Below are 72,089 nucleotides of genomic sequence, written 5' to 3'. Positions count from 1 at the left end.
CAGAGCACTTATACCAAGCAAAGATATTTCTTTTAATTGAGCATGGAAAATGTACCTCCCCTTCTTGTATGAATGATTTTTTAATCTATGATAAGCTTTAGAATAATGTAAAATGTTCTAATATTCATCTAGGATGAAAAAAACAGGGGGGTTCAATTTACCATGGGGGTTCAATTTTTCCCCCCATACAGGGGGGGTTCAATTTACCATGGGGGGGTTCAATTTACCATAGCGGTATTTTGACCCCGGGGTCAATTTACCATGGGGTTCAAAATACCATATGACACCGGTCATTCAGGAGATTGTCAGTTTAAATTATGTGTTCCCATGCAGACTATTTAAAATTCAGCCGCCTATAATATTAATTATTATGAATAATATTTTTCTTTCAAATCAGTTGCAACTAGCGGACGCTAAAATGTGACTGCAGGGTCATCTTGTCCATTATTTATAATGGCTGGATTATCTCCAAGAACGGGCTGTTTCATAAATTATTTTTACTTTTTACATTAATAGTTACTATTTTATTTCTCGTGCTTCGTTTTTCCCGATTTTTATTTCCGTGCAACGTTTTTGCCATTTTATTTTACGTGTTTCCGTGTTGAGGGCCCCCCTTTACCACCCTCATTTAAAAATCAAATATTTCAGTAAGTCCCCCTGACTGTCAAAACTCCTGTTCTGCCTATTTTTTTCAAATTTCATCCTAGCCCCCCATAAAAATCAAATGGTAGCTCCCTAATTTAAATCAAACTTGGGGTGACTGGCGACAAAGATTTAAGGAAATAGATGACAGTTTACCTACAATGATCTAGCTTCATGGCAAAGGCATACATTACAGACTACATCATGTACATGGTCATTCTTAATTGTGTTTAAACTTTGGGAGTTCTTTTTTTTAATGTTTAAAGCTAACAATTTTAACTACATACATTTATCAAGATTTGATTCTACATTTATATATAATTGTGTATGTCACATGTATGTACATGATGTATTTTAATGTAAAGCATCTGAAAACTCATTAGCCGTTTTCATAGCCTATGCCTGAAAACAGAGATTTCTTATTAAGGAGAAAGCCCCGCCCCCCCTTTTTGGTGTGAAATATTTTGTTGATTATATAGGGAATCACTGAAGCATGACTGGAGCAAGCATCCCCCTCTGCCCCCCCCCCCCCAAAAAAAAAAAAAAATTAAAAAAATGGAAATTTCTGGATCTGCCCATGTCAAACTTTCACTCAGGTCATTGGTGAAGAGTTGTCACACAAAATAAATGATATCAAATGTTCATATGTATATGTTTTAGCTCGTGTAGGTGTAAGGAGTCAACCATTTGATTTGTCAAATGTTTGTAGGGCGAAAAGGGTGAATAATCTTGCCTTGTAAAACTTGTGCTATAAATAAAAATTAATACATTTCCATTTAAAAATCCGTCAGCCCAATCTCATCCAGTGAAATAGATTATTATCTGTTTTCGAAATTATATGGAAGTACTTAGTAGTTCAGACGCATTGCAAGGCATTTTTTCTAAGGAGACGTGTAGACTCATTTAATTGGGGGAATGGAACCAATAAATTGATAGGATCCGATATGATCTTCCCAGTAAGGAGCACCTATTTTTTTAGGTAATTATTATTAGTGTCGGTGATCTCACAAGTAAATCAGAGAAAATATTGCATGCAAGTTAATAAGCAGAGAAGAGACAATTATCAACTTGTGTATTATTCATTTTCTCGCAGTTATTTACGGTAAATTAACTATATGTATATATATCCCAAAACAGGTGTTCGGTTCTAGTACTATACAATTTAGTAAAACTGCTATATTTTGGGGCCGAAAAGGGGTCTTACTGAACCTACTCCTTTATAAATCTTAAGTAGGAATGCGTGGGTTCCATTTCATGAGACCTACACGGATTTGTTTATAAAATAAATTTAAAAATTATAAATACAGTTTTCAATTCTTTCCCGGCATAGATAAAAAAAAAATATGAAAATAAATAATCTTTTGAAAATAATACGATATGGTTTAATTATTTCACTTCATTATAATGATAAATCCTTCAGATCTGAAATGTTTGATTAAAACGAATTTATCATTTTGATCTACCGATAAACTTTAAATTGAAGTGACATGGTCAGTTAAGTAACCTGATTAGTTGCATGGCTGATTACCATCTTACAGGTGACCCAGTAATTTTCCATATGACACTAGCGTGTACCCTCGGGGTGTGTATAACTTATTTTTTGGGGAACATCCTGTCCACGTGTAATACTTGGCATATATTGCAACATTTGACATTAAACAAATTTTCTTTGTAGCATCGGAGGCAATTTCATGTTCAACCACACAGAAAATTTCACACAAAAAATATGATAAAATCATAAGAAAAAGAATAAGAAATACTAACAAATAAATTTGGCATTAATAAAACGGGGATTCGTGTATTCAAGAGCTTATTTTCAGTGGACAACAACAAATGGAAGTTTTTAACGACCTTGACTGGCTATAATATATATATAGCACTTGCACGGTCGTTCCAGTGGACATATTTCATACCAGATTACTTATTCTTTTTATATATATGACAATTATTGTTTAATCTGATACACGTACCTATAATGTACAGTATTTTGAACAGCTTCAAATATATGGGGTCCGTAGTAATACCGCAAAGGACCTCCTTAGTGCATTAAGAACAAAAATGTGCACTAAGAACCTGATGGAATGATACAACTGTTACAAAGGACATGGCATATAAAAATAGACTTTGTAAAAATTCATTATTTTAAATTTTACAATTATACCTTTTTTAATTAGAAAGTTATCTAATGTGTATTCGACACGTGCCTCAAAAAATTGATTGTCACCTTTTTAGTGTAATAGGTAGAAATTCACGTTCGCTCAACCTTGACCCGTTCATAATCTGCTAGTAAACTGTTTAAACATGTATATATGGTATTTCAAATTGTTCTTTATTTTTTTCCCATTTGTTTGTTTCTGCCGTATTTATTCTGTCTGTTATAATTTTTACTTCTAAAGTAATAAAGTATTTTCAACTCTTTTCAGTTTGGGAATTTTTAATCCTTTTAATTTTAAAAAGACAAATAATTGTGAACACTTCACGGGAAAGTGAGGATTTATATTTGGTTGCTTAACGTCGAGATGCCAATACTTCATTCATTTTTCTGATGTCAGGGACCATGCCTCACAGCAAGGTTTTATAAGGATAGAACATAGGCAAATGCAAATAGATTCTATTGACTATATCTTTGCTGCTTTGGTCTCTGCATGTATAATGATTCATTATGTTTTATGGGATACTTAACTTCTGTTCTACAAATTTTATATTAAAATATATTCTGATTTTTCATTTTTCATGAGATTTTAGTTTCTGTTGATTAGAGGCAGTACAAAAAACATGTTTAAATCATAATTAAGGTGAACCCCCCCCCCCCCCCCCCCCCTGTCAACATGACACCCAACCACACCGCTTGAAAATCTTAAAATATTTTTTAATGTTATCTTTACTATATATATATATATATATTGAATAGGGTGACACGTTGTCGCTACATAATAACCAGATAAAATGGATCTTGTTTATACAAAAAATCTTTCAAGATTGTGGTTTCTCAAACATATTGTAAATATTTATTGTTGTATTTGTTATCTCTGTACCGATGTAATGCATTTGCTTTATGAGAATAAAGATATATAAGTAACTTCTTTAAATATACACAAGTCATAATTACATTGGCCAGAGGGTAACTTGATAATTAGAGGATCAAAGGATTTAATTAAGACAATCCAAGACTGCTACCTCTATATTTTATTATACATATCTTTATTAGCCTCATTTAGGGTGATACAGCAATTGCAAAACGGGTAGATACGATCTGTAATCAAATAATTAAACTAATCAAAAGTTTATTTAGAGTAACCATATGCCGGATGAACAAAAAGTTTGCCATTTATTGAAAAACATATGGTTTTATATAACAAGAAAACTTCTCTAGTATTCTAAACATTTATCACGTACCCCCTCCCCCAAACCTCCGCTCCAAGCTCTAGATTCTCGCCTGCACATTGTGAATTATATTTCTTACATCACGATGCTTATTACATTATAAAATAAAATGGTATTCATCTTCAATTGTTGAAATAAAGATGAATTGTTAAAAAAAAAAGCATTGACATCAGTTTTAAAGTTATTGTTCATAGGAGACAGTTATGATTTATAGTCTCTTTTTAAAACGTAATATAATTTTACCTCTTGGAGTTTTTCTACATTACTTCTGTAATCGGATTTTGAAGAACCCCACGGACACCACATACTCTCATGCATATGTCACTCATTCAAGGTATAATGATAATATATGTAAACTCTTGTGTTGTTAACAAGGAAACGAAATCTCAAAAGCATTTTTGTCTCAATTTGTATCTCAAAATAGGGTTCTTTAATTTAAAAAAAAAGCTTGCATAGCAATTTCCTTAAAAACAAAATATAACAAAGGCAAAGTTTTAAAACACAAAATTCATTTTTTTTTAATTTTTCTTTCATAAACTTGAAAATTTACCACGCTAAACCGTTAAGTTTATTCAACAACAACCATTAATTAATCAATAAGTAACGATAAAAAGACAATTGTGTATTGGATTAGGTTGATTGAACATGATGATTATTGAATTTGCAATAAGCCGTTGGTCACGTGCCGAGTGGCACGCGTTGATTAAAAAGTCATTTAACTTCAAAATTACAATATCTATTGATACCTAACTTTACAGATATGAGGTATTTAATCATATCCTCCTATATATCCATATTCTCTGTGATCTTAAAACATCGTTTTAGTGTCCTTAATGCAAAAACTTTCTTCTAAGTCAGCGCCTTTAAGAATTCCTTTGCGGTATTTCTACACACCGAAATATATGGCCTTATTGGTAAAATACCCACGTGAAAATACCACAGTGTTAGTGTCACTAATAGTCAAAATATTGTGCCGTGAAAACTGGAAATGAAGTTTAGCGGGACATAGGAAATTACAAAAATATTAGAATTGTTTACTTACATAGTGTAAGCGGGATGCGGGAATCTAAAAAAAAAATAAATAGTAACTATAAAGCGAGATCCGTGAACAGAACCCCCAAATGAGACCCCATTAGTTGTGGCTTATTTTTGGTCTTTTTAGCTAGTTTCCTTCCCCTACATTACTTGTAAGTTGATCGTTTTTGTAAAGCAGCACTCGAGGTTTGACAGTATATTACCAAGAAATGCACAAAATATTGAAAAAGAAGGTTTAGAAAATTTAAATAATGGTATGCACACACACTCCCCTGTCAGCACAGACAATTATATTTTTGTAAACGCGCCAAACTCATTTCTTCCACAGTGAGACAAGCTTTACAATGTTGATGGTGGTGAAAATCTAGTCCAAATAATTATTACGTCTTGCAAGGCTATTTTATTTCTGGAACGCTTTCCTCTGACGAAGCCGAAATGTGAAACCAAATCAACAAGAAGTTTAACATTATAATAGAACTGAATATAAAATCGAAATGTAAATGGGGAATGTATCAAAAGACCAAAGAGCAGATAGCAGCCAAAGGGCACCAATGGGTCTTCAATGCAACGAGAAAATCCCACAACCCGAGAAGGGGTTCCTAACCAAAGACAAATGGGGGGGGGGGGGTCCAACTACATGTCCCATTCAATACAATACAATACAATATGCTTTATTTGAAAAACACTCCGTCACATTGACATGTGAAACAAGAGGTAAATTACAAAATACAATCACATACAATTAAAAAAAAAATAAAACAACTTAGAAATAAAATATATGGAAAATTACTTTATATTATAATATTTTAACATTATAATATTTTAGTTAACTTTGAAATGAATATAGACACATTTTTAAATAATAAGTTAATATTTGTCAATGACAGTTAGTCCTTTCATTTTTGCTTAATTCTGATATTTCACATAGTACTCTGGAATATGCTGATTTCTGATATTTTTTAACTAATAAAGAATTGCATTCAAATAAATAATGGAATTCATTGCCAATTGCAGTTAAACACAGATTGCATGTCCTTTCTTCTTTTGGAATGACTTATATACCATCTTCCCAGCTCTACTGGGATTTTACATTGCAGCATCTTAATTTTGAAATATATTTACGTTCGAATGGTGTTAATTTTAAAATTCAAATGCATTGATCGTCCAATAAAGAACAATGTAGAAAGGGGGGTTCCAACATGTCCAACCCTCAGACCCTCCTGGATCCCTGCCTGTGAGGCATGCTTTAGCTTGCCATTAATGTATACTAGTTGAGTGATAATGGACGTCATATTAAACTCTTTGATATTAAAAAAGAAACTAAAATAAAAATCATACAAAGGTCACAAAGGCCATAATCTGGCTCCTGACGTGGGAAAAGTGCAAAATGCAGTGGGGATGAAAGCCTTTACTGTAAATTCCTGAAATTACAATTATATAAATCATCTCACATCTTTGCGCATTTCTTGAAATTGGTCATATTAATAAATGCATGCAATATTTTCAGAAAATTTCAATATATAGGCTTTTTAAAAAAAGTCAATCTTGTGCATGATTGATCAATGATTATACTTGCACAATTAACGCATGTTGTTCTCAAAACTAAGAGGTGTCTATGCTATTTATGACAATTTTCATGGTTCAGTGGTTATAGTTAAGTTTTTGTGTTTTGGTCTGTTTTTCTCATACTTTATGCAATAGGTCTACTATATTTGTTGTATGAAATGATTGTAAGGTGAACATGTCTAGTGGGATGATGTCATCTGACCTTGACCTCATTTTCATGGTTCAGTGGTCAAAATTAAGTTTTTGAGTTTTGGTCTTTATCTATTAAATACTATAAGCCATAGGTCAACTGTATTTGGTGTATAAAAATATTTTATGATCTATATGTCAGTGGCACAGGTTTTATTTGACCTTGATCTCATTTTCACGGTTCATTGATCAGTGTTTTTGTGATTTGGTCTATTTTTCTTAAACTATAAGTAATAGGTCAACTATAATTGTTGCATTGAAGCCTTGTTAGCTGTATATGTCTGCCTGGCATGGTTCATCTGACATTGAGGCTTAAATTAAAATATTATTTGTTTGCCCTTTACCGACCGACTCTATAAATTCGTTCCGACTGAAAATCTTTTATTTGTATTTACCAGCAATATTTTGTTTTAATTATTTTTTGTTCCTCCCGAAAATCATATATTTGTATTTCCTGCTCAAAACTTTTTTACCGGAATCCACAGGTTTTATCTTCCCCGTATAAGGTTAAGTCCATTTGGTATCACGTCAGCGTTTGGCATGAACACTTGCATTTAGAGATTCAAAGCTTTTGATTGAAGTCGATGTTGAAAGTATAACCAACGTTGCCCTTTATTCTTGAAGAGCAGGGTTCATTCAAAAAAGTTTGTCCAATACAAAATTATCAACGTGTGTACAAAATATTTTGTTAACGGATGTTGTATCCTATATAACATGTATAAGGATGACGTTTAGTGATTCGTATATCCGGATGATTATGTTATTGCTGCCTATTACCAGCTTTGACATTTTATTTATATCTGAAATGAACCGAAGTCCTGTAAATTGGAGAATAATTGGCAGTAAAATCGCCAAGTTTTCCTTGCAGACCATTTATAAATGCGATGTAAAATATGTGACATTTGAGTTTCAAGTCTTTTAGCTTTTTTTTTATAACACCCGGACACACTCAGTCTCTAGGGTTGTAAATAATGTAAGATAAATGCTTAGTTTTAGCTCTTTTAACTGGTTGCATGATGATGATGGTGGGAAATGCACTGCTGGGCAGTGGCTTTATATTCTAGTCAAATATTTTTTTTTTATTTCACAGATATCATCTCTGATAATTTCAGTTCAAATTTTGATAAAATTGGTAGAATGTCGGAATGACACATACTATAGATAGGGGTTGGAGGGTCCGGATCCTGAAATCCCGGGCTTTAAAACATGAAATCCTGAGCTCCCGAATTTAAATAAATTTAAATTCTGCATCCCAAAAATTTAAAAAAAAAACAATTCCTGGAAATCCTGAAATCCTGAGCTTAAAAACACCCAATCCCGAAGTCCCGATAAAGGTCCTACCCCCTAATAGATTGCACATAGTAAAGCTGTTTCACAAACCATGCTAGGGAGATATATATGATATTAATAAATCTTTCGGTCAAGTTAAGCGTACAAGGTACATGTACCTAGTACAGAATATCAGTGCAAGTTAAAACTCTTTAAAAGTTCCAGGCATATAATTGTTGAAAATATGCTCGAGCCCTATATTTTGATATTTAAAAACAAATAGAAGTGCATATAAATTAACTTCACATTATACATGATAATTTTTTTTCATAACTTCCTGGGACTATTCAGAAACTTTAATAAAAGTAAAGATTAGTAAAATCGATCATTCTTAAAACAAGAGCAAATACAGACAAAAATGATATCATTCAGATATTGTATCTATAAAATAAAATATTATACCTACCTGCCTACCCATGACAAAAAATGTACCGAGCCAAGTTATTTTATGGGAAAGAAAAATAAAATATTTTACCTACCTACCTACCTTGTTTCAAAAAATAGGGTCGGAAAAGGGCAAACAAACAATATTTTAATTTAGGCCTGACCTCATTCTCATGGTTCATTAGTCTTTATTTATTTATCTTGGTTAATGTTAAGTTTATGTGACAGTTGTGATAAAGCTTTATACTTAGGACTATCAACATATTATCAATGATTAGTAAAAGAAGGCGAGACATTTCAGCATGTGCACTCTTCTTATTAAACACACATTAATATACATCATGTACATTAAACAGCAAAAAAAAATATTGATGCAAGATGCCATTCAATAATAACTTTTACTCTTTTATGTATAGGACAAGAACTATAGAAGATACAGAGAAATTATAAACAGCAGAAATGATAGGCAATTTAAAATTTGCAGAAGCAAACTAAACCTAAATGGTAAGGCCACTTTTATTTATTTTTTTAAAGTTGTTGAACTTGAAAGATGATAATCATGATTACTATAAAAATTAAAAGATGTGGTATATTAAATATGAAAACTATCATGGCTTTAAGAAAGCAATTGTAGGCCTGTGACGACCTTCAATAATGAGAAAATCCATACCCTATAGTCAAAGTAGGCAGCTATAAAAGACCCAAAGATGAAAAATTGAAACAATCTAACATGTCCAAACTGTAAAACTAATTGCCTAGTTTATTACAAAATAAATTACAAAAAATAAATATAACCGGTATGAAACAACAACAACAACAACCACTAAATTTTAGTGTCAGACTAAACTTACAAAAACTACAGGCTCTGAACTTTGGACAGGCACAATAGGAATATGGCAACCTATGATGTAAATTTCCTGCAAACACAGACTGGACTAATGTAAATCAACTAATTTTTCGCGACTACTTTATTTTGCGTTTTATACTTTCTAGTCTACATCACAGCTAATTATTTTTCGCAAGGTTCAAGTTTACTTAATGAATTTTAATAAAGAAAGCTACATATGAAAAACATTTATTGCTGTTTCTCTCTCCATTTATAACATTTTATTTGTTTATTTTGTGTATTTATAGGTGATCAGACATCTTGGTTTTCACGATCAATAGGTCATTACTGAAGAGGAAACTTAAAGTTGAAATTTATTTACAAAGTGCATAATTGGATTAATTTGAACTGGAATGTGTGCTTTCCTGCAAAAAAGAAACAGGAAATTTCATCATTATCACATGATAATGCCAATAAACAAAATGGAGTTCTATCATAGATACACAAAAACACTATTGCATAAAAGCAACAACATATTATATATATTATTCGAAAGAAAGGAGAATGCAGAACAAATACTATTTTGTTGTTGAAAAAAGGAACACCAGTTTTATCCACTCATTTACATCGCTCCCTCATATCAAATATACGGAAGAAGATCATTGAAGAACAATTTGCAAAAATGTTTTCTCTTAGAATTGAAGGAAAATGTTAAGTGAATGGAATAATGTATTCACTGAATTCTTACGTAGTGGATTGAAAACTGTACACAAGCTGAAACAGAAGAAAATTTTAATTTAAAATAACACGAAAAGTGTATATTTTATTATTTAATCTGCAAATATATAAACAAATTCTTTAGAACACCACAAATGGTACGACATTCAAATTGGTTGCTTATTAATGTATTGCATTGAAACAATTACATGAATTACAAAGAAAACAGAATCATTTTCTACAAATTTTTGTTATAAATCATAGTTAAATTTTATAAAAAGTATGAACAATACCTAGATCTAAACAGTCAGACTTTATCAATTTTCAATGTCATTAAAATGTTGAGTCAAACATTTATGAAAGTTTTGAATATCATTTGCATCAACTATACAGTCTTGTAATAATTATATTCATACTGTTTGTATACATGGTATAGCGAAGAAATGTTTAACAAGAACAAATAAGGGAAATTTGATGTTCAGAAATTTCTTTAGAGGAAATTTGAAGAACAATGATTTCATTAGAGGAAATTTGTTGTCTTGAAGGAAATCTTTTTCCCTTGAAAAAACAATTTCCCTTGAGGAAAAAACAATTTCCCTTTGAGGAAAAATCTTTTTCCTTTAGGGAAATTTGATTTCCCTTGAGGAAAACAACTATTCCTCTAAGGAAATTGTTGAAAAAAGGGGCATAACTTTTTCAACAGTGGTGCTAGAGCCAAACAATTTTAGGACAAATATCAGGGAACCAATACCAACCAAGTTATCAACTTCATTTTGACTTAACTCCAAAAATTAAGGTGAACAACTTTTGCACTCAGCGGAATTGCAAACTTGTCCCGGAGACAAATCTGCTTTTCTGAGATGTTTTACAAGGTTCCAAAAATGTGTTATCCCCTACAGCTTTCCATCCAGCTAAGGCAGAAGTATATTCTCTTTTATTCTCATATATCCAGTATTTGCAACAAATTGTAATTTTTCTAAAGAAAAAAATTCAAATGGAAAATAATGTTTGTATTGTACATGTTGTAATATAGTATGTTCCCATGGGAAGAAAAATTGTTCCTATGTGAAAAAAAATTGTTCCCATGGGAAGAAAAATTGTTCCCATGGGAAGAAGATTTGTTCCCATGGGAAGAAATATTGTTCCCATGGGAAGAAAAATTGTTCCCATGGGAAGAAAATTTGTTCCCATGGGAAGAATTAATTCCCATGGGAACTTTTTGTATTCATCTTTTCCCATGGGAACTTTAAAGTTCCTATGGGAACTCTAAACTTCCCATGGGAAAAGTAATTTTTCCCATGGGAACTTCCAATGTTCCCATGGGAAATTCTAATATTCCCATGGGAATTATCAAATTTCCCATGGGAAATGTACTTTTAATCAGCTGCAGTGACAAGAGTGACAACAGTGACAAGTTGGGACATATGGCATTTTTTTAATTTTTCAATAATCTATCACTGGGCAAATTTTTTTTTGGATATCTTGTAAACCGACAAAGTCAGATTTGCCGATACCGGAATGGCAAATTTGTCCCGCACAGTGTTTCTACATTTTAAAAGTCCTCTGGGGCCAACACGAATTGATTTTTTGGAATGATTTTTGTACCATATGATAAAATAACAGCTACTTAAGGTAATCAATAAAATTTGTAATGAAAAATTAATGTTTAATTTTTTTCTGAAAATCTTATACCCGCGAGCCTCCTTAAACCAATAGAAAACCACATTTAGCTGATTGGTTAACAGATCTTAATTTTCACAGCAATTGTTAAAATACACTAATTTGATGGACAAAATATCAGGAAAAATAATACACTGTAACACAAATATATACAGAAGTCAAGGTAAGGAATTTTTTTTCTTAAAAATTAATGAAAATATAGAAACAGCATACATGTGAAAGTTAATTCTTTCAGGAAAACAAATTCAGGAAAACTAAAAAAAAACAAAAAAGAAAAAAAAAAACTAACAACGTTTGGAGAACATATTTAATTCAAACTGAAATTGATCTATGATCTAACAAATTAACAAAATCTGAGAAAGTACAGGTATTTATGACTTCGTGATCCTGATTACGCACAGACAACAAATTTTACACCGGTTCACGTATTTATGCCTTCCTTCTTTTAAATAGGTAAAATTGAGAATGAAAATGGGAAATATGTCAAAAAGACAACAACCTGACCAAAGAGCAGACAACAGCCGAAGGCTACCAATGGGTCCTTAACGCAGCGAGAAAATCCCGCACCCGGAGGTGGTCCTCAGCTGGCCCCTAAATAAAATTGTGTATTAGTTCATTGAAAATGGACGTCACACTAAACTCCAAAACATATAATGAACTAAAATTAAAAAAACATACAAGACTAACAAAGACTAGCGGCTCCTGACTTGGAACAGGCGCAAAAATGCGGCGGGGTTAAACATGTTTTGTGAGATCTCAACCCTCCCCTATACCCCTAGGTGCATGTATTTATGTCTGCATTCTCCTAGGTACATGTATGTATTACTTCTCTTGACTAGATGTACGTATTTATAAATTCATTCTCTTGACTATGCACAAGCATGTATGCTTTCATTCTCCTTATTAAGTGCACGTATTTATGTCTATATTCTCCTGTTCATATACAGGTATGTGATCGTTCTCCTAACTATGGACAGTTATGTGTACCTTCATTCTCTTGACAAGGTACAGATTATTCCTGCATTCTCCTGATAACAGGTGTTATTATTCCATTCTCCTGACTGGGTACACGTACATGTATGTATACATTCGTGCTCTTGACCCGCAGCACGTATATATGACAGTGCACACGTATGTACGCCTTCATTCACTTGAATAGGAGCATGGTGTTATGTTTACATTATCCTGTCTATAAAGAAATAAGAAGAGACTAAATGGCGCAGAAATAAACAACTATAGATCACCGGACGGCCTTCAACAATGAGCTAATCCCATACCGCATAGTCAGCTATAAATGCTCAAAATGACAAATGTAAAACAATTCAAACGAGAAAACTAACGGCCTAATTTATGTAAAAATGATTAACGAAAAACAAATTAGTTACACAGCGACAAGCCACATCCACTGAAGTACAGGCTCTTGGCTTGGGACAGGCACATACAGAATATGGCGGGGTTAAACTAGTTTGTTGGCGCTAACCCTTCACCTAACCTGGGACAGTGGTGTAACTATGTTTACATATGTGTTCATTTTCCTGACTTCAATTCAGATTAGAAAGAGATAATCGATAGGACAAAGCAGTTTGAATTATTCTAACATTTTGTCTATTAGGTCCGAGACCACAATTGTCGTCCCTTGATTTTCGTTGTTCATAGTCCCTAGTGTTGACAGTGGGTTACTTGCCATTAATTTGTATACCCCTTCCAAATTTATTTCTCCATGTTTAATGCCTCAAATTGCAAGTAGGGGGTGAAATTACACTGTAAAAAAATCCAGAATTTTAAAGGAAAGTAGTGATTTGGTCCAGCTGAAAAAGGTTGAAAATTAGCACTTCGGAAGCTGTCAAAAGATTTCAAGACGCCCTAAACATAAAATTGTCCATATTTTGAGTTAGAGCCGATGAAGTTTTCTATAATTTTGATATAATTTGTCCCAAAAGTAGTAAAACACACTGTAAAAGTTTCTTTGAGAAAGCGCAGGTGGGATTTTTTTTATTTTCATTTATGTTCTAAAAGAAATGCACTACGAAATAATTGTGGTCTCGGACCATTTTTCATTCCTTCCACACATCGCTAGACATTTCTGAATTTTCATGTTGACATCAAAGTGTTTTGAAATTTAATTTTAATTAAGCAACCAATACCAAATGTTTTAAATATTTTAGGGACTAGTATAAGCAGCCTTTACTTCAAATGATGTTTAGAGTACATAGCACGATAATTAGTCTGATTTTGATATCGGTGAAAGGGAAATTAACGACCCGTTCTACTCCACAATCAAACAAAGTGCGCACGTTGTATCCTGCAATGTATATAACAACAAAGGACACTCCATCTAGAAGCACAGTCAGTGAAGCAATAACAATATTTGGAATGAATATCACAGCAGAGGAGACACCAGCTAGAAGTACAGTCAGAGAAGCAATTACAATATTTGGAACGAATATCACAGCAGAGGGGACACCAGCTAGAAGTACAGTCAGAGAAGCAATTACAATATTTGGAATGAATATCACAGCAGAGGAGACACTAGCTAGAAGTACAGTCAGAGAAGCAATAACAACATTTGGAATTAATATCACAGCTGAAGAGACACCAGCTAGAAGTACAGTCAGAGAAGAAATAACAACATTTGGAATGAATTTCACAGCAGAAGAAAAACCAGCTAGAAGTACAGTCAGAGAAGCAATAACAATAGTTGGAATGAACACCACAGCAGAGAAGACACAAGCTGGATTTATAGTCAGAGAAGCAATAACAATATTTGGAATAGATTTAACAACGTCAAGTAGTGTGATACCAACTGGAGCTTGTCTGAATGAGAACAATACAAAAACTAGGTCACCAAACCTCGATAATTACTCTAACTCTTTACTAGCAATATTAAAAGACATTGAATTTTACCAGAACGCGTATATAATTCCACCAATTTGTTTAATAGGACTTGTGGGAAATATCATTGTAACGTTAGTTTTATTTGATAGATATAATACTGGATCTTCATTCGTATACATGTTCTCATTTGTAATGGCTGATATTTTAAGTCTTCTATCAGATATGTTAGTATCATTATCCAATGTACTAGAACTATATGTCTCTGGGGCTTGGGAGAGGATACTTATCCAAATGAGACATTGGAATCAAGTGTTTGTAACGTACACGTTTCGGTGTACAGCTATCAATATTTTATGTGTACTTTCCGTGGAAAGATTCCTGGCAATTAAATATCCCATTCACCTGAAGTCGTCTCTAACAGCTCGGTTTCCATTCATTTTTATTTCACTCTCATTTCTTTTTGGTTGCTCTGCTAACATATCAAAAGTCATTAATACTAAGTTTGCAGACATTCTATTAGATGGAACAAACTTAACCGTGTATTCACCTGTACGCTCATATTTTTATTTACAGAATATTGCGAGGTCAAACACAGTAATTCTCACATCAAAGATTTTTTCTGGGCCACTTCAAATCCTTATAGTCTGTATAATGAATGGGCTTATATTGTATGGTATGTATACAAATAGGAAAACAATGAGAGCATTAAATCTTATTGCTGTTAGTCAACAACGGAAACGAATTCAAATTAAATTGTGCAAAATTTTTCTTGTCCTGTGTCTAACAAATATTCTAGCTTTTCTTCCAAATTCACTGACCATTATTATTGGACGTTTATATCCAGAATTAGGAATTAATAAAATCACCTCGCACACATCCCGATTTATCAACCAAGCCGGAACAAGTCTCCGTATCATAAATAGTGCCAGCGACTTCTTAGTATTGGTAGCTATGTCTTCTGGTATTAAAAATGCATTTAAGAACAAATGTATCTGTCGTGGAACATTTACGCCTGATCGTAAAGAAGTATCATCTGATATCTAAAATTTCGGACAACTTCATTTAAAGAAATAAGAAATTAATTCACCACAGAATAGGACCATGTTGTACATATATATCGTTCAGTCACATTTGTTATTGGGAGATGTATCTGGAATGTTGTCATATTGAATGATTTTGTTTTAATTTTCTTGTGTGATGTTTGTACCTCTCAACGTATTCAGTTTATCATGTATGCTGTCCTCCAAATTTCTGTTGGTTATTTATTTTGATAGGCGCTGCTTTCTCATTGGCGTATACATCACATCTCCTTTTTATTCTTATTGTTTGTTTTTTCTTATTTTTTGGGGAGTATACATCCCACCCATTTGTGTAATGTGGGAATATCTGTAAGTAATAGTGGTTTTCATTAGACTGGGGTTTACAGAATATAAAGTAATGGCCAAAGTAAATAAAGAATAGAGAATAAAGGAGTGCAAAGGTATGAAAAATAATTGTGGCAAATCAAAAAATTAGGTTCTATATTATTACAGAAATAAGGAAATCACCAAATTACATTAAAAATTAATTATAATCATGTTCATGAGAATTGTACAGCATAAGCGTTTGTTTTAGAGATAAAGAAAGATGCCCCAAAAGTTTAAAGAATACAAAAATTAAGGATCCCCAATTGGGACCCTCAGATACTGTGTATCCAAAAATGTTACTGATTTATATTTTTTTGTCCTTACTTTGTCATTTCATTCCAACTAACCTCCTCCTGTGTATGAAAACACACATATATAAATATATATATATATATATATATATATATATATATATATTATTGGTGTTTTGTATATGTTAACCTTAAATTTAAATATAGAATGTGAATTTGTTATTTGCCTACTCAAAAAGATCAATCATTGTTTTATGTGTAACAGAGAAAAACACACAAGTGGCATCAATCATTCTATAAATCACTATTACAAACATTAAAACAAAAAACTGAAAGTCAGTTAAGAGAAAACTTTAAAAAAAAATGAAATTTCACTGAAGATAATAGTAGCATCTTCTTATATAGCAAAATTGCAACTGATTACAACAGAAATAATTTTAAAAAAAAGAAAGAAATAGAAACAACTTTTGAATTTAAAGAAATCTCTAATCCGTATAAAAATCCGAATCATTTGTTTTGAAATTTGAAAGGGAACGATATATGCATTTTTGGATTGTAAATATACAGTACGAGAGATTAGTAAATCAGCAAGCAGAGCACCTTCAGCTTCGTATGCTGAATTTATTTCGTGTGGTGGAATGTCTTATGACGTGTTTACGAACTTTATAGGTCTGTAGTTGAGCCCGTTCTATACAATGGTTCTTGAATTGCAACATATTTTATCTGGTCCCGGAATCTGGGGACATGCAAATTGAAGAGATGTGCAAGTTATACATAACAAAGCATGTCGGGTATTTTTAGGAAGAGCTTCAAATGCGTTAAATATAGCCATTTAAGGTGATATGGGACTTAAACGTACGAAATCAGCAGAAATTTTTTACACTTTTCATCTTTTTCTCAGAGTGAGCAACACTTACGATACGAGACTTACATATAAGGTTCGTACGTGGAGTTAGGACTCTTCTAGAAACCAAATCCAAACTTTGTGAAATAGATAAAACTGAAGGAGTCGAAAATTTGTTCAATGACATAAATGAATGTAACGGTAATAAGATACGCATTTATAGGGAGTATAAAAATGTTATAGAATTTAATTCTTATGTAAAACTAGTTAATCTAGTTCGTAATATGCAGCATAGACGTGTTTTGCCAAATTTTTGTAGTGACTGTTTACCACTGGCAGTTGAAACGGGTAGGTACACATTTTGACACATTGTGACTTGGATGGAGAGTTGTCTTTTTGGCACTCATACCACATCTTCCTATTACTAGCTACACAAGGCCAAATAAATTGTTTTGTCTTTTGTGATTTTTCGAGAGCTTTTGACAAGGTTTGGCATAGAGGACTCTTGCATAAAATGAAAGCTTACGGAATACATGGTAATCTACTTAACTGGTTTGAGAGTTATCTTTGTGATAGGCAACAAAAAGTCGTGATTAATACATCATCATCCTCATTTTGCAGTCTTTCAGCTGGAGTACCTCAAGGCTCAGTACTTGGTCCCTTATTATTCATAATATATATAAATGACATTGCAGAGAAACTCACATCTCTAACTAGACTCTATGCGGATGACACTTCGTTTAATTACTCGGGGAACGACCAAGAGCAAATAAAAACTGTTATTGATCGTGACCTCGAAGAGCTAAACGAATGGTCACGGAGGTGGCTAATGTCTTTTAATCCAGAAAAAACAGAAATAATGATTTTTTCAAATAAAGATGCACCCGTTTTAAAATTCTGCTTAAATGATAAAGAAGTCCCTATAACAAAATGTCACAAACACCTTGGGGTAACGTTTTGCTCTGATGCTCGGTGGAACAGTCATATAGATAATCTGATTATCAGTGTTACGAAACATTTAAATATCCTGAGAAAACTCAAGTATCAGCTTTGTAGGAAAAATTTAGAAAAACTCTATTTAGTTTTTATAAGACCAATTTTTGAATATGCAACTGAAGTTTGGGATAATTGCGGGATAGGATATGTTAATAAACTTGAAAGTTTGCAGCTAGAAGCTGCTAGAATAGTTACTGGTTTGCCTATATTTACAAAATCTGAAATTCTGTATGAGGAAATTGGGTGGGAAACTTTAGCTGACAGGAGGAAAAGACGAAAATTACAAATGTTTTATAACATTCAACATAACCAAGCTCCGGATTATCTATGCAAACTTGTTCCACCTAGTGTACAGAGCACAACTACATATCCCTTGAGAAATGGCAATGACATCATTGTTCCTTTTTGTAGATTATCTCTTACTAAAGAATCTTTTATACCATCAACTATTAACCTATGGAATCATACCGATTTGTCCCTTCGAAAATCAGACTCTATAGCAAAGTTTAAAATCCAATTAAAAAGGTTAAATACCACAAATAAAGATGTACCAAAGCACTTTCTATATGGACCGAGGAAACTAAATATGATTTTAACACAATTCAGATGCTACTCATCTTTCTTGAACTATGACTTGTTTAGAGTCAATATAATTGCTGATCCAACATGCTTTTGTGGGTGTAACATTGAGACTGTACACCATTTCCTTTTCGACTGCTCTTTATATATACACCAGAGAGAAATTCTGATGAATAATCTAAGATGGCTTCCTGATGACCTTATATTAAATGTTAAGTTACTTACATCTGGTAATCCGAATCTCTCGTATGAACAAAATGTGAATATATTCAAACACGTATTCGAATTTATCAAAAGGTCTGAGAGATTTCTTGTTATGTAGAAAATGTATTTACGGTAAATTCACGTCATCATCATCATCATCATCATCATCATCACCGTTTTCAACGTTTACATCTACTTCTGTTTCATTTGTTTTTCTCAATTGATAGACTCGTAAAATATTGTTTATTTTGATATTGCATGCTCATATTTATATTGTATTGTAAATTATTGTCATTCGGAGCGGACTTCATAAGTATGGCTTACTTGTGTCCAATCCATTTTACTTGAGTAAAATATGTTTAAACTAAACAAGGCCAAAAGGCTTTTAAATGATCGTCCTTGTATATACTTGTATATACTGTGTTGAGGGTGAAAAACATTTTTTGTAAGGGTGTGAATTATATTTAGATTTAAGATATGATTTAATGAAAAAATCTGGTGATATTTTTGAGACATTTAACGATCCTGAATTACAAGACAAATTTATTTTCTTAATGTCAAATGATGCAATTCAACCATTTTGAGCCAAAACCTTGCATACATTTTTTTTATCGAAGAAGGTATTGTGTGTAATGATATTTTTAATGCATAAGTTTTAATTGTTTATAGTATGTGTTATTTTTAAAGTGTCCCATAAGCGTTAGTTTAAATGTTTTTGATATTTTAATTGTAATATTTAATATCTTATTTTAGATTGTATATTATGTAATTATGTATTCATTGTGTTTTATATTGGTATGAAACACTTTAATAAATTATTCTGATTCTGATATAAAAAGATTAAAAGGGAAAATAAGATTTGTCAATTTTATGGTTTAAATGAAAAAGTAGATGAACCCCACTTCTATTTAACCTGAGATAACTGTAACAAATCTCAATGCTTGCAATTGTCTATAAAATAAAACTGTACATCTAGAATTTGTAAAAGAAATATTTACATGAGATTCAAGAGCAAAATAATTTAGATATAAAGTAATAAAAATAGTACTTATGCCTTGACTTTTGTAGTGCTCCATTTATTAAAAAGTTCAAAACACAGTTGAAAGTGGACTCGTTAACAGTATAAGTAATTGAAAAGTAATTAAAATTGTATTTCATTCTTTCCTTTTATTGTATTCTTGTTAGTAAATTACTGCATTTATTGGTTGCTATCAACCCTTCAAGATATAAATGTCCATTTGATATAAAAATTAAAATTACATAATTTATAGTATTATAGTGACATAAAAATTATCGTATTGCTATACAAAAATACACAATATTAACATTGTCATTTATACTGTATTCGGCAGTGCATTGCATTGATTATACTGCGAAATAAAACTCCGGCCATTTACATGTACTTGCTTGTCATTTTTATTGTAGATACATGAAACAATTATAGAAGAGAGGCGAAAGATACCAAAGGGAAATTCAAACTCATAAGTCGAAAAACAATTGACAATGCCATGGCAAAAATGAAAATTGACTTAAAGAAAAACAACAATGCACAAAAACACAACATAGAAAACCAAAGACCGAGCAACACGACAACATTTGAAGTCTACTTTAGTATTTTAAATGATATACTCTATTACCACTGGGTTAATACCTCTGTTTGTGGACTATCAGTCACCGAGAGTACCATCCGCCTAGAATATGGCATTCAAATATTTGTCAACCCTTGCTATTTTTTCCCCTTTTCTAAGCTTTTGAAACCATATTAATATAATATTGTGCAAAAAGAAATAGAATTTTGTATTCTTTTCCGTCATTATTGCCACTATTGCCATCAGATAGATCTTAATACTATATGCAAAAGTAATAAACGACTATATATTCTCGATTTGAAAGATCGTTCTTAGCTGGGTTTTTTTCTCATATAGATTTTTAATTCTTTTTATTTTTTAAAGAACGGATATTTATTACTGCATTGGATTTTTTTTTTGTTATTTTCTGGCAAAATTCTGAACTTTTTTGCTTGTTTAATTCTTCAAAAATAACAACGAACATTTTATGATTTCTTTTAAATAATGTCTCTTCAGTATATAACATTTCTGCTAATACGTAAGAAAAATATAATTAAAAAAAATGTTTCAATGATGAAACCCAAATAGGATTTGGATACTGTTATATAAGAATTGAATCCTTGTCCAGTTACGATAAATTAAACATGATCGAAACAATGATTACGAATGAAGATCAGGAAAGATGAAATGTTAACCAGTGTCGTAACTTATATATTTATATATCTGTATGCTGCAACATCCACATCGTCTAAAGAATTATACAACATTTTCTTTTCCCTGATTTTAAATGGATTTATTCACTTCTATTTAAACCTGGTTTTTTCCCGCAAAAATCATGAGCATAAGAAGAATAACATGATACAAATATGAGTTGGAACCTTTTCAGCAGCATTCTTATTGAACGCTTATGAAGACTTAAAAGCATCCAGTCGACAATATCTTGAACCTGTAAAACAAAAACAAAAATGTATGAGTCATAAAAAAAATGAAGACAACACATTATAATTTCATGCTTCCGAAAGCTCTTTTCTTGATTTACCTTTCTCATGAACGCTCAAAGGGAGACTTTAGGAATTATAGTCCTCAATGTTCTTTTCTTGATTTACCTTTCTCAGGAACGCTCAAAGGGAGACTTTTAGGAATTTTAGTCCTCAATGCTCTTTTCTTGATTTACCTTTCTTAGGAACGCTCAAAGGGAGACTTTTAGGAATTTTAGTCCTCAATGCTCTTCAACTTCGTAATTTATTTGGCCTTTTTAACTTTTTTGAATTCGAGCGTCACTGATGAGTTTTTTGTAGACGAAACGCGCGTGTGGCGTAAATATAAAATTTAAATCCTGGTATCTATGATGAGTTTATTATGTCTCCTGTTGTCTCCGAATTATTTTTTTAATCCGGAATGCACCTGGTATCTTCCGTCTCGACTTATTAATCCGGAATGCCCTTGGTATCTTCCGTCTCGAGTTATTGGACAGACACCTATACCGATTATCATAAAACCTCATTACAACAACATATGGTATAGTTACTCTGATAATATGTAAGAGCATGACATAAAAATAAAATTTCATTAATAAAATCTGAATTGTAATCTCATGTATTCAAATATTTCGACCTTATCCACTTTTTGATTTCAAACCTATTGAGATCTTATCATCAACATACATGTACATTGTTTTCTGTGCAATGCATGCCTTAAATTAAATGAGATAGCAAACATTTAAGAACCCCATTGCGACGCTATTTAAAAAAAATTATGAAAAATAGAAACTTACTGTATTATAAACTCTTGCTGCTGCTTTGCTTATGAATTTGATCTGTTCTGATGTAAATCTGATTGTTATTGCTACTGTTTTCCTAACATTCTCAATTTTAAGTTCCAGTCTAGTTTGTCCTAATGCTTTGACAATATCGTATAGTAGCTTAACAAAAATCTGCAAAAATATTTCGAATTTGAATTGCAGAACGTACATAAAACATTTATCGTTTGAATTGTTCTCGTCGTGAATATGGATTCCATATTTGTCATTTCACATTTAAAAAATAAAAAAAACATCAAAAATATATTTTCCAATCCAGTGGAATATAAATTAAGTTCATAAGTCCATTATTCTTTTTGAGCGTTTTTTTTTATTTCTCTAACGGAGATTGAAATTGAAATGATTGGTATTTGAAAAAAAAGACCCCAACAAATGTTTACACATGCCTGTCACAAGCTGAAACATATTCAGTTGTTGTCTTAAGTTTTATATTAATGTTTTTCATAGAAATAAGGAGATGTGGTATGATTGTCTATGATTGACTAGACAACGTTCCACAAGAGACCAAAAGACTCAGAAGTTAACAACTAGATCACCGTACGACATTCAACAATGAGTATAACCCATACGGAATAGTCAGCTAGCTATAAAAGGCTGTGAAATGACAAATGGAAAACAATTCAAACGAGAAAACTAACGGCCTGATTTATGTACAAAATAGTGAACGAAAAACAAATATGATATACAACAACAAACGACGACCACTGAATTACAGGCTCCTATTTTGTTTTGTGGAATAAGGTGTTGATGACAGTTTTTTTTAAATTCATATGTTTACCGATGAATTTGTTCTGATTATTTGCTGTTTTGTGTTGCTGTCTCATTTTATTCATCTCACAAATATTGGACGAAATGGCATATGCAGATTAGAGATCAGTTACTTTATCATTGAGGAACTTTTATTAGATATTTTTTTAAGTCAATGCATTTATTCATTTATATAATTACTTCTTCTTCATCATTCATTCATGGTTTTCCAAAGAGTATTAGCACCTTTCTAATGACGTGCTTTTCTTCTGGATCAAACTAAGTGTATCTAATGATTGGCTGGACTGTGAAGAAGAACAGCACATGTTTCTCAAGTGTTTGGTCAGACTTCTTAGGTTTTTATGCATGTCATAAAACCTTTTCTCATATTGACTCTGTCTTACAATATTTGAACTATCAAATGATTCTTTTGGAAAGATCGTACTGTAGATTTGTGATTTCTCTGTAAATAAAGGCAACAGTAGTATACCGCTGTTCAAACTCATAAATCCATGGACAAAAAACAAATTCGGGGTAACAAACTAAATCTGACGGAAACGCATAAATATAGGAGGAGAACAACGACACAACACTACAATGTAACTAACACATACAGAAACGGACCAAGCATCAGACAAAATCCCACGAGAATAACAAATATAACATCAAAACCAAATACATGAATTTGGGATAGACAAGTACCGTGACACGTCTTATCGCAATGTCAATTTACACTCAAAAAAGATGTCTAAGGTTATGATTACAGTATAATGTCAAGCAATCAATCTTTGTAGACAACTCTAATTTCTTACTTTTCTACAATACAGTTCAGATACTCAAATATGGCAATTTTCTCTAAATTTTCTTGTGAATTATTATGATTAAGTTTACATGCTTGATGTGGTTTTTTTTTTTACAGAACTCGTAAATTAACTTTTCCGTTTGTCAATATTTCTTATTTATATTTTCCGCCGTTTCAAACAGACACATATTAGAATACACATAAAATAAGATTATATTATCACTTTTGGATGTCTTTAGTAAAGCAACTTTTCCTCTTGCTTTCAAGATATCGAGGTCGTTTTCATGAAAATGTTTATTTATGCAGTCTTGTATCTTGACCATTACCTGGTGAGCATTTCCCGTTTCTGTCACTTCATCAAAATCTTTTTTCTAACTTTCTACGCACATCGCTGCAAAATATCATGTGGAGCATACAATATAAAAATAATGAGACGGTGGTATAATAACATTAATTTTTAAATTTTCTATAAAAGTAGTGCATTAGGATGTTCGATTTATCAGATTCATATCTTGCATAATCAAAAACGTCACAAACATAAATTATAGACCGATAGAAGTGCACAAGGAATGATAGAGCTGGTCACTGTTATAAATTATAAACCGCTAGAAGTGCACGAGGAAGGATAGTGTTTCAAGTTTGCAGACCGAATTCGGCTCAATACTAGTTTCATAGAGATAATAGGAAGATGTCAGTATCTGGAAGCCAATGAATTGTTCTATCTTGTCTGTTTTACACTACTACCATATTATATGGGGAGTTCCGATTGCAAATGCTTAAAGAACATGTATGTTTTTTTTATGTTGCCCCTTTGTTATAGATTCCAAATAAAACTGTCCATGATAAAAAAAAAATGGAGAATCAAGCCTTAGTGTTAAATCATTTTCATGAGAGAGGAACTGCTGTAATAATTTGATTATAAAAATGATAATGTGTGTAATGCTAAGTATACAAAAGACATAACTTTTGTTCTTAGTCTTACCTCAATAAATACTTGTGTTAAAGCTTTATAAACCAGTAATTTGTAGCAAGCACTCGTACATTTTGTTAATCTTTGTTGGTTAGAAGTTCGAGCATATAGTAACCTGGGTCATCAGGAGTAGTGACAGTAATCGTAACTTCCTTTCCCTGTATGATGTTTAAAATAGAGCATACCGTTATGCTAGTGTTATCTCTTTTCAAAATAATCCATTTGAATTGTAAAGATTGGCTTTGATTTTGAAACATTCGGGCTATTTATAACCGACTCGAAATTTTAATTTCAATCTATTATTCATTTCTAATTGAATGGCTCCATTTTTATATGTTGGAGTTATTAATCCACACATTCTCGCAAATGGTCCGGGTACTAATCCAACACATCCAGGATCGACAGCTAGTGGAACAGGGTCTGTGTAGGCTTCCTTACAAATCAAACTAAATTGAGAAATTGCCGTAAGAGGTTTGTGCAATTTTCCACCATAAAACACAGTTCTGTACGTTCCTTTGACAGGAAGTAAAACTTTGCATACCCAAGAGGTACCATTTCTAACTAGAAAAACAGATCTTTGGAAATAGTCATGGTCCTGTATATTTGAGTCTTTTCTTGTCTCACCGATTGATCCAAGAAGACTTAAATCATACCACAGAACTAGATCGTTCACAGATTGCTCAGTACCATGTAGTGTGATAGATACCTTCCCTTTTGTTGATGTTATTTTGTATTGTCGTCTGCTTGTCAATCGTAGGTCTGTTCCCCACCACGTATGGTAACATAACTCTTGTTTAATTAATTGCTTTTCAGTAATCGGATCGGGTATTAGTTGCCAGTTAGTATCATCAGGGAAGAATTCGTAGATGAACTGCTCTGGCTTTGGGTTAATGTAATAATCTAGGAAAGAGGTTTTGAAAATTTCAACATCGCTCGTATTCAAGTCCTCATTTTTAGACTTGAACCATCCTTGTGGGAATTTTCCAGAAAGAGCACGACAGATGCGATAAGGATGAACAATTTGCCACGTTTCATTGACATTTACTGCCGCCCATTCTGATGATGCCACATTGTCCAAACCATCAGTTTTGTAGACACCTTTTATTTTGAAACATTTTATGCCAGCAGACCTATATAAAATATAATTTACTGAAAACATCCCGTCATTGTGTTATTGTACTATGGTAAATTTGTGTATTCTTGTCTTTAATTCTTGCTAATATGCTTGGTCTATATGCCATTTTGTGCTTCTTTGTTACATGTTTGTTTGTTTTTATAGTGATTAAGATTATAAGAAATGTTGACTGCTGTAACCCCATTTTGACATTTTTACCTATTATGTCTGTTTGTTTTGTTCACACTTCGTTGTCAATATAACGGAATTTGATGCGACTGTCATACCAATGGGAACAAACTGTGCCCCTCTACTTGCTGACTTGTTTCTTTATTATTATGAGGCTGACTTCATGCAGGAACTTCTTAGGAAGAAAGATAAGAAGTTAGCAATATCCTTTAACTCTACTTTCCGCTATATAGATGACGTTCTTTCACTAAACAATTCAAAATTTGGTGACTATGTGGAACGCATCTATCCCATCGAATTGGAGATAAAGGATACTACAGATACAGTTAAGTCAGCTTCATATCTTGACTTACATCTAGAAATTGACAATGAGGGTCGGTTGAAGACAAAACTTTACGACAAAAGAGATGATTTCAGCTTTCCAATTGTGAACTTTCCATTTCTAAGTAGCAACATTCCAGCAGCACCTGCATACGGGGTATATATCTCTCAATTGATACGATATTCCCGTGCTTGCATTTCCTATCATGATTTTCTTGATAGAGGGTTACTGCTCACAAGGAAGCTATTAAATCAAGAGTTCCAAATGGTGAAGTTGAAATCATCCCTTCGTAAATTTTACGGACGCCATCACGAGTTGGTTGACCGTTATGGAATAACCATTTCACAAATGATATCGGATATGTTCCTCACGTCGTAACTACAATCCCCTTCCCTTTCATGAATTTGACCTACCGAATTAGACTATTTACCGGATTTGTAATCACATAAGCAACACGACGGGTGCCGCATGTGGAGCAGGATCTGCTTACCCTTCCGGAGCACCTGAGATCACCCCTAGTTTTTGGTGGGGTTCGTGTTGTTTATTCTTTAGTTTTCTATGTTGTGTCATGTGTACTATTGTTTTTCTGTTTGTCTTTTTCATTTTTAGCCATGGCGTTGTCAGTTTGTTTTAGATTTATGAGTTTGACTGTCCCTTTGGTATCTTTCGTCCCTCTTTCATACAAGAGAAACGTTTAGCTAGCTTTAAAACCAGGTTTAATTCACCATTTTCTACATAAGAAAATGCATGTACCAAGTCAGGAATATGACAATTGTTATCCATTCGTTTGATGTGTTTGAGCTTTTGATTTTGCCATTTGATTAGGGACTTCCCTTTTTGAATTTTCCTCGTTGTTTAGTATTTTTGTGATTTTACTTTTTACTAAGCACATGCATATATTGTATAACTTTGTTTGCGAAGTTGAGTTGCTGTCTCATAAAAGTACCGTACTCTTCATCTCGTGTTGTCACTTATTTCTTTATACTTTAAATGTGAACATTAGCAATCAGACTGTCCCATTTCTCTATTGCTCTTTTTGTTTAAATTTGAAAATTAAGTGTTCGACTAAGTGATTTTTCATTTACAATATGATTTTTCTCAGACCGCATCTTTTCCATTTATTTTATTCTAAAAATTACTGATAATAAAATTAGTTTATTTAGTTCAAATAACCAATTGCAAATTTGATAGTAAACTATTTATACTTACCAACAAAGCAGTATAAATATTGAATTGTAGATATTCAAATTTTTCTTTAGTAACTTCAAATACTCATCTGGTGTTCTGCTGTCATTCTCTTTCAGATCCTGCAGAGGTAACGCCTCGGCATCTGGAATATTTAATCCCCCAAGCCATATTAAAAAGGAGCGGATGAGCAGCTGATGTTTGTCCTTTTTATCTTCCAAGGATCTTTCAAAATATCCCAGTAGATTCTTGAAACTTTTAAGGAATGACTTTGGAACCTGAAAAAGTATGAAGTCAAAATATATACTTATGATTCGATATGGACTGTATCTTAACTTATTCCAAAACGTATTTGGGTTTCATGATTTCAAATAATATATGATTTCAAAGGATTTGAGCTGAACGTTCCTTCTTAACGTTATACAGGAACACTTGATGTGCTCTTTCAAATAATTATTATATGTGCTTTGAATCACTTATCCTTACTTATTACCTGTATGCTGGCTTTTCTGTTACCGGTTTTGCCCGTCACATCTGTTTCCATGTTCCATTGATTTGAAATGTATGTGTGTGTGTGTGCATGTGTTGTGAATCTTTTGACTGTTATTGATCTACATACCTGTTTTGCATGACTGTCGAGATCCTGTACTGTTTCAATACTTTAAGAATTGTTGTCATCGTCCTAAAACAGTTAATTCAAATACTTCAAATTTTCAATTTGTGTTGGTAATATTATGACAAGTTCCTTCGATTTATATCGTACATAATTAATGATCTTCACAGTCATTTAAGTCATTCTTTATTGTTTACATTTTGCGTGCTGAATGCAGGGTAAACAATCCTTTTTATTTATTTATTTGAAAGAGACAGTTATCTCTAATTTCCTTTTCTAAATTATGAGGTTGTGAATGGGGGTTGTCGAGAATAATGGGCAAAAAATATAAAGAGTAGAGAAAAAAATAGATCAAACAATTAAAGAATATTAAATAATGAAGTGCTTAAATAAAAATAATAGAGAATAACGGGTAAAAAGTATGATAATTATATAGGGAAAACTTGCATAAAAAAATAAAGAATACAGATTTGAAAGACTCCCATCCATACCATTTCATTGTACTTATTTGAACCAAAATGCATCTTGTACACTGCACAGTCTCCAGAAAATCAGAAGTGACGAATTTTATCTCATAAACATGTATCTTGGAATTACAAAATAATTGACAACATGATAAAACACAATTTTTATCAGAGAATTTAAACACAATGGTGCCACTAGTGTAACAGGAAATGCTAACATTTCCGGTGCATTACATCCCATCCCCATTTTCAGATGGGTTAGTTTTTCTCATTCTTTAGTTTTCTATGTCTCGTGTTTATTGACTTGTTTGCCTGCTCGTTTTTCTTCTTTCTGTCATAGTTTATGTCTGTCTTTCTTTTTACTTTCGGTTTTTTATCTGACCAATTTTTTATCTTCTCGGATTTTTTTTCAATTTGGTACTTTTTCGTGCTTATACATTTTGTACATGTAGTTTACCGTTTCTAGTACAGCTTAACAGTGGATTAATTTTTAAGCATTACATGCAAGAACAGAGCATAATGACATAATCATAAAAAAAATAATAAGATGTTATAACAGCGAATTATAATAATATCGTTTCTCGTCAACCGAAAAAGTATCTATATCGGTGTCATCATATTCAGCCTCAGAATCATCATTATTGTCAGAAGAAATAACAATGTCAACAATTTTAAATGAGGGCAACAACGCTTCATCTAGCATACTAGCACACATACCCATTTTATATGGTAAACTGTTTATACAGTTACATGTATCGTAGATATTTTCTTAATAATGGACCCATTAGATAGCTCTACTATATCAATGCTACCTATCTTAATCACGCCTCAATGTCCGAAATCGCTCCTATACAGACAGAATTTTATAAAACAACATTTTATTTTATGACATGAAAAGAAATACCTGTTAAACAAATAAGCCATAATTTTCTGGTCATATTTTAACAAAGGATGTTTATTAAAATGCTAATTATTTGGCACTGTTTCTTATATTACTACACCTTTAAGTTATAAGTTTTAAAATAAATTAAGTTTTAGTGAATTTCACAGCTATTATAAAATCATTTTTATTTAAAAAAAATTAGATTTATTGAACCTTCGAATTCTTTGCGCTTTTTACTAAAAGTTAGGATTTTAATGATTTTTGGTTAACAAGACTATAGATGATATGGCTACCGTTCGTATTGCCGGATGTCCGGTGAGTTGTGTCGAATGTTCACTTTCGTTCTGTTGGGCTGACTTAATGGCTACTTTCTCTTCTCAAAGGAAGATTTAGCTTTGCTCTTCATCAATATCATCTGACGACTGGACCATATATTAAACATATTTCAGATCATACTTGATGGTAACAAGAAGGTTACATAAATAGGCTAAATAGAAAAATAACATAGGCCAAAACAGATTCTTCTTTTATCTATATTTAAGTCTCAGAGTTACTTTATTCTAAATGGCACGTAGAGTAAAGTCAAGTCTAATCTTAGAAGAGAAAATTCAGTGAAATTGGGACAAGATTTGACAAATGCTACATCGCGGTAAAATTTGAGGCTTTTGAAAAATATCACTCATTTAAGACAGAAAAAACGTCCAAACAAATAACACGACAAAATTTTGAAAAATCTAAAACATGACGATAAAGCGTGCTCTATTATGTGGCACTGATTTAGCGAATTTCCATCAGTTCGGTTTCATATGATCTTCTGACAATCCATTAATCATGGACATCTAGAAACTTGTTGATATTACTCATATCGGTCTTTTATTGTTACTATACGGTATGGGTTTTGCTTATTATTCAAGGCCATACGATGACCGCAGTTGTCTATATCATTATTGTACTGTTTTGTTTTCAAGGTTTGTACCAATAAGCAATCATATCACATTTTCTTGTTGATTTTGATTTTGATTTTAAAGTTGTTTAAACATGGTGCAGTGAAATTATTATTATCATAAAAAGTAACACCGATTACCATTTTGTTTTGAATATTTTTTTTCAAACAGAGCATTTTTTTTTAATTTCCTTTGATTTTTTTTTATCAATTTTTTATTTGGCAATTTTAATTTTGATGTTTTTTTTGTTTTTTTTTAATTCTTAAATTTTCTTAAATTTTTCTTCATAATCATCATAAATGTACGTACTTTCTTAATAGCGTTAAGGGTTTCAGGTTTTGTATTCGAAACTGCATCTATTTCATCTACAGAAAACATTACTGAGTCAGTTTCAGCTGTGACAATGACATCTTCTACTTCTGTACTCGGTGAAAGACATTGGTCTAACATACTAACAGTACTACCCATTTTTGATACTTTATGACACGAGATCTTTCATTTTTTAGGCGTAAACCTGTTAAAAATTATACACAGTCTGATTTACTGTAAGACGTATAAATTCAATTGAAGGATATTTTTGTCTTCATTCATTTATAACCGTTCATGAACGATCTTTGTTCTGATTAAAAACACAGTGTGTAAGTCCATATGTTTGCCTCTTCAGTGAAATTGGGACAAGATTTGACAAATGCTACATCGCGGTAAAAATTGAGGCTTTTGAAAAATATCACTCATTTAAGACAGAAAAAACGTCCAAACAAATAACACGACAAAATTTTGAAAAATCTAAAACATGACGATAAAGCGTGCTCTATTATGTGGCACTGATTTAGCGAATTTCCATCAGTTCGGTTTCATATGATCTTCTGACAATCCATTAATCATGGACATCTAGAAACTTGTTGATATTACTCATATCGGTCTTTTATTGTTACTATACGGTATGGGTTTTGCTTATTATTCAAGGCCATACGATGACCGCAGTTGTCTATATCATTATTGTACTGTTTTGTTTTCAAGGTTTGTACCAATAAGCAATCATATCACATTTTCTTGTTGATTTTGATTTTGATTTTAAAGTTGTTTAAACATGGTGCAGTGAAATTATTATTATCATAAAAAGTAACACCGATTACCATTTTGTTTTGAATATTTTTTTTCAAACAGAGCATTTTTTTTTAATTTCCTTTGATTTTTTTTTATCAATTTTTTATTTGGCAATTTTAATTTTGATGTTTTTTTTGTTTTTTTTTAATTCTTAAATTTTCTTAAATTTTTCTTCATAATCATCATAAATGTACGTACTTTCTTAATAGCGTTAAGGGTTTCAGGTTTTGTATTCGAAACTGCATCTATTTCATCTACAGAAAACATTACTGAGTCAGTTTCAGCTGTGACAATGACATCTTCTACTTCTGTACTCGGTGAAAGACATTGGTCTAACATACTAACAGTACTACCCATTTTTGATACTTTATGACACGAGATCTTTCATTTTTTAGGCGTAAACCTGTTAAAAATTATACACAGTCTGATTTACTGTAAGACGTATAAATTCAATTGAAGGATATTTTTGTCTTCATTCATTTATAACCGTTCATGAACGATCTTTGTTCTGATTAAAAACACAGTGTGTAAGTCCATATGTTTGCCTCTTCAGTGAAATTGGGACAAGATTTGACAAATGCTACATCGCGGTAAAAATTGAGGCTTTTGAAAAATATCACTCATTTAAGACAGAAAAAACGTCCAAACAAATAACACGACAAAATTTTGAAAAATCTAAAACATGACGATAAAGCGTGCTCTATTATGTGGCACTGATTTAGCGAATTTCCATCAGTTCGGTTTCATATGATCTTCTGACAATCCATTAATCATGGACATCTAGAAACTTGTTGATATTACTCATATCGGTCTTTTATTGTTACTATACGGTATGGGTTTTGCTTATTATTCAAGGCCATACGATGACCGCAGTTGTCTATATCATTATTGTACTGTTTTGTTTTCAAGGTTTGTACCAATAAGCAATCATATCACATTTTCTTGTTGATTTTGATTTTGATTTTAAAGTTGTTTAAACATGGTGCAGTGAAATTATTATTATCATAAAAAGTAACACCGATTACCATTTTGTTTTGAATATTTTTTTTCAAACAGAGCATTTTTTTTTTAATTTCCTTTGATTTTTTTTTATCAATTTTTTATTTGGCAATTTTAATTTTGATGTTTTTTTTTGTTTTTTTTTAATTCTTAAATTTTCTTAAATTTTTCTTCATAATCATCATAAATGTACGTACTTTCTTAATAGCGTTAAGGGTTTCAGGTTTTGTATTCGAAACTGCATCTATTTCATCTACAGAAATCATTACTGAGTCAGTTTCAGCTGTGACAATGACATCTTCTACTTCTGTACTCGGTGAAAGACATTGGTCTAACATACTAACAGTACTACCCATTTTTGATACTTTATGACACGAGATCTTTCATTTTTTAGGCGTAAACCTGTTAAAAATTATACACAGTCTGATTTACTGTAAGACGTATAAATTCAATTGAAGGATATTTTTGTCTTCATTCATTTATAACCGTTCATGAACGATCTTTGTTCTGATTAAAAACACAGTGTGTAAGTCCATATGTTTGCCTCTTCTATTTTTTTAAAGTTTTGTGGGACTGCTGTTTAATTGACGTACACCACATTTTATGTATAATACATTTGGATTTAAACAATTATACATGTTCAAGAAAATTCAAATAAAAGCAGTCAACCAATCTCATTATTTTAAAAAACTGAAAATTGTTTTATAAATATTGCGCTAAACTTTGGATCGGGTGTGCTCCGGAATTGTAAGTAGTTCCTGCTTTTCTTGTGACACAAAGCTAAATTCATGGTCATTTAAGTAGACCTGTAATTAGTTATGACTAAATCTATACAAAATACCTCCTTATTTTTCTATAATAAAAGTCTAATCAGTATAAAACATTAAACTCGAAATGGACTTTCTGTTTGCAAATGTTAAAATAACGATTTGATTTTATTTGGCTTATACTTTAAGAATGAACAGTAGTTAACCATATGTCTTCTTTAAAGGTAATTTAAAAGGTGTATAAAATTTACCTTTATATACAAGAATCTATCTTTTTTATGTATTAGTTACATTCGAGAGACTATTCCAACTTGTAGATCATTGCGGTTTTTATAGCTATTCTGATCGAGGTACAAATAAGAACAATAACTGTTAACCGGAATCACACATTCCTGACAATACAAAAGACCACACCAACATCCATTACAATACTCTTCCAAAAACAAAAAAGACCATCTAACAAAAACAAACAACAACGGACAGCACATAGTTCAGGTAGCCTGACTTCGTACAAGCACACAATGTAGTTTATCGAAGTTTTGTCTCCGGGCGTATCACAAGTCCAGTAGTCAGCAATTTTGTGTTCGCACAATTTTTGTTGTTTTGTATTTATTAAGGGAGCAACCAATACTCTAGTTCAGGGAAGCAATGCGCATGTGCAAGATCGATCGTGATTTTGCGTTATCGACTAATTACATACGAGATTTGATAAACTGGGGGCATTATCAGTTTATTGATTTACCAGATCGGCATCGTTATTACTGTAGTCATATGCATAATTTATTTTCACATGCTATGGCAAACGAAAATATAAACAACATATGACAAATAAAAGGCAGCAGAGAACAGAAGTTACAGAGTATACAATAATATTATGACATTATATGTGATCTAATTTTCCAAGCGGCTGCATTTGAATAAATGCATAGTTTTACTGTCAGAGATTTAGAATAAATTATCTAACTTGTGCCGGCGATTTGGCCAAGAATAGTAGAATAAATATAAAATTCTATGCGCACAGATCTATACGTTGGACATGATAAAACAAAATGATATTCGTCTTCCAAAACATTCATATTGCAACATATACAAATTCTATTTTCTCTTTGAGTATTCAGATAACGACCAACTTCAACATTTAATGTAAGTGTGCCGCTACGCAATTTTGTTAATATAGATACATTACAATGAAAATCTAAGTATCTTTCAAAACCAAATACTACTGTATATCGTTTACAAATACAAAGTTTGTTACATTCTTCTAAAGCTGAAGATTCCACTGACATATTAAAACAGACTATTTTGACCGTTATGTTAATTAATCTTAATTACAAAAGGAACGGTTAGATATATGTCACCTGACTTTGAATGTTACCTTCACGCAAAAAATGGACAGATTCATGCTGTGATGTTCACTTAACAGATCGTCTGTATATTCACCAGACTCAAGCTGGCTGCCACTTTTATCGGCCAATCAAGATAGCAGCCACTTTTTTTCCAGCAGCCAATTTTGACTATATGTCTAAAAACCAAAAAACTGCGTGAGACTCAAACGTTCCAAAAATCGCTAAATCTTAGTTAAATGCAATCTAACAGTGGAAATCGACAATTTCACGGTTTCTGCTAATTTCTAAAGCATTTCATTCCGTTTTAAATATGTATGAAAGCGGTCTGTCCTTTATTTGACATTCGATAATTGATATTCAATATCCAACCGACTGCTAGCCGTCGGTTCAATATTTAAATTTAGTTGAAAATCACTATAAAGCCTGAGAGAAAAGATACCATTCTATGACCCCTTCAAGCTGTCATAAATTTTCGTTGTCCTCGAATATAAACCCTGATACAAGTTGTATATTTGTCTTTATGTTATATAGATTTTTATCAATAAAACATTACAGAGGATTCACCAAAGAATACATATAGAAGTTCACAACTACAATATGAATGTGTCGGTCCTTAGTAAGAAGCCTGTAAAACAGGGCTTGTAATTTTTTGGTGTACTAGAACACACCCGTTATATCGCGGGTCCGTGACTGAATTAAAGTATATAACTATGCGCAAGCCTTATTTTAATATTAGTATTGTCATCTGATAAAGTCAAGCCGATTATAAGATACGCAGTTTTCTCTGCTTTCAAATCTTTCTGTTTGAATCCGTCGAACTGGAACTTATCAATTATTGGTAGTATTAATTAGTTGGAAAACAAAAGGTCCTGGAATGGAATATTTTTTAATCAACAGCATTGTCCTATATTAGTTATAAGGTTGAATTCTTTGATTCGCTGTTTTACGTCATGCCCGCTAACAAATTGAAAACTGTACCTTTACGCCTTATTTTAGTCCAGATTTTTAGTATTCGTATTGTTATCTTAGAAAGTTTTACTGATTAAAATGCTACAATAGGTAACAATTTGACAATCCAGTAGTGTCAACCCTGTGGATATGACCCGTGTATATAGCATATCAATCCTGAATACATCGTTTGGTGGTGCGCCTGTCAGATGCGGAACGTACAAATAAGGTAATAGGTAACAGGTGAATATACTATTGGTATCGGTATCGGACTCAACCCGGAACTTCTTAATTATTGGCAATATTAATTACGTGGAAAACAAAAGGGCCTGGAGTGGTGTAATTTTTAATCTACACCTTTGTACTATATTAGTTATATATAAAGTTGAATTCTTTGATTCGTCGTTTTTACGTGATGACGGCTGACAAATTGGACCTCGTAATTTTAGTATTATAGATATCTTGATTTTACGTTTGTACATTGATGTGGTCATTAGTTTTCTTGTTTATATTGTTTAACATTTGTCATTTCTCAAGATAATACTCAAGATTAAAAAGTTATCAACCTAAAATGTTTCTTTTTGTTATTGGTCCATTAGCTACGAGATATAAAGCAAATTAGATATGATTTTTGTGTTGATTAATGGAAATGATAGAGTGAAATTGGAATTCACTTTTAGCAGGAAATCTCACTGATTCTATTCTGTTAAATAAGCTTAGAAATAAAATTGATAATGGAAATGGGGAATGTGTTGTGCACTTGCAAGTTATTAATTGGACCTCTTTGAGTGTAAATTTATAAATGTTAACATGGAAAAAACTAAGTTCAGCTATAAGTAATATTCGATAAAAGTATTATTTTACAAATTTTACTTCAAGATATTATATTATGATCATAAACAAGCTTCTGTCCAAGTTTGGTAGAAATCCAGGCATAGTGCGAATTTAATTTTAAATTTCATAAAAATATATACAAGTCCATTTATAAATGAAATACATCATTTTTGATGTGTTTTGTTATTTGATTTTGCCATGTGATTATGGACTTTCCGAATTGATTAAATAATTTTCCTTTCATTATTTTTGAGATTTTACTTTTTATATTTTTGAAATTTGTCTTATGATCATAAACAAGCTTCTTTTCAAGTTTGGTACCAATGGTAGAAATCCAGGATAATTTAAGAAAGTTATTAAAATTCAACAAAATTTAACCACAGAGTGAATATTTGTGGACGCCGCTGATGAAGGAATGTAGTTTGGTTCACCATGTCTCGCGCTTTTACGATATAAATTTTGCTGTCGTATAAAAATGAACGAAAAACAAATATGTAACACATAAAAATACAACATCCACTGAATTACAGGCTCCTAACTTTGTACAGTCATATACATAAAGAATGCTGAGTATGCACTTTTGATGTAACTTATATTCATTAATCCTTAAGTAAACCCTATAAAACCCTACCCTTTTACTTTCTATTTTGGTATATTGAAATATGTCTTTAATTTTAAAACATAAAAGTAAAGTCAGTAAATAGCTGTAAAAATGACCAAAAAAAATCAGTGAATACCAGTAATTACTGAATCAACTAGTAAATACATGTAATTACTAAATTGGCTAGTAATTACAGGTATTTACTGAAATGTTTAGTAATTACTTGTAATTCCTAATTTCACCTATTTACTGTAACATATACATTATATATATATATATCATGTGTATATAATAACATTCAGTCGAGCCATGTTAATGTCACCGTAGCTATTTATTAGAGTATAGTTATATACTAGTACTACACTATATGTTGTGTGTACTATATATTTACTACGTTCATTCATTCATACATTCATTCATTCATTCACGGACAGTTAGAAAAAGACTTTTAATTACTCTATATACTACTCTGCACGAAGTTATTATGCATGCAACCCCCCCACTTTTTCTAGCACTATATATACGGTTAACTCGTACTAATGCGAGTTTCACAGACTTTAGCACGCACGCTACATAAGGGACACCTAACTTTTTCCCTACTTTCAGGTAAGCACATTTTCTTTTAGGCCTTATCATGCATGTACTTATATCCAATTCATAGTTCAATTTATAAGGAAACTTCAAGTTAACATTTGACATGTTTGAAATAAATGTTAATTATAATTATGTACTTTCAGTGTGAAATAAATGGTTTGCTACCAGTGATATTGTTTGCCTTATATTACTGGAGAATACAGGCTTTTTCCCCTGGAGAAGAATCCCAATTTGAAAAAAAAATGGCTTAAAATTATTCCCAAAAAGACAACTTTTTTCCCAAACAATGCAGTCTCAGTAGTAATTGTGCATGAAAACAAACTGAACCAGGTGCTCCGCAGGGCGCAGCTTTATACGACCGCAGAGGTCGATCCCTGAACAGTTGGGGCAGGTATGGACGAAACATTTAAGCGTGACACAGCTCTGAATTTGGATTGTGATCAAATTTTTGACATTATATGGGTTTTTTACACAAAACAAATGTCAAGCCACTCCATCATCATCATCATCTCAATTCAAATTTTAAATGGACTTTGCAACCATAAACACTCATTTAAATACATCAGAAAATTATAAAAATAGAGAATGACATGATAGTCATGTCTGGCAAATTTCCAACATACATTATCTAATAAATAGTTGACACAGCATAGGTTTTGGACACAGAATGAATGTGGTCTAATGAACTTAAAATAATTTTTTTGTCTTTGAGCAATCACTATGCTGTTGAATATTAATCCTCTCAAAAAAATGTTTGAAGAAATTTTCTTTTTATTTATGAAATCTGAAATGAGAAAAATTTAACCCCCCCCCCCCACCATTTTTTTTTCACATCCCCCTTTCCCTTTTTTCAAAACTGATCTCAATTCAAATTTCTAATGGAGTTTGCAACAATAACTACTCATTTAAATACATCATAAAATATTAAAATGTAACAAAAAGTGTTTGTTATCACTGAATGGTAAAGATTGTTTTAATTTATCAGTTGGTAGTAAAAGTGAATATACATTGTGTATTGTATAAAACAATGATTTAAGTTGATTCAACTACTATTCTGGACAAAGAAAGATAACTCCAATCAATTGAAAATTTCTTGCTATTGCACAATATTGTGCAATTGAAGATTTCTTGCTATTGCGCAATACTGTGCAATTGAAAGTTTCTTGCTATTGCACAATACTGTGCAATTGAAGATTTCTTGCTATTGCTGAATACTGTGCAATTGAAAATTTCTTGCTATTGCTGAATACTGTGCAATTGAAAATTTCTTGCTATTGCACAATACTTAATATAATAATTTTGGATCCTGATTTGAACCAACTTGAAAACTGGGCCCATAATCAAAAATCTAAGTACATGATTAAATTCAGCATATACAATGTATCAAAAAATCCAAAGAATTCAATTTTTATTAAAATCAAACTTAGTTTAATTTTGGACCCTTTGGTACTTAATGCAGACCAATTAGAAAACAGGACTAAAAATTAAGAATCTACATACACAGTTAGATTTGGCATATCAAAGAACCCCAATTATTCAATTTTTGATGAAATCAAACAAAGTTTAATTTTGGACCCCGATTTGGACCAACTTGAAAACTGGGCCAATAATCAAAAATCTAAGTACATTTTTAGATTCAGCATATCAAAGAACCCCAAGGATTCAATTTTTGTTAAAATCAAACTAAGTTTAATTTTGGACCCTTTGGACCTTAAGGTAGACCAATTGGAAAACGGGACCAAAAATTAAGAATCTACATACACAGTTAGATCCGGCATATCAAAAAACCCCACTTATTCAATTTTTGATGAAATCAAACAAAGTTCATTTTTGGACCCTTTGGACCACTTATTCCTAAAAACCTGTTGGGACCAAAACTCCCAAAATCAAACCCAACCTTCATTTTATGGTCATAAACCTTGTGTTTAAATTTCAAAGATTTCTATTTACTTATACTAAAGTTATGGTGTGAAAACCAAGAATAATGCTTACTTGGGGCCCCTTTTTGGCCCCCAATTCCTAAACTGTGGTCATAAACCTTGTGTTTAAATTTCATTGATTTCTATTTACTTATACTAAAGTTATTGTGCGAAAACCAAGAATAATGCTTATTTGGGCCCTTTTTTGGCCCCTCATTCCTAAACTGTTTGAACTGAAACTCCCAAAATCAATCCCAACCTTCCTTTTGTGGTCATAAACCTTGTGTCAAAATTTCATAGATTTCTATTTACTTAAACTAAAGTTATAGTGCGAAAACCAAGAAAATGCTTATTTGGGCCCTTTTTGGCCCCTAATTCCTAAAATTTTGGAACCAAAACTCCCAAAATCAATCCCAACCTTCCTTTTGTGGTCATAAACCTTGTGTTAAAATTTCATAGATTTCTATTCACTTTTACTAAAGTTAGAGTGTGAAAACTAAAAGTATTCGGACGACGACGACGCCAACGTGATAGCAATATACGACGAAAAATTAAAATTTTTGCGGCCGTATAAAAACACTCATTTAAACATTTGTCAAGCCTAAAAATAACTATATGTGCAGATTTGAGGGTCTATTTATGTATCATCACTGACAATAAGGGGTCTTATTTCAAATGAGGGTTTACCTGTTGATTAAGGGGGTCTGCAAATTGAAGTTCCAGTCAAATTCATGGTTTATTATAAATTTCCCAATTTGATAAAAATGACGCATACTTTCCCAATAAAAAAGGGTAGAGGTAGTTTTGTAAAAAGCCAACAATATCACTGGCTACATGTTATTTCATCACAATATTCAACGCCCTATTTATAAAGACCAAGTGGCCATAATACCCTGTGACATTAATGTTATAGAACTGAAATCAATTTCGTAATGAACAGAAACTAACATACAGACAGACAAGGGTATCTGTTACATTGAATGACACCAATGGCTTAGCGAAAGGGGCATTAAGGTTCATCATAACAAACGGACAAATATGGCTGTATTTACATGCCAAAAATTACTCTGAGTTCAGACTTACCTGTGAAGTTGGAAAAGTTTTAATGCCTGGCATCCACTAGATATAATAAAGTTAAATGCATTTTGTGTTTCAGAAAGATAAAATCTCTTATGGATTTTGTTGGGTATTTTTTTTCCTTCATGCAAAAGTTGTGAAAATTAACTAAGTTGTGGTACAACTATGAGATGCTCCCTCAGGTAAAAAACCGGTTTGTATTTTTTTGATTGTCCTTGATTGACATGGACAAGAGGTATCTTTACAACTATAGGTGAGTTAAAGAGTTTATCTGAGTCAGTGAGTGGACAGTATCAAAGTAATTCAGGTGTTTGTTTATTTTTACACCTTCTGCAGAAAGGAAAAAAATGCCCATCAAAAACCAAGAAAGATTCTTTCTATCTTAAACACAAAATGCATTTAACTTTTATATATCTAGTGGATGCTAGGCATTAAAACTTTTCCAATTTCACAGGTAAGTCTGTACACAGAGTAGTTTTTTACTGAAAATACGGCCATATTTGTCCATTTCAGGCATTTGTTATGATGAACCTTAAAATTGTAAGGACTAGTATAGATACATTGGGACTGAGAACAGCATAATCATGCATAAGTAGTTCATGGCATACAGTTTAAAGTACTCATGTATATGTATAAACAAATGTCTAATTACTAAAATTTTATATGGATAAGGTTAATATACAATTAAATGCTGCTGTAGTGTATGATTAGCACAATTCATCAAATTATCAATATCATATAATTTTGACAATACACGTACATGTCATGTATTGTCAAAATTTTACAATACTTTTAGGAAGACTTATAAAAAAACAGGGCACTTAATACTCTATATTTTTCGGCTAGTAAGTTAGATACGGACTGTTTTTCCTTCATTCCAGTTTTTACAAGGGACATAATTTACATATACTAATGCAACAAACTTAGTCGGAGAAGGAACGAAAATCCGAAACAGTATCTTAAAAAAAAGAAAATAGTTCCACGTGTGTGTGTGTCTCATTGCCATTGGCGGATCCCAGGGGGGGGGGGGGGGCGTTGACACCACACTTTTTTGGCTGATCAATGTAATATTTGAATGGGGACATATATAGTTGGACCCCCTTTTTGTCTAGGGTTGGCACCCCCAACTTCCGAAGCAAGGTTGTCGGCTCTCCGGACATTCCCGAAGTCCTGCGTTTAACACCCTTGCCTTCAGCCGTACTCACACCGATTTTATGAGCTTCGGTCCTTGCTTGGAAGTTGGGCACCCCCAGCTGGTATTTTCAAAATAGCGACAGGGGACGTAAATAGAGAAATTATTTTCATTTTGTGCCAGATTAAATATTCCTGGTTTTGCTGCGATAATATGATAGACAATTATGGTTTTAAACAAGTTACTTAAAATCAAATAATTGAAATATATAAATTACCTTACTGTGTATAAATTCCTGTATTGATCGCCTCTCGGATTTCTTCAAGCTTGCTCTTGATGAATGCGCATTCGTTGTATTCATCCGCAACAACAAAATATCGTTTGATTAGGTAATATACTAATATTTCTAACGACAAAACATTTTCATATTATTAATTTGCATTAAAAAAAATAATCTGAGTATCCATTGAAAACATGAATTTAAAAGAAGCGATAAGGAATTTTATTCTGCACTATATAGTCCGCGGGTCTATTATTTTTATATGTCGGTTATCAAACCAAAACTAATTATATATGCAAAAGCAGCATATCTATAAATAAAAAAATAGGCGATGGCAATACACCCGAGGCCCTCACGGTCCTCTGATGTAAAAATCAATAGACCACTTTCGAGTTCATCCGTCACTGGCAAAAACTCGTCAATTATACGCGCCTTTATGACGTCATTTACCAGATAGAGGGGGTCGCCTGTATCCCTGCACTATTTACGTTCATCAAGCGTCTTAGTGATCGTCATTGTGCAGGATAAACTAGAAATAATGGTTGTTCTGTAGGTACATTATGACAATTCCCTAATGACAGCAATGCTGATTGTCAATTTTGAGAATTCAATTTGCCGAATAATTCGTACAATATAGAATTATAGTTTTCCAACCACTCGCTCGACATTGGAATGGAAGTGACGACGCCCCTAAACGCACAAATGACGTTCACTAAAACCAGAGTTTTTGACGGAAATGCACCGAACTCGAAAGTTGTCTATTGAAAAGGACTTTTAAAATACATCAGATCGATACAAAGCAAACATGCATTGACAAAAACACAGAGTGGACGTGGCAGGGTACTTACATGTATATATCCCCATAACAAAAAAGCCACTAAGTACATATCTGAGAGAACTCGCAGTTACTGACAGCTAGATCAAAGCCAATAACGAATGATAACAAAGCATGCATCTAAATATTAATACAAAAATGTCAATCAGTACACATAATATATGTTCATTTTCTACTTATCAAACGTTGAATTATTCGAGGTTTTTTTCTACCGAAAATCATATACATGTATAGCCTCAGCCGTATTTTTCACACCTTTTTCGAATTTCCATTTTGAATGCTCTTTTTAAAACTGTTTGAATTTGAGCGCCACTGATGAGTCGTATGTCCGTCTGGCATATCAAATTATAAGTATTTTACTCATCTAGCTAAACAAACACACAGTATGAAAATAAGACGACGTGGTATATATATATATACATGATTGCCAATAGAACAAATATCTACCAGAGTACAAATATGCAAATATGATGTGATTCTAGCAAATACAGACAACCCTACGGTTTTCAACAATGAGAAAAAAATCCAAACAGAATAATCGGTTATAAGAGTGCCCAACATGAACAAATTTAAATAATTTAAACGAGAAAAACTTACGGCCTTAACTATAACAAAACAATTTATTTACGAAAAACGAATTTGACAGACATGAAACAACGACAACCGCTGACCTAAAAGCTCCTAACTTAGGTTAGACACATAACAAATGTTGCGGGGAAAACATGTTTGTAAGCTCTCAACCCTTCCCTAACCTTTGACAGCACTTCACAAGAACAAACCATAAAAATCAATTGCAGTTTTTGGTTAGGTCAAAAGATCGGTACGGGGCAGAAAAACAAACACATATTCAACATGAAATAGACACAAAACACTGAAATAAGAGTAATTTACTCACAGTTAAACTGAAAGCTAGTTCAAAGCTAATCGTAATTAATAAATAAATCACATTTAAGTCCAGTTTAAGAAGCGTGCTGAATTACAATATTGAAAGCGTTCTTGTGTAAGAAGAACACAAAATTACTGACTTACACGAACTTGTCTTTTTTAAAAGCACTATCTCAGGGCACGTTTATAAAGTCACCAGGGTATTTGTCGTTAATGCATTGGTATTAAGTGTTAGCAAAAAAAACTGTAACCACTATGTCAATCATTTTAAATTGTTTTTCTCACAACTTTTGAACACTACCATATTTTTTTTTTATTTATATCTAGTCAGCCTATTTTGTCGGCAGTCATGAATTTCATTTTATAACACATGGCAAGAGTAAAATCTCTTTGTTCTTACTGTGCTATAATCTGGATAATGCACAGCAAAGGTGTGCATTAACTACCTCAGATATACTGCACAGTTCAAATCTATTTTTACCTTAAGGGGCGGTTCCTGGATTTTGAAAGGGGCCCCCAGCCCCGAATTCGCTATACGACAAAGTTGAACTTCGTACAAACATCGTAGTTTCAAAATAGGAAAAAGAAAGGTTTCTCATTCCTTTATTATCTAAGCTGGGACATAAACTAGTTTATTATATTTTTTGTACAACGTAAATCTAAATCAGTGTTTTAAAGTTGGAAAGATAGTTAAAACAATTTTTGGTAATTTCTGCCAAAAAAGAAATGTATCTAAGAATATCCGAATAAAAGAAATCTGATTTGGATTAGTTTCAGACTCAATGGAATTTATAACGACTTTTTATATATCTATTCCTATAAAGGGACTATTTTTGGATCGAATTTAATGAGGATCATCTTTAAGTTAGTTTCAAAACAGGGATTAGCTGGAGATCAATCAGACTTCATTTAGATGGACGTGTCTTAAAAAGTAATAGAGTAGATAAAAAGAAATTGTGGAGGGGGGGGAGTAAAAGGTTTCAAAAGAGAAACGTATTTTCTGTTTATTTAACATTTTAAATTTAAATTTAGGTAATATAACATCTTCCTCGGTTCTTTTTTTCTCTAAGCATATCATTGAGAAAAGAAATTCAAAAGCAAATAATATAATTCAAACTCAATAACCCTTGCAGTTTTTTTTGTGTTTTTTTTTCATACATGTACACCGATTTGAAAGTACACAATTTGTCGAAGTCTTAATCGTCACCAATTAAATACAAATTGGGAATAAATTTAACGGAAACGATAAAATTAAATTTACCATTAAATCTCAATTTTACAATGAGTCTAAATATAAAAAAAATATTAATTTAAAACTTACCAAAGTCGTATTTCCCCCTGTCCTAGGGTCCGTGGATTGCGGAATAAAGTCAACATTTCTAAAAGGTTCATGTAAATTGATTGCGTCATCATCGTAACAGTGTTACAACAGTTACAGTTTGTATTGGCCAATCAAATCGGTATGACCCAATTACTCGAACTCCTACGTCGTTCGGGTTATTAGGTCATCTCGTGCTGTGCAGATTAAATGACATATACCGACTTGCTTGGTCAATAACTATAACTTAGTTCTTTAATTAAATATTTGAATTAATTTAATTTTAATTTTCTATATAGTTTCCCTGTATAAGTTAATGTGTTAGGTTTATCAGGCTTAATATTAATATATTTATATATCTATCAGTCGTTTCACTCTGTGTTTAAACAAAAATGCATTGCGTTTATATAAAATACTATCGTTTTGACGTCATGCAATAATTGTAATTTAATTTGTCATTAAAATGTAATACGTTTTATGTATTTCGTATTAAGATTATTTCTGCAATATTTTTCCAACAGCTGTAGAATAAATGAGATTTAAAAAAAACCTGTATTTATTTTATATGATTTAAAGCAAGCATGGCTAATGTCCGTCGTAAGGGAGCTACCATTTGATTTTTATGGGGGGGGGGGGGGGGCGCTAGGATGAAAAATTGTGTCCTGTCTTTTTTTTTAGTTGTACTCTCTGTCCTGCCTTTTTATTTTTCAGGCTATTCGGTCCTGCCTTTTTTTTTCTTAGCTTATCCTGACTTTTTTACAACAATTGTCATCCTGCCTTTTTTTTGCCAAGTTACTCATCCTGCCTTTTTTTTTACTCAAAATCCTGTCCTGCCTTTTTTTTCAAATTTCATCCTAGCCCTCCCATAAAAATCAAATGGTAGCTCCCTAAGTCTAGATCTTTCACCAGCACGGCAAAATACTATTTTCATATTACCGACTTTTGATTCCGGAGTTTATATTTTTTCGACAGGTTACCTTTTCTATGGTTGGACATCCTGGTACTCGGTCAAGTAGGGGCAACTTAAAGAAGTAAAATCAAGCTTAAAATTGGTACAATTTAGGGGGAAATTTACTGTTTTATGTTTTCTTTACACGGCAAACTCATCGGAAAACAGTAAACTTTGAATTCCCTCCTAATTTCACCGATTACAATGTATATGTTTGATTTTACTTCTGTTGGTTGCTATTACTTGACCGAGTACTAGGATGTCTTACCACAGATCAGGTCACCTGTCGAAAAATTAAATAATATAATCCGGAGTTAAAAGTCGGTACTTTTTTCAACGTGCAAAGTAGTGGGACCTGATGATTTTTCATTATCTTAATGCATTGGACATACACTTTTTTCAAATGCTTAAGTAGTAAACATTTTATTTTAATTAGACCAAAAATACACACAAGAAACATTCAAACATTCTTAAATTTTACAGCAATACAACAAAAAACTAAATGACATGGGATTCAGTAAGCTTAGTATAATATCTAAGATAGCTGCATAGTTTGATGAAAATCCAAGTTGATTTTAAAAAGTTATAAAAAAAATTTAAAGATGCCTATCTGAATTTATATATAAATAATTTTTATTTTTACCTATTGTAAAATTAAATTCTTTCATTTCACAGCAATAAATCAAACAACTTATAAGCTTGAATTTTGTAAGATCAATATTTAATTTAGTCGAGGATGTTAAAATGATTGTGAAAAACATTTATATCACAATAAATATTGTTGCTTTACGTTATTTAAGGTACAGATTGTGTTTTTATTCACTCAATATATTCATGATATTCATGGGACAAATGCTTTTTTTAATGAATAGAGGTCATGGGACATAACTTTTTTTCCTATCACATCAGCATGGGACAATACTTTTTTCCAAACAGGTTTTGCGATTTGCACCGGTCCCCCCTGCTTGATAAATATTGCACCGTCCCTTACATCCATGGTTCTTCATGAGAGATAAAAACCTGCAATTTTGATACATACGTTGAATATCTTTAACATTTATTGAATAATTTGGAAAGACGTTCTGTTGCCTAAATTAAGCTTTACTGAGGAAATTTCAAAACATCTTGATCATTCTTTATTGTTTTACAAAAACATGAAAATCGGTAATAGTTTTGACCAATAGCAAGTTACATACTAATATACTGTAGGACTTTAGAAACGCAACAAACATTTTTGCGATTTCTTTTGCCACATCATGATTGATTATCATAGAACTACTATTCATGCTTACCATACGTCTTTATGTTTGGAAAAATTCAACACCTGACTTACCTAAGGTTATTGAGCATACCGGATTATTGATGTCGCACGAATTTCTTTAAGCGAAATTTGAAACCCATTATTGATTTTTTGAAGATTTTTTTTTTGTGAAACAATTCTTTCAATCCACACCCACACTTGAATCATTAAAAAATGTTGCAACTCCATATTGCCGAGACTGAGCAATGCAAATCTGAATCAAACCATCGGAATATTGCAGGCAGGAATACGTGAGCGTGCTGTTTCCAGATAACTTCACGTCAGAAACTCGTCTTATTGTCCCTACAACGACGGTACAGACAGACGGGATTTGTTGATGACCATCCATGATCAGATCAACATGTAATGACAACGCCACGTCAATAAAATTGGACAATGCAACGTCATTTGCGAGACATGTTTACGGCCGCAATATCAACTGCTAATCTAGTCGCAGAATGCTATGGCAGACAAATTCATGTCGAAAATGTTTCCCATATACAGAAATGCTAATGAATCGTCTGCAAAAAATCATTTAAAGCCCTAAAGTTTAAACCGCTTATTGCCAAAACACACTGTAATGCATAGATCAGAGGAAAAATCAGAAAGTACAAAATAGAACTAAAAAACTACATTCTCCTGACTTAGGATAGGCACATACATACATAATGTGGCGGGGTTAAACATGTTAGCGGAATTGCAACCCTCCCCTCAACCTGGGACAGTGGTATAACAATATAACATATCAAGAACGAACTATAAAAATCAGTTGGAAAAGGTTTAACTCATCAGATGGATACAAATAGAAAATTATACATCTAACAAAAACACAGAGTGGATGTGGCCGGGTACGTGTACATCCCAACAACAAAAAGACACCAAGTACAGATCTGAGAGTAACTATACTCGCAGTTACTGACAGCTAGTTTAGAGATCAATAACAACAGTTAAAAAAATCATGTATCTAAGACTAAGCATACTATTACTCTGGTTTCAAGCATGGACAAATCCACCAAGTTATGTCAAATTTTCGAAAGTGACTACGAGTAACAAGTACAGGGGACGTGGGCATACCTCTTTAATATCTATAAGATTGTTATGCTCTTCTGATGATGTTTTACTAACAGAATTAAGGGGGTATACCTAGGTTAAGGGAAATAGCTCTTAAAATCATCAGTATGTTTGTGTCAACCATTTTCATAAATATATTCTAAGCTTCTAGGATACATAGACTATTCCCAATCTGTTTCAGGTAAATGCTTAAAATACATTGAGGAAACTTGACTTTTACAAACGCAAGAGTGATTTGAAGAGTTATTTATCTCCCTGAACCAAGGTCTACCCCCTTAAACAAACAGATAAACTAAATTAGAAACATTTTTTTTTTTATCTTAGTTGAAAAGAATCATATCAATTCAAAAAACTTTACTTGGTTTAGCGATTTGTCTAGTTAATTCAAATATTGTACGAAAATTTAGACCAATATATAATACTGGTAGTAGTTTGCCGATCCAAATTTGCGTCGGGCCAACTATTACGAAGACCAATCTTATCAGAACAATTCCAGACAACACGATAAACTTCATTGTTTTATAAGTTAACGCTTACAATATGATGACTGCATACATATACACCCAACACATAAAACGGAATCTCTCAGCAAGTCGAAATTTGAAAATCTAAAGAATTGCGTCAAACAGTGTTATTGTAAATTGTCAAATAATAAAAATAGCTACTATATGAGAAAGGTTAAAACTATATCAGGTTAATTTGACCATATACATTGAAAAGTATTGCTGGCTGATATAAAGTACTCCATTACTACATTTGATCTTGTTTTTTTCTGGTTTTGCTTTGCCTTCAGACTTTGAATCTCCAAATCACTTACATACTTTTCACTTCCAAAATGTATATCTCGTGGATACTTGAAGAAGAAAAGACCAGACTTAAGTGTCATTTAGTTAATTCAGTTAGAAGTTAGAGACGGAAGACACAACAGAGACATTCAAACTCATAAGTCTAAAACTAACAACGCCATTAAAATGCTTTTAAAATTATTTTACTCCTACATAATTAACTGAAGAATAATTTTGCCATAACGTATACGCTATATATCTTAACCTTAAAAGAAGTTAATGAAAACATTGACTTAAAATGAAAAATAAGCACCAGAAAGACAAAACAACATAAAACGAGAAGAAGATACTTAGAGGGTAACCAAAAACCATAAATTCCAAGAAAAAAACTGACAAAACAACAATAATCTGATAATTTACAGACCCCAATCTAACTATACAGAAGAAGAAGAAAATAGCAATCAAAACCTACTAAAACCCGGGAGTAAACTAAGATGCGACGGGAGTTTCAGCAGATACTGCTCCATCACTACAGTATAAGCTTGTCGGGAGTTTCAGCAGATACTGCTCCATCACTACAGTATACGCTTGTCGGGAGTTTCAGCAGTTACTGCTCCATCACTACAGTATAAGCTTGTCGGGAGTTTCAGCAGATACTGCTCCATCACTACAGTATAAGCTTGTCGGGAGTTTCAGCAGATACTGCTCCATCACTACAGTATACGCTTGTCGGGAGTTTCAGCAGATACTGCTCCATCACAACAGTATATAATCTTTTCCTGGTTCTTATTCAGGTATTTCACCTGAATAAAATATTTCACCATTTTTTTTCATAAATTCTATATATCTATAAGTTTTCCACAAATTTTACCGCATATCATTTTTTGTACATCAAGCGATATTTAGAAAAGACTAAAACACACTACATATTAAATACAACTTGTCCGAGTTATTGTTGATATATCAAAGTTTGAGTACAACACTTGTAGTTGAATATAGTCCATCCATGCCAACAGCTGTAATTGTTCTTTGGAAATTTTAACTATTGAAAAAAAAAACAAGACAAAATAGGTGTAATTTTGGTACCCTTACAAGTGTGGACACAGATCAGTGTGGATAGTATGTTTGGATGTTTGACAGTGTTTTGTATGACATAAGAAGTTCTATGTTTTTCCCATATTATTAACTGTGTTGCACAATATGACAACCAACCTGAGCATTAGTAGAGTTGTTTATTTAATATTTAGTTTTTTTATGTTCAAAACCGGCATGGAAGAGACCCTAATTGCATTAATTGCCAAATGATTATGATAGAATATGTTCCACATCTTTGATTTTGGATACATTTTGAAGCTAGGAGAGGAACCATAACGGGTTCATTTTTTCATGATGTGATTTTTTTTATATGGGAGATGGTATCCGAGAACATGTATTTGCTTACTATTTGTATGGTTCTATTTAAATTACTTTGAGGAGGATCATCATGATCATAAGAAAAAGATTTCGTTTTAATGTCGAAATTGTTTCTCAGATTAGAAGACATTTTCTTGTTTTAGGAATTAATATAATCAGTTTAGAAGACATTAGTAATGACAATGCCTGACATGATGCTTGGGGCTAGATGAGCTAGAGAGTAAACTTAATTCTGTTTTATTTTATATTAATTATATGAAAGTATTTCCTCAAAAGCAGGTCAAATCAATAACAAAAATTGGCCAGTATGAAAATGATATCATCAAAAGAACCTTTGTGAGCATGCAGTTGTTAATGTCTGTGTCATTTTGGTCTGTTGTGGATAGTTGTCTCATTGGCAATCATACCACATCTACTTTTTTATATTCAGACTCATAAAAAATATAACTGCTACAGAAGTCATCTCATAAAATTTCAAGTGGATGTCTAAAGATCTAAAAAGCTTTAGTATTCAATATGAAAAAAGTATTGCAAAAATATTCTCTTTTTAATTCATTTTGTGATATGGATACAAATATAGGTAATACCAATACAGTTAGGCAGTTTTGTTGTGGTATGAAAGTGTATTTTAGTAATTGATAATTGCTGTTAATTCACAACCAGATGCTCCGCAGGGCGCAGCTTTAAACGACCGCAGAGGTTGAACCCTGAACGGTTGGGGCAAGTATGGACACAACATTCAAGCTGAATTGAGCTCTAAATTTGGATTGTGATTAAACAGTTGACACAGCATAGGTTTCTGACACAGAATGAATGTGGTCTAATGAAGTTAAAATACTTTTGTTTCCTTTGAGCAATTCACTATGCTATTGAATATCAATCCTCTCAAAAAAATGTTTGAAGAAATTTTCTTTTTATTTATGAAATCTGAAATGAGAAAAGTTTAACCCCCCCCCCCCCATTTTTTTTCTCACATCTCCCTTTCCCTTTGTTATCACTGAATAGTAAAGATTGTTTTAATTTATCAGTTGGTAGTAAAAGTGAATATACATTGTGTATTGTATAAAACAATGATTTAAGTTGATTCAACTACTATTCTTGACAAAGAAAGATAACTCCAATCATTTGAAAATTTCTTGCTATTGCACAATATTGTGCAATTAGATATTTCTTGCTATTGCGCAATACTGTGCAATTGAAAATATTTGCTATTGCACAATACTGTGCAATTGAAGATTTCTTGCTATTGCGTAATACTGTGCAATTGAAAATTTCTTGCTATTGCACAATACTGTGCAATTGAAAATTTCTTGCTATTGCTGAATACTGTGCAATTGAAAATTTCTTGCTATTGCACAATACTTAATATAATAATTTCGGATCCTGATTTGAACCCACTTGAAAACTGGGCTCATAATCAAAAATCTAAGTACATGATTAAATTCAGCATATCAAAAAACCCAAAGAATTCAATTTTTATTAAAATCAAACTTAGTTTAATTTTGGACCCTTTGGTATTTAATGTAGACCAATTTGAAAACGGGACTAAAAATTAAGAATCTACATACCATTGCATACACAGTTAGATTAGGCATATCAAAGAACCCCAATTATTCAATTTTTGATGAAATCAAACAAAGTTTAATTTTGGACCCCGATTTCGACCAACTTGAAAACTGGGCCAATAATCAAAAATCTAAGTACATTTTTAGATTCAGCATATCAAAGAACCCCAAGGATTCAATTTTTGTTAAAATCAAACTAAGTTTAATTTTGGACCCTTTGGACCTTAATGTAGACCAATTGGAAAACGGGACCAAAAATTAAGAATCTACATACACAGTTAGATCCGGCATATCAAAGAACCCCAATTACTCAATTTTTGATGAAATCAAACAAAGTTCAATTTTGGACCCTTTGGGCCCTTTATTCCTAAAAACCTGTTGGGACCAAAACTCCCAAAATCAAACCCAACCTTCTTTTTATGGTCATAAACCTTGTGTTTAAATTTCAAAGATTTCTATTTACTTATACTAAAGTTATGGTGCGAAACCCAAGAATAATGCTTACTTGGGCCCCTTTTTGGCCCCTAATTCCTAAACTGTTCAGACCTTAACTCCCAAAATCAATCCCAACCTTCCTTTTGTGGTCATAAACCTTGTGTTTGAATTTCATTGGTTTCTATTCACTTATACTAAAGTTATTGTGCGAAAACCAAGAATAATGCTTACTTGGGCCCTTTTTTTGGCCCCTAATTCCTAAACTGTTTGAACTAAAACTCCCAAATTCAATCCCAACCTTCCTTTTTTGGTCATAAACCTTGTGTCAAAATTTCATAGATTTCTATTCACTTACATTTGTAAACTAAAGTTATAGTGCGAAAACCAAGAAAATGCTTATTTGGGTCCTTTTTGGCCCCTAATTCCTAAAATTTTGGGACCAAAACTCCCAAAATCAATCCCAACCTTCCTTTTGTGGTTATAAACCTTGTGTTAAAATTTCATAGATTTCTATTCAATTTTACTAAAGTTAGAGTGCGAAAACTAAAAGTATTCGGACGACGACGCCAACGTGATAGCAATATACGACAAAAAATTAAAAAAATTTTGCGGTCGTATAAAAATTGAGAAATAAACAAATGAATGATAAATGTTGAACATGTACAATGAAATATAGTTTTAGAATTCAATTAGGCCAAATAGGCCTTATAATTTTTTTTATTTTTTTAACATACTGGATGACCATTTACACTCAGGACTAAGGTGTCATGTAGGCAGTATGGATGTATAAAATAAAGTGTAACATAACAATCAGGCATCATATTGCTAGTAGCTAGAGTAGCGTTGTTTTGTAAATTTTTTTTTTTTTTTTTATAAATTTGGCTAATGGACAAAAATGTTTGATTCAAATCTAAATAAAATGTTATTATCTCCCTATTACTTACATTGTACATAAAATGGATACTACTTTGATAATTCCTTGCACGTACATGAGAGTTGTCTGTCAAATCTTTATTTCCAAATGAATGAATTGCATAACAATGAACTGAGCTCAAAGCAAAGCACTTTCATAATACACTTGGACAAAGAGCTCAATCCAGTGATATACTTTGTTCTACAGGTCCTTCATAAACATCCATCGACCAAAACCATATCTCAATAACATGCCATACTATGTATACATGGTTGGATTAGAAGTCCTGAAGTGAAAGACATGAATTTTATTATTGTAATTAAAGTATAAATTCCGGTTAAAACTTTCACAAATTTGTGGTAAAAGCATTCAGTATCTATCAACTATCAATCACTTCATGCACAAATTGATATAGGTTGAGTGCCCCTCTGTTGGAAATAAGAACATATCTCCACCTAAATTTAGTTAACTGATGAAGAAACATTCAAAACTATGAAATTTTATCTTAGACTTGCGAGTTTCTATTTACCATCACCACTGAATCAATAATATATGTAAACATACATGTATATAAGGCCAAAAAAAAAATATGTGTGTTTCCGGTTACCCGACCTACCCTATTTTTTTCCAGCCAAAATCCCGACCCTAAACTTTTCCGAAAAAAATCGGATATTGGCTAAACAAATATATTGGCTATTGTAATATTTTGTTAATTTCATCGTGTAATTGAATATCGGATAAGAATATGCAGGTAAATTTGTTCAAATCCATGCGCAATCGGATATTTTTAATGTTTTTCTGACAGAAAATGGACCCGGGAGTTGCGAATTTACAATCTTGCAGACAAGAAGATTTCATTTTTACTGAATAAAAAAGAACTATTTCTTGATAAATTGTTGTCTTTATTTATTATCTTCCTTAACCATGATGCCCTTTTACTTCAAATGGTTTGTATTTACAAGACTCGGTTGACAAGATCGGGCTATTCCAGAAATAAACCATCCCCCCCCCCCTATGGAAGACATCAGTTGTGAAAAAAAAATCCATGGAAATATTTTTCACCATTGCCAAAATTTTTCGGAATTCCAGCATTTGAAATCATAATTGTACTTAAAAATACTGGATTTTTTTTTCATGATGCTGTCAATATGTCTGGAAATTTGAGTGTAAAGGTCAGAAGCAATACCTATGGAAGACATCAGTTTTGAATTTTTTGTCTGGAAATTATCTGTTTCTGTCTAAATATACAAAAAAATCCTGGAATTTATTTAGTAATACATGTACATGTATATGCAGTCATAACCAAGAGAATCATCTCTAAAACTTTAGCGTAAACATATTCCTGACTAAAAACTACTTTTTGTAGGTTTACCAGAGTATACATGACGTACAACATTATTTCAAGCACATACCCCACCCTTTTCATTTCATATTTTTACTTAAATTAACTAGAGGCTCTCAAGAGCCTGTGTCGCTCACCTTGGTCTATGTGCATATTAAACAATGGACACAGATAAATTCATGACATAATTGTGCTTTGGTGATGGTGATGTGTTTGTAGATCTTACTTTACTGAACATTCTTGTTGCTACAATTATCTTTATCTATAATGAACTTGGCCCAGTAATTACAGTGGAAAATATTTTCTAAAAATTTACAAAAATTTATGAAAAATGCTAAAAATTAACTATAAAGAGCAATAACTCCTTAAGGGGTCAATTGACCATTTTGGTCATGTTGACTTATTTGTAAATCTAACTTTGCTGAACATTTTTGCAGTTTACAGTTTATCTCTATCTATAATAATATTCAAGATAATAACCAAAAACAGCAAAAATTCCCTAAAATTACCAATTCAGGGGCAGCAACCAAACAACGGGTTGTCGGATTCATCTAAAAATTTGAGGGCAGAAAGATCTTGACCTGATTAACAATTTTTTAATGTCAGATTTGCTCTAAGTGCTTTGGTTTTTGAGTTATAAGCCAAAAACTGCATTTTACCCCTATGTTCTATTTTTAGCCATGGCGGCCATCTTGGTTGGTTGGCCGGGTCACGCCACACATTTCTTAAACTAGATACCCCAATGATGATTGTGGCCAAGTTTGGTTTAATTTGCCCCAGTAGTTTCAGAGGAGAAGATTTTTGTAAAAGATTACTAAGATTTACGAAAAAATGGTTAAAATTTGACTATAAAGGGCAATAACTCCTAAAGGGGTCAGCTGACTATTTCCTTTGCATTGACGGATTTGTAAATCTTACTTTGCTGAACATTATTGCTGTTTACAGTTTATCTCTGTCTATAATAATATTCAAGATAATAACCAAAAACAGCAAAATTTCCTTAAAAATACCAATTCAGGGGCAGCAACCCAACAACAGGTTCTCCGATTCATATGAAAATTTCAGGACAGATAGATCTTGACCTGATAAACACTTTTAACCCTTGTCAGATTGGCTCTAAATGCTTTGGTTTTTGAGTTATAAGCCAAAAACTGCATTTTACCCCTATGTTCTATTTTTAGCCATGGCAGCCATCTTGGTTGGTTGGCCGGGTCACGCCACACATTTTTAAACTAGATACCCCAAAGATGACTGTGGCCAAGTTTGGATTAATTTGGCACAGTAGTTTCAGAGGAGAAGATTTTTGTAAAAGATTTCTAAGATTTACGAAAAATGGTTAAAAATTGACTATAAAGGTCAATAACTCCTAAAGGGGTCAACTGACCATTTTGGTCCTGTTGACTTATTTGTAAAGCTAACTTTGTTGAACATTATTGCTGTTTGCAGTTTATCTCTATCTATAATAATATTCAAGATAATAGCCAAAAACAGCAAAAATTCCCTAAAATTACCAATTCAGGGGCAGCAACCCAACAACGGGTTGTCGGATTCATCTGAAAATTTGAGGGCAGAAAGATCTTGACCTGATAAACAATTTTACCCAATGTCAGATTTGCTCTAAATGCTTTGGTTTTTGAGTTATAAGCTAAAAACTGCATTTTACCCCTATGTTCTATTTTTAGCCATGGCGGCCATCTTGGTTGGTTGGCCGGGTCACGCCACACATTTTTTAAACTAGATACCCCAATGATGATTGTGGCACAGTTTGGATTAATTTGGCCCAGTAGTTTCAGAGGAGAAGATTTTTGTAAAAGTTAACGACGACGGACGACGACGACGACGACGGACGACGGACAACGGACGACGGACGCCAAGTGATGGGAAAAGCTCACTTGGCCCTTCGGGCCAGGTGAGCTAAAAATGAATATCTGTCTTAAAAGCATATAATTTTTTTTATAATTAATATAATAATCCTGTAGTATATTAAACAATTAAAAGTTACATTGGAATTTCCTATAAACGCATCAGAATTTCTTTTAAGGATTGTAATGTAGTGTTTCTTTATTACATATTATCAGAGATATATATAATTGTATAATATATGTCTCTGATATTATTAATGTGAAAATGTCAAAATAATGGGATTTAATAAAAGCACAAACAGCAAATTAATAGCTGGTAAGAATGCATGGGAAAATTGATTAAGAGATAATTGATTTGACCACACTATTGGAAACATTTACAAACATCACAAGATTATGACATCTAATTAGTTTCAGACACTTGTGATATAAACAGGCAAGTTGAAAACTTGACCTTCATCTAAATGTACGGAAGCGTATTAGGGACATAGAAAAAATAAAATTGGCATTGAACTTTTTTTTCAAAGTCAAAATTTTGACTTTTCAAATCTCGAAATTTTGACTTTAACTTGAAATTTTGACTTTTAAAATCCCGAAATTTTGACTTTAAATTGAAATTTTGACTTTCTAAAGTCTTAAAATTTCTACTTTTTGAAAAGTCGAAATTTTGACTTTTTTGAAACTCGAAATTTCGAATTACAAAAAGTCGAAATTTCCACTTTAAACTCGAAATTTCGAGTTTTTTGAAACTCGAAATTTTGACTTATTTAAAACTCGAAATTTTGACTTATTCAAAACTCAAAATTTCGATTAATTTAAAACTCGAAATTTCAACTTATTTTAAACTCAAAATTTCGACTTTTTTAAAACTCGAAATTTCGACTTATTTTAAACCCGAAATTTCAACTTATTTTAAACTCAAAATTTCGACTTTTTGTAAACTCAAAATTTCGACTTTTTGTAAACTCAAAATTTCGAATGTTGAAATCGCGAAATTTTGAATTTTTTTAAATAATTTTAAAACTTTGATGTTAGTATTCAAACACAGTTATTACAATTTTAGAAGGAGTAGACATGGACGCAAATTATTAAAGCGTCTTCCACACATTTTGTCAATTTATATTCAAAAATTTGTTTTGTTCTTAAATTAAGATATGGATCAGCATTTAATATTGAAGAAATCATTCGTAAAAAGAACATGCATGTTGACAGAATCCCCCCCCCCCATATTTCATTTTTTAGTTTCCACGACACTGTCATAGGATCGTCAGATCTGAGGACATTTAGCATCACAGTTTCAAAGGCTTGTTTGGTATCCCAATAGCAAGTCACTGACTTTGCCTTGTTTAAACAAAATGCCATTCATATTCAGGACGACCAATGAGTTGCTCAGTTTTCTAGTTTTGGAAGTTTGCATTCTTATAACACAACTATTAACCCTTGTCTTTATATATTAGACTGTTGAATAAAAGTATATCGTAATATAGGTGTGTCGGAATAGCGGGGGTGTCTTGATACACATATCTGAAGTTCAGACTTGAAGTATGTATTCGAACGTGAAACATATTTTATTTATTCTTCGCCAAAACAAGATTTTCTATCTAAAATAACCTCTCTAACATGGTTTAGTTTATTAAAATATGCTTATGAAGTTTGTGATGTATATGACTCTCCGCCTTGCTGATATAAATGACTGTGAATGTGGTAATCGCAAACGTATAAATACTGAGGAAAAGTCGAAATTTTAAGTTTAAAGAAAGTTGAAATTTTGAGTTTAAAAGAAGTCGAAATTTCGAGTTTAAAAGAAGTCGAAATTTCGAGTTTAAAAAAAGTCGAAATTTCGAGTTTAAAAAAAGTCGAAATTTCGAGTTTAAAAAAAGTAGAAATTTCGAGTTTAAAGTCGAAATATTGAGTTTAAAAGAAGTTGAAATTTCGAGTTAAGAAAAAGTCGAAATTTCGAGTTTGGAGAAGGCGAAATTTCGAGTTTAGAAAAAGTCGAAATTTCGAGTTTTAAAAGAGTTGAAATTTCAAGATTTTAGAAAGTCAAAATTTTAAGATAAGAAAAGTTAAAATTTCGAGTTAAAGTCGAAATTTTGAGATTTGAAATGCCAAAATTTTGACTTTGAAAAAAAATGTCACTACCAATTTTATTTTTTTTCTATGTCCCTAATACGCTTCCGTATAAATGTCCAGATTTTAGCATGATAAATGTAATGAAGCTTGAAATAGTGACCATGGTGACCAGCTCATCCCTACCACTTAATAAAACTGAATTTCCTGTTTGAAAATGCAAGTTATTCAACAACACTACCTGCTGAAGTTCACTTATGAATGCATTAAGCATCCATAAAATTTCTAGACCTTTAAGTCTTCCAAGACAAACACATGAAAATACTGGTGTTTAAGATATGACATGCTATAAAAAAAACACAGAAAAATTCCAATATCTTCATAAAAACTCAAACCACCCCATTTGGAACTTTAAATCCTATATTGAAGGCAAAGTTATTCATAACCTAGAAACACAAACCAGAAAAAAAGACTTTTATTAACTGAAATTAGTAAAACAAATTATATCAAATTATAGTCAAATTACAAGACAGACAAGGTAAAATAAAGAAAAAGAACCAAGTTGAAAATCGATGCAATGTATCAATCATGGTCCGTGTAACACTTATCAATTCAAAGTTTTAAAAAGTTTTGAAATTTTAGATTTTTGGAATTTTGATCAAAGTTTTAAAATATCAAAATTTCAAATTGTGTTAAAGTTTTGAAATTTTGAAATTTTAACCAAATTATTAAAATATCAAAATTCTAAATATCGTTTAGAAATTTGATAGTTTAGAAATTTGATCAAACTTTTAAAATACTAAACCTAACGCGCAATTTTGATTATTTCACTTTTTGAAAGTTTGATTTTTTAAATGTTTGCTTAAAATATCAAAATAGAAAAGGGGCAATAAGAGGGATACCTGAAAAAGCGAAACGAAATAAAAGCGGAACGAAACGAAACAAGATGAACTAGATATCATTGAGATGGGAGCCATCTCTGTGGGCCCCGCTGTCAATAACGTGGGGTAAATAAGTTGTATGGATAATCTGATATGAAGCATTATTTGAAGTTATTACATAGTCTCATGTGTGATTTTGATCTAAGATTTTAAGTTAAAACTGATAAATATTCTCATCTTACTTTCATAGTATAATAGTGATATGACTGCATGATGTGAACTCATTGTTTACTACTCTAAGGTGACTTCTGGATATATGGATTGATGTTTGAACAATATGTTTAAAGGTGCTGCCCAATTGATATTTGTCACATATTTTTAGAATTATGCCTTCAATATATTATGACCCACCAAGTATAAAGTATGAAATATTAATGGTTCTCGAGAGGTAGAGCGGACACAATTTGTTAAGAACAACGAACGGATGGGCAGACCGACAGACTGATCTTAGACCTAGGATGCATACATTATGACACATTCTCTTGTGTTGGTTAATATATATGTTAAGTTGAAAATGTTTGTCAGGTATAAAGTATGAAATAATAACAGCTGTCCTCTCAAAATATAATGTGGATCAAATTTGTTAGCGATGGACAGACCAACAGACAGACAGACCTTTGACCTAGGAAGTGGTACATACATCATGACACACCCTCTGGTGTTGGTTAAAATGGATGTCAAGTATAATATTTGAAATCATAACGGTTCTCAAGATATAGAGCGGACACAATCTTCACCACAGGACACAGGGTTGTCAACTGAAACCAAAGTTTTTTTGACCTTGACCTTTGACCTAGGAAGTTGTACATACATCATGACACACCCTCTGGTGGTTGTTAAAATGGATGTCAAGTATAAACTTTGAAATCATAATGGTTATCTAGATATGGAGCGGACACGATCTTCACCACAGGACACGGGGTTGTCAACTGAAACCAAAGTTTTTGACCTTGACCTTTGACCTAGGAAGTTGTACATACAACATGACACACCCTCTGGTGTTGGTTAATAATCATGTTAAGTATTAAGTATGAAATCATAACGGTTCTCTAGATATGGAGTGGACACGAAAGTGTTACGGACGGACAGACGGACGGACGGACAGACGGACGGACAGACTGATCACTATAGGGCGACCCGCCGTCGGCGGGGCCCTAATTAAAAACATACTGATACTTAAAAGTTTATGTATGAAATAAAACGGACAGTTGAAAGCGGTGAAAAATTGGATGACAAAAGTAATATTTCTTAAAAGAAGATAATTTATTTAAAAACCAGACGTACGGCTCTGATATTGACCATTTTACCTGCTGGTTTTTCTAGCACCCATATTTTAGGAGAAACAGGAGTAACAGTAAAAACTGAACAACTCTCAGTAGGTCAAATAGTATGGTTATGTTGAGCATGTATATACATTTTCTACTAAACTCCAAGCCATAAAAAGGCCCAATACACGATGTATTATCTCTTTTGATTTCATTTTTTTTTTCTGTTTTGCTTTACGACTTCTTACTTTCTGCAATCATGTTGGCTAAAGAATATATCATTTCATGTACAGAACGAAAGATCATCTTAAACGTTTTTATCTGTTCTTTGTAAGTTGTTTGCCCTAAATATTCAGCTTTAAGCGTTCCGTAAGGAGGTCGATCAAGAAAAGCGCTTCATGATACTGAATGCATGGTTTAAGGTTGTGCTAGTCCACAGTAAGGGAGGTTTTTAATATAATCTTTTTTACGCTGAAATTAAGACGGTAATAGGATCCAATATCAGCAAATTGGAGCCAAGATACTGTTACAAGGTATCTACCAAAACTCATCATAGATGGATACCGGAATATAAATTTTGCCGGTTTTTGCGCCAGACGCGCGTTTCGTTTACAAAAGACTTATCATTGACACTCGAACCAAATTAAAGTTGAAACCTTTCATATCATATATAAACGTATACCATAAACATTATTTTCACGAGCATTCTTATTTATGTAATAATTACCGCTGTACTGCATTAAGCACCTAACTTGCATTCATGTTTATGTAATAGTTGCCGCTGTACTACATTAAGCACCCAGTTGTAGGTGTCGGCATTTTGAAAGTTGAACTGAATTGTGTTCAAAAGTTTTTATCAGCGATAAATGGTAATCGTCTGGGGAACCAATATTTAGATAGTCCCTGTTTTTTACTTGATACTACCACTAGGGGCTTCGATAATGGTACATTAAAATATTCTGATCCCTAATTTGATGATATAATATTCTGTGCCAGAAGAGGACAAAAGTAAAATTATCCATGCCTTTTAGTGTTAAATTTTGAACCAGACAAGTTGATTAATGGCGATGAAAAACTTAATAAAATTGTTAGCGCTTCGACAAAACAACCTCACCCCACTTTTAAAGTTACCTGGTTGCTACCTTAAAGACAAAGTTTGGACTGGTTATCATACACGTAGCTCCATTATAGGTTCTAAATCAACCACTGTTTTATTATAGTAAACAAAAGGAATAGATTTTTTTGTATTAAAGGATATTACTGTCCCGTATTTGCATTTTGTTATTTGGGTATTTATATTTGAAGTAATCGTACGACAATCGACTTTTAGCAAACTAAAAGTTCACATGTACACCCAGTCAGAATGGGGCGTGCAAAGAGAAGACACACTGTCAGCTGCATGATGGATTTTTTCCATTTTTGGCCGTACACCAATGTCACTCTCGAAAAACCAGTACAATGTTAAACGCAGAATTTGAAGTAAAGAATTCACATACGGAACGCTGAAACTGAAATTTGAAATTCAAGCAAAATAAGAACGAAACAATTAAAGAGGTGTTTGACCAAAGGGAAGTTAAAACATATTTAAATCCATCTATAAGGGCAACTTTGTCCTCGGAAGTTGAATCTTACGTTTCTTCGTAATTTGTATGTAAACAACCTATTTTAAATTATCGATTTTTTGTTGTTGCCAGTGACAAATATTTCATGAATGTTCTGGAACAAATTAGCAATAAATGCAACAGGGAGAGAGTGTGCATAATGAGGACGTATAAAACCTTTCAATTAGTTTAATTGAGGTCTGGAGCTGGCGTATGACAGTAACTGCTAGCCTTATGTATAGTAGTTTTTTGTTATTTTATCATCATTGTCATGCATGTTAATTAGTTTCTTAGTTTGTTTCCTATTCTGACATAGGACTTGTATTTCCTATTGAAGTGCGTTTTACTGTTCGTATTACTGTGTGTTTTTCATTCTTTATTGGCTAGAGGTATAGGGGAGGGTTGTGATCTCACGAAACATGTTAAACCCCGCCGCATTTGTGCGCCTGTCCCAATCCAGGAGCCTCTGTCCTTCTAAGTCTTGTATGATTTTGATTTTAGTTCATTGTTATGTTTCGGAGTTTAGTATTACGTCTATAATCGCTGAACCAGTACACTTTTTTGTCTAGGGGCCAGCTTAAATACGCCTAGCACAACTTTTATTGCGACGCTATATTTAAGTATTCCTTCCGTATCATTTCTTGGAACTGAAATACATCATAAAAGGCAATATATTATCATCATGCAATCGATAAACAAGATAGGAAAACGTTTTAAGTTGTATGCCAGCCCACTGAGGCGCTTTTTCTGGATCTACCTTCATCAGGAACGTCAAAAAGGCGAATAATACTATATGGTTTACTGCGAGTTGGTCATTTTTCACTGATACTTCTAAATGTTGGGCACTGGGAACACAAAATAGCTTTGAATTATTTATCTCAAACGCTAACCTTATATAAGAGATTTAAATCAACGTAGTTGATTCCGGTTTAAATAGGTTTAATTATATATTTTTTTGATAGATGCACAACCTTAAAATTTCAGGATACTGTTATCCCATGTGATGTCTAATATGTTTCATAAAAAAAAACCGACTTCTTCTTTTCATTATTTATCTTGTTATTAAGAATGATTTGATTTATTTCATGCTATTTATTTATAACTAAGAATAGTTTTTATCAGAGCCGTGTTTACATCAGTGATTACAGGTACCCCTCTTGTCGCCCCTTTATATTTTTGATATTTTAAGCAAACATTTAAAAAATTAAACTTTCAAAAAGTGAAATAATCAAAATTGCACATTAGGTTTAGTTTTTTAAAAGTTTGATCAAGTTTCTAAAATATCAAATTTATAAACGATATATAGAATTTTGATATTTTAATAATTTGGTTAAAATTTCAAAATTTCAAAACTTTAACACAATTTGAAATTTTGATATTTTAAAACTTTGATCAAAATTCTAAAAATCTAAAATTTCAAAACTTTTTAAAACTTTGAATTGATAAGTGTTACACGGACCAATCATTATATATTATCATCCTCAAGCAGAAAAACTTCAAAAGGTATACAGGAAATACTGGCATCTTATTAAAACAGATTCTTCCATAGGTGCTATATCCTATTAAAACCTATTCATACGTTTCAAAAGAAATAGAACATTGGTGAATTAGTGAAATGAGCTATAAAATAGTTTGTATGAACATCTCAGCTCCTACAAATTTCTCACTGTACAGAACTAATTAATGGCCATTGTCATGAAAACCACACATGTAAACAGATATTCTTATATGACAAAATTCTTACCATTAAACACTTAATTCAACATTTATTGAAATACTAAGGTTGAAATAGTAAGAAAATCAGAAATTCAAAATTCAAATTATCAAATTTTATTAAGATTATGAGAAAAAAATTAAAACAGTAATAAAATAAAAATGAAAAACAGAAGGGGTGGTCTCTGCCAAAAGTCTCCCTTTTAATAATTAAAACATTTCCTGAAAAAAAAACATTGCTACACAGTACAGTATCAAAGAAAGGCCATAGAAATGATTTGCACTAAAAATTATAGGTGGATAAATTTCTATAAAATTATCCCTTAATACAGAAAATAATCACGCGAGTGCCTGGGACACATTTACTTGTTTTACTGAATGGAAAAATAATCACGGTTCTACGCATTGTGCTGTAAATTGGTCAGAAGAAGTTATTAAGGTTCATTCTTTCATTCGCTGCAGAACTATAAATCTTTAGATCAAAAGTTGCAAATAATACATGTACTAGTTTTCTGTTAACTTATAGGATCACCAGCTGATTACAAATGATTTAGATGAAATATTGCTCATACTTTGATTTTTGTACTATTGAATATCAATCATGTCAACTATTAAATAATGTGATCTGTTGAATTAAAATGTTGCTTTTTAGCTTAGTGGTAGCTCTTTAAGCTGGGGTCACACATTCACGATTTTTCTGCCGTCCTTGACAGGACCATTCCCGATTAAAAGTTATTAAAAGTCTGATCAATAGGCTGAGTTTCCCCGAATGTTACGGGACGCACCTAACTGTCGGGGTGCTTTGCCGAACTATCCGGACCCTTCCCGACCAGTAGGAATCTGTTACGAACTAAAACTACTGCGTTCAGACAATAATAGGACATTCCACTCAGACCAGATAATTAAGGATACTAATCCAACTTTTTCACTTTTCGTGTCGTATCGCTGTCTGATTTCAATCAGGAGCAATAATCGGCAATGTATGAACCCCGCATTAAGGTGGCGACCTCCCCTTAAATACCAATCTGCGATATGACCCTGTTTATCTCTTGAATATGAATTATTATATCTTTACAATAAAAATAAAATCAAAATTTCATGAAAGTTTGACAAAGTTATTCAAAATCTTTCACTTCGATATCTAAAGATTGACTGCTAAATAATTATTGATAAGTATACTATGGAAGAATAAGAATGGACAAAAGAAATCTAATTTTACTCTAAATGTCAGGTATTTATATATATAGAGTAAGAAGAATCTTCTTTTAAAGTTCCCCTGATATTACTTAAAGGTTTGAGGGAGTAATTGCTATTTTGTTAACTTCAACCCTAGGGTGTATCTAAAATCTAAATGTTTATTGAAAAAAAATAAGGGCTTTTAAGTGCCCAAGTGTTCTAAGTATTCTAACACTATATCATTGGCTCATTGCATAGGCGGATCCAGATAAAGGGACCCCCCTTTTGTGAGAAAAATTAGGTTGATTATAAAAGAAATCACTGAAGCTTGACTGGAGCAGCCCAATCCCTTAGGTCAGTTAAGTCAGTCAGTGCCCCCCCCCCCCCTTTTACCATAAGTTCTGGATCCGCCACCGCATTGGCCTGTCAACTATGACATGTGTGTGAGGCTTTAATACTACACAAGGCAGTGCCCTAAACTTCAATCATAATTGACTAGGATTTAGACTTAGCTTTCCAACGTAAGGTCATGGTTTCTTTCAATTTTAGCATCACATATAGACATATAGTGACAGCTGTGGGTGAAACAAACAATTTTTTTTCTCAGGGTCAAAAACAACTTCTTTCGAAAACTGGAAACACTTTTTTTCCAAAAAAAAACCCTGAAAATAAATGGTTGCTGCCTTAAGAATGTCAGTTATCTTTTTGTGAAATAATTTTTTTTTCAAATTTTTAAATTTTCAAAACTCTCTTTTTTTAAAAAAAACAAACATCAGTCATTTCTTATTCGTATCCATTTTCCTTATCTTTAGCTATATGCTTTTTATGTGAAAATAAACCATGCCTTGTATAAAGACTATTAATTTAAAAAAAAAAGGGGGACGGGATCTTCTGAATGTAAAATCAAAAGTCAGTAGACAGTTTTCCACTGATTCTGATTGCAAACTATTTATATTCATTTGATATTTATTTGTATCACTATTTTGCAATGCATACATAGTCCACAGCTGGTCATTTCTGGTCAGTCTTCTACAATATTGGGATAATTACACAATTCCCTGCTGTGAAGACAAACAAGTGTGTTTGAATAAATGATGTATCAATTATCTGTTAATTGGTAAATGTTATGGCTATTTAGCTGAAGTGACCTAAAATCTGGCATTTGTTAATAATATTATACATTGTTATAGGACAAACCCTAAATTTCAGAAAATTTAAGATATCAAATTAAATTGCACAATTTATTGGTGTTAATTAATCCTTATATATATGAAAAAGGTGAAAAATACAGATTTTAATATAATAGTTTATTGAATAAATGCACATTTGTACCCATATGGGTTGAAGGCATACATAAATGAACATAGTAATTTTACAATACATCATACAGAAAAAACAACAAAAGAACCAAACATTATATACATATGTATCTATCATGCAGTTGTTGAGTCCACCCTCCTCAGTGACCATGACTTTTTAACAAATGAAGCAGCATACTGCATAATTGACGGACAAGAAAGACATAAAACCAATTTATCCAAATTATCCATATTATTTATATCGGAATAGATATTTTTAACTTTTTGCAAAAATTCAAATCTATATAACTTGGTTGAAATAATCAGCTTCTTGATTACATCACAAGTGTCTGAAGCTACATTTAATCATATATCAAGATATATATATATTTTTTGATGTTTTAACAAAGGTCAGTCATTAAGGTATCAAAAATTTATCAAACCATGGAATTTGATGGAAATATTATATTCAACATATAATACTTCCATGATCAAACCAAATTTTCTCTGTTTTTATCTTTCCATGGGATATAATTTTCCACTAGTAGTCATAGATGCTATTAATCCAATTATTGTGACTTTTGCACCCATTAAACATTCAATAGTTTGTATATACATTGTATTTGAAACAATTCAAGCTAAAAATTATATACATGTAAGTTGAACTTCTTATATAATTTTTAGCTTGAATTGTTTCAAATACAAATGTTGCACTTCTGTAAATTATTAAAAACAATGCAATTTCGCATAGGTACATGTATTACGGGTACATTTACAGCTCAAACTGTGCGCTCTTTTACTATGAAGTTTCCTAAATATTTAATTATATACTAAAATGGAAAGTTGTTGAGATGTACTACTATTTTATTCAAAGGTCAAACCAAAGGGCTGTGCAGCATATACTTTTAACATTTATGTACATGCAAGAACTAAGATTTTAAACTAATTTATACTTAATTCCGTAGTATCCCTACCCCACCCATCATATCTTAGAACCAGTACATACACAATACAAAATATCAATGAATAATATATCCCCCGAAAAGAGACAGTCTGTGAAAAAGCTGTATTTACAAAGTGCAACCTATAAAATGAATAACACAATATTTCTAATGCTCCTGCTCTCTAAATTTAAACTAGACTATCACTGTATCAAAGTTTTGTCTCCTCCCCCATTATTTTGGAGTCTTTTAAGAGATATACATACAAAGAACTTTCGTGTTTTATATGTCTGGAAATATGGAAATAATGATTTGCAAAGAAATCTGTTCTGGAAATTCTAAACGACTACCAGTAAACATTGTGTGGAAATTACTCTACCCTTTGGAAAATTCATGGAATTTCTTGTGCACCAATAGACAAGAAGTTTTGAAATTTTTTGTGGAGGTTGGAAATTTGTCTGGAATTTTAGAAAAAATCGAGGAAAAAAAGTCTGGAATTCCAATGTCTTCCATAGGGGGGGATGGATTATTTCTGGAATAGCCCATCAGTACGTATACGCTGCTGTTGGGAGAATTTAATAAAACTCTAAATGCTCACAGAATCAGAAATATAATCTTAACAGAACGTACCTCCTTCTAAATAATTTATTGCAATGTAAATATAAATCCCATTTGACAAGAGAAATCTGACTTTGATCAGAAATATTTTTTTCACAAGTGCAAAAGTAAACACATGTCATATGGACGCTATATTGGATTTTACACAAATTTGTGAGGAAGCCTCTAGAACCATGACCTAAAAATAAATAGTCTTCAGAAAACGTAAACCTTATGCAATTATATTTTATCAATAATGATTATTTTCATAAATTCAAACTTGATTATTTAAATAAATAAAATTGTAACAAATACGATTTTAGTTTGGAGATTTTGCACAAACATGCTTGATCTATTTATAGCCAAATTAGTTTACCTGTGGCTGTGTGATAATGTAAATAATGGATATTAATTTGTTTACAAAACAAATAAAGACACAAACTATGGATGGTAGATAATGATTCATATACATATTTTAGGACATTTAATTTATTTCAATAAATATAGGATTTTAAAACTGCAAACATATTTAATCATTACTGATGACTGAAAAGTCAATATTATACAGTAATGGACTCACCAAGTTGTGTCTGTATCTGTCGGGCGCCCTGCTCGAACTCCATGTGCAATAAGAATAACTATTCCCGCCACTTGCGGGTCTGACTAAAAACCAAAGTTCGGAACTTCCTAATAAACGGAACTTAACAAACTCCCCTTCTTTCTTTTGAAGGAACTAACTGTTCAATAATGTTGTCAACAAAAAGTAGATGTTCAATTCCTTTGAACTCATTAATATAATCCACATGGTCTATGTACACTATTTACAAATCTGGCTTTAGAAAGTTACTCATCCAAACACCTGTTCTCTAAGACACCATCTTGAAGTGCCCTGAGCAGGTTATGGCATGAAGCTCCTTTTTTAGTCAAGCAATCAGCCAGTTGATGTTTTGTTTCAATCCATTTGACCGATACTATTTGGTGCATTTGAATTAATTCTCGAATGCTGCTAATTTCAAGTCTAAGCCTTTTTTCGGATACTTGTTTTGTGGATTTTATGGCATCCCACAATGAATGACAGTCCGTTAGGCAAGTTATTGGCAATTGAGTTGGATCAGCTTTACCATACATAAGCTCTGTATACAGTGAAGCTATAAAAATACCACTGTCAATAGCATCAGCCATAGCCAGGGTTTCTGCTGCTAGAGTGCTTCTTGCCACTCTTCTTATTCTTTTTGATTGCCAAGTTATAGGCGAGAAAATTCCATTTTCACCAACAAGCACAATGAAATGTCCTCCTTGTGTGCCTCCGTCAGATAAAAAGAAAGAAGGGAAGAATCACTAAATACTACAAGTCTAATTGCATTATCATTTCCAAGTTTTCTGAATTTCAAAGTGACAGTTTCAGATTTAAGGTTCTTGATTATTTTGTTTGCTTCATTTAACGTTTGTACGTTTGCCTTTTTAAGAGATGAAGCAAGGTTTGATGCATCAAATATCACATCTGGTCGACTTTGTCTTGCAATCCAAAGTATTTGTCCAATTTTAGATTGTAAAAGTTCTCTTTCTTCTTTGGTAAGAAGTTCTTCTTTGACTCCCATACGACTTTTTTCAATAGGAATAAACTTGAGACTATTTTAATAAGTGTTTTGTCTTAAATGCAAGTCATTTTCATGTTTTGATAGTTCTATTCCAACATATGGGAATGACCCATTTTCCTCTAATTCTTCTTTTCCAACACAAAATGTTGATCTTATGCTATTTATAACTTTCTCTTCAAATTCTTTTGATCCTCCCCATAAAAAGTCATCAACATGACAAGTAAGTACACCTTCTACGCTGCCTTTATTGTTTTTCCAGAAAAATACAGCTGGGTCAACCTTGGATACACTGACTTTACATTGTTCAAGAACTTCTTTTACTCTATTATACCAACTAAGAGAGGCATCTGACAGACCATAGACACATTTGAGAAGTTTCCAGATAATATCTTTGCACTGAGCTTCCATTGGTGGTTTGACATAAATCTTTCTTTCTATTTCAGCTCCTTGTAAAAAAGCAGTTTTAATATCCATTGTTCGTGTTTTCCAACTTCTTTGTGCTAGAATAGCTAGAACTAATCTTAGGGAATCTGTTCCACAAGTGGGTGAATCTTTCGGTATATCATCTCTGTTAAATTCTTCAAATCCTCTCGCAACTAATCTTGCCTTATGTATTGTACCTTCTGAGGTGTCCTTCAAACTACATATCCATCTCGTAGAAATACACTTTTGACCGGTATCTGTGCATTCTTCATAAACACTGTTGTTTTTCCATGAATTTAGTTCTTTTAGTTTAGCTTCCCTGAATGATACATCTTCAAAAATCATAACACTATCGTCATCAGAACTAGGAAGTTCTACTTCTGTAGCAACATTTTCTAATTCCTTTAACTTACTCATGTCAACTGAAATTTCTGCTCCTTTAAGTGTAATAGGTTCGAAGTATTGCAGGTTAAACCAGTTTTTATTACTTCCTGTTGCCTTTCCAGCGCGTCCAGTAACCTTTGCAACACACTGTTCACCACTTTCAGCATTTTTATATTTCACTGTTTGTCCTGTTTTCATATCTGCAAGTTTGGGTCGTTCTGTTCCTGCTATTGCATGTTCTACTTGTTCTTCGTTATTTACATTTTCGTCTTGTCCTTCGTTATTTACATTTTCGTCTTGTCCTTCGTTATTTACATTTTCATCTTGTCCTTCATTATTACCATTTTCAATCGCTTCAACATTACTATCACTATCATTTTCATTATCAGTGTCACTGTCACAATAATTTACAAATTTGTTTTCATGAACTGGCATTGACTTAGATATAATCCTCTTAGCTTCTTTTTCTTGTTCAAAATTACTAGTATTTTTGTTTTCTTCTGTTTCAGGTATTGTTGATACCTTCGTTAATCTGCACTGATGCACTCTTACAAGCATACCACCATGTCTTACAAAAACAACAGCTCCATCCTGTCCAATCACAACGCCAGGCCCTTTCCACTCTTTGTTATCTGGTCTTTTATAGTAAACTTTATCACCTGTCTGGTAGGAAATACCACTTGGACGAGTTTGTTTTCTCAATGCTCTGCGAATTCTTTCAGAACATTCACTTCTGGTGAAAGCTGTTCTAGCTGAGTGCAAGGTCTCAATATGTTTTCCAACCACTTCACTCATAGTGGTACCCTCTAGGGCAGGCAGCTTATCTGTTAAAACACTAGGTAAGTTTGGATTGCGTCCATAAACTAACTGGTATGGACTATACCCATGTTCATTATCTAAAGCATTCTTTGCCATGAGAGCCCAACTTAAAGCAATGTCCCAATCACAATTATTATCTGCTTTCAATTTTAGTAATGTGTCCGTAAGAGTTTGATTATGCCTTTCTAGAAGCCCATTACTCCAAGGACTATAAGCTGCAGTAGTTTTCACTTCAATGTTAAAGTTCTCTGCCATATCTCGTACTTCGTCATTATTGAATTCACCGCCATTATCACTGTAAAGACGCCTTGGTGAACCATGTATTGAAATCCAAGATTCCAAAAATTTCTTTACAAATTCAGATCCTTTTTTTGTTTTCATAATACACCCTGCACTAAAGCGTGTGAATTCGTCAATTATATGAAGATACCATACACTGTGTTCTAGTTCATGCAGATCAACTGCTACTGTTTCGTTAAACTCTGTTGCCAATGGCAGT

The 72,089-nt window shown here is 32.3% G+C and overlaps 3 long non-coding RNA genes across 3 annotated transcripts; 1 reads left to right on the top strand and 2 right to left on the bottom strand.

The window, feature by feature from the left end:
• The first annotated feature begins 5,202 nt into the window (after positions 1 to 5,202).
• Positions 5,203 to 10,250, top strand: LOC139499986 (uncharacterized). The gene is made up of 3 exons (XR_011658281.1): positions 5,203 to 5,315; positions 8,946 to 9,033; positions 9,664 to 10,250. It is a non-coding gene; the product is annotated as an uncharacterized lncRNA (long non-coding RNA).
• Positions 10,251 to 23,106: 12,856 nt separating this feature from the next.
• Positions 23,107 to 26,155, bottom strand: LOC139501712 (uncharacterized). Its single transcript, XR_011658638.1, has 3 exons — positions 24,786 to 26,155; positions 24,027 to 24,194; positions 23,107 to 23,464 (listed from the first exon to the last, which is right to left on the bottom strand). It is a non-coding gene; the product is annotated as an uncharacterized lncRNA (long non-coding RNA).
• Positions 26,156 to 27,389: 1,234 nt separating this feature from the next.
• LOC139501711 (uncharacterized) lies at positions 27,390 to 28,972 on the bottom strand. Its single transcript, XR_011658637.1, has 2 exons — positions 28,203 to 28,972; positions 27,390 to 27,861 (listed from the first exon to the last, which is right to left on the bottom strand). It is a non-coding gene; the product is annotated as an uncharacterized lncRNA (long non-coding RNA).
• Positions 28,973 to 72,089: the final 43,117 nt, after the last annotated feature.

The sequence above is a fragment of the Mytilus edulis genome, chromosome 13 (genome assembly GCF_963676685.1).
Source record: "Mytilus edulis chromosome 13, xbMytEdul2.2, whole genome shotgun sequence".
In the NCBI taxonomy this organism is placed as follows: Eukaryota; Metazoa; Mollusca; class Bivalvia; order Mytilida; family Mytilidae; genus Mytilus; species Mytilus edulis.
This window is presented reverse-complemented; position numbering and strand designations above follow the sequence as displayed.